At 33.0% G+C, this 72089-nt stretch overlaps 3 protein-coding genes and 1 long non-coding RNA gene across 4 annotated transcripts in view; 2 read left to right on the forward strand and 2 right to left on the reverse strand.

The window, feature by feature from the left end:
- Positions 1-2901, forward strand: part of LOC129233919 (zinc finger C4H2 domain-containing protein-like) — a 13746-nt gene extending 10845 nt beyond the window's left edge. Inside the window, exons 5-6 of the mRNA XM_054867843.1 lie at positions 527-641; positions 2191-2901. Coding sequence (XP_054723818.1) covers positions 527-640 — 114 coding nt within the window. The 3' untranslated portion in view covers position 641; positions 2191-2901. The remainder of the gene's footprint in view (positions 1-526; positions 642-2190) is intronic.
- Positions 2902-5273: 2372 nt separating this feature from the next.
- On the forward strand, positions 5274-6510 carry LOC129233918 (queuine tRNA-ribosyltransferase accessory subunit 2-like). Its single transcript, XM_054867842.1, has one exon. The coding sequence runs from the start codon at positions 5275-5277 to the stop codon at positions 6430-6432; it is 1158 nt and encodes a 385-aa protein (XP_054723817.1). The 5' UTR covers position 5274; the 3' UTR covers positions 6433-6510.
- Positions 6511-11239: 4729 nt separating this feature from the next.
- Positions 11240-54672, reverse strand: LOC129233920 (acetyl-CoA acetyltransferase, mitochondrial-like). Its single transcript, XM_054867844.1, has 13 exons — positions 54613-54672; positions 54432-54494; positions 52048-52165; positions 48966-49061; positions 47932-48032; positions 47734-47826; positions 39748-39798; positions 38057-38158; positions 28304-28451; positions 26987-27100; positions 16757-16821; positions 15301-15458; positions 11240-11888 (listed from the first exon to the last, which is right to left on the reverse strand). Exons 1-13 carry the CDS (start codon positions 54631-54633, stop codon positions 11768-11770), a joined length of 1251 nt encoding a protein of 416 aa, XP_054723819.1. The 5' UTR covers positions 54634-54672; the 3' UTR covers positions 11240-11767.
- A 5677-nt stretch (positions 54673-60349) lies between these two features.
- Positions 60350-62271, reverse strand: LOC129233921 (uncharacterized). The gene is made up of 3 exons (XR_008581500.1): positions 62164-62271; positions 61303-61501; positions 60350-60439 (listed from the first exon to the last, which is right to left on the reverse strand). It is a non-coding gene; the product is annotated as an uncharacterized LOC129233921 (long non-coding RNA).
- Between the last annotated feature and the right edge of the window lie 9818 nt (positions 62272-72089).

Here is a 72089-nt window from a genome sequence, read left to right on the forward strand (position 1 = left end):
TCTGCCTGTTTAAAAAAAAAAAAATCATACATTTAAGCATCATCATATTTGCTTCACTGCATTTTTACTTTACTTATATTTATATGATAAAGACAAATAAGAATAGTTTAGTGTTTTAAGTGTGCACTTATGTTTTTTCCACAACGAGTATGCTTCAATGAGGCTGTGGGACGTTTTGCTAATGCTCATTTCCAAATATTACCAAGTTTGAGATTAAATAGTGCTATTCTCTTCGTGTAACGAGGTCATGAAAATTTTCATTGAAGTCATGAAAAAGTCTTGGAAAAGTCATGGAATTTTTTCATCCAAATAGAGTATGAACCCTGACAAGTGTGAAGAGTGAGAACTTTAAATTTTGTGCTACTTTTTATTCTCCTTTTATTGTAAAATTTTCTTCTTATACATATTAATGTGCATAAATTTAGAAAACGTAAAAACCTTGCATAATGTATCTCACATCTTATTTTTTATTTAATTTAGTAGTTTTTTAAATATTTTGTATATTAACTGTATTTTTATTTTTTAGTCTTGTTTATCCTGTCATCAACAAATTCACAGAAATGCTCCTATTTGCCCATTGTGTAAAGCTAAAAGCAGATCAAGAAATCCTAAGAAGCCGAAAAGAAAGTTGGATGATTGAAGTATGACTAACTTTTTTTTTTTAATTAATAGGATCAAAGGTTTTAGAGAGTAAATAGCTAATTGTCCATTATGATTACATAGTGAGATTAAATCATTTTATTCCTTATTCATTTTTGATGTGTCTGTTTTATTCTGCCTTTTTAATAATGAAAACCTTTTTTCATAGAAACATTTTGCCCCCTCAGTAATAGAACTTGAATGCAGTATTTTGGAAATGATAAACTTGAAATAAAAATGATTATTTCAAATAATATTTATTCACTTTAAAAAGTTTTCTCAAAATGAACAATTCTTTACTTTCAACAATGCATCGAAACAAAGTTTTAAAGTGCAAGTTTTAATAAGATGAGTGATATATATTTGTGTTATCATAGATATAGTTGATTTCTCAAGTGAAGTTTTGCATGCATCTAGTCTGTTTCAGTGTTTATTTTGTGCTGACACTAAAATTGATAACCCCATTTCGCCTACATATACGTCTGTAGTTGATACTGCTGAAAGTTCCCTTATGGCTTTTCATGAGCTTTAGAATATTCCTCTCTTAATCTGCACCGGAATTCCAACTGCAGCATTAAAGTGATGATACAAGAATAAATCAGATGCTGTTTCAATAAAATTTTGTATTCTGGTACTGTCAGTGTCAATGATTACTTTGCCAATTAATGAATTTTTAATGAAGAATTCATTTTCATATTTTCTCTGCAGATCCTTCAATAAATACTGGTTAGAAGCATTGCTTAAAACCTTATTTTAATTGATTTTTTTTCCCCCAATAAATGCTTTGGTTTTAGGAAGAAGTAATGCAATATTGTGGAAGAACCTTAACAGCAAGTTCTCAGACCGCAGTGACGTTGTGCATAACCAAAAATTAGTTTAATGAAGTTGTGACCAAACTTTTTTAACCCAAGGTGTCAAAAGCAATAATCTCACTTGCCAAAATAAATAGAATTTAAATATATTTAATTTTTTTAGATAACTTGAAAAAACACCCATAAGGAACAAATATTATGAATCCATAATTGTTATCGTTACTGCATGCTTATTTTATTAATACAAAATTTTCATCTGTTTTTTAGAAACCAATTCTACCAAATAAAGATGATAGGTTGGGTTAGAAGGTTCCTCATTTGACTATAGTGCCATGCTAAGCACAAAAGTGGTCAAAATTGAGTTATTGTCACCAGGTGGTTCCTTGTCACATATTTTACCCATATACAAAACTTTGAGATTATTTGTCAATGGGAAAAAAAGTTCCAAAAGAGATTCATCTGAATCAAATGCATAGTGGCACAGAACTTTAATTTAACCAGGAATTTCTCATTTTGAACTCAGCTGCAGATACAACTTTTGCGCCTAGCACGACAGTATAGGTTAGGCACCACTGGTGTAATTGCCTTAGGAGGAAAAAACAATTTCCCTGTTTTTCGCGCTCTGTATTCAATTCCTTTAAAATCTATCCTGTTGGAAAAGTTTAATAATTAACTGGTGATGTGTGTAGTTCATTTTGAGTAGAATTTTAATAACTTTCTAAATTTTCTTTTTGCTTAGGTTTCTCATGGCTCTATTCTTCATCTGCTGCATCTTGTTGTCATTCGTCATTGCTGCATGTTTTATCCCATGTTCCAGTACTTTTACAAGTGCCAAACTATATTGATGTTTTGTTTTTTCAATTAAATTAATGTTGAATCAGTCATTTTGTAGCCTTGAAGTGTTTTTAATATTTAGTATTAGGAGAATTAATAGTTGACTGACGACATGTTTTTTAAATTTCAAGAATTTACTTCTGAAAGTATAATTTACTTAGGCTTGGCATTTATTATAGTATAAACCACAAAGAAGTTAAGTCCCTCATGAAATCATGTTCATTGAGTTAAATATTTTAATCAGTACCTTGTTTCATAAAAAGAGTAAGAAAATGTTCGGATGAGTTTAATATTTTTTGCTGTGTGTAAAACTTTTTTCTTTTTTTTTAAATCAGATACATATTTTCATGTGTTCTAAATTTGTTCATTGAGTGCAAAGAAAAAAAGTTATGTACATGCTTATTATTTAGTTCTTATTAACTGCACAGTATTGATTTTGATTCCAGTTGATTTTTACACATAGAAAATGTGTAAATGTAATTTAAACTTAAAATTTTTGTTACCGAAATAATTTTGCAATAATCATTGTTACAAATTTAAATTCACCTTGTATATATATCGAATCAAAGCCATCTTTGTATTGTACCATCAAAATACTGATCTGTAATTTGTAAGTTCTTTTATCTCTTTTGTTATTTTTTTTAAAATTATGTAATAATTTATTAATAAAAGTATTGCATGTAATAAATGAGTCGTCCTTGATTTGTCTACTGTATTATTTCTAGTATACATTTAATTTACATTTAAAGAACGTGGACCGTATGTGTGCCTTTAGTTCAAAATTTATTCATATATGTGAAACTTCTCTGCAGCAGCCACTGCTCTGTTCCTGGAAAAAGTGTTTGTTAATGGAAGTTTGTTGCTTTTAGAGATCATGTTTGAAAACACAAAAAATAATAATAATAATTGCACTAACGGAAATCATTCCTGCTTACAGTTTATGAAGAACATCATGAAAAGGATACATTTGAATCAAAGCTTTTTTTTTCTTTAAAATGAACTTTTTACACTATTTTTCCATTTAGGAACTGATTCCCTTCAAACGGAGAAGAGATTTGTCTACTTCAGATTCCTCATGTGTTCTGGACCAACCTTTGTTTCTAGTAAAGCATTCAGCAGCAAAAACTAAAAATTTAAGTCCATATCAGGGGTACAGCATGAGCCTATCTCTTTCACCTGTTTAAATGAGCAAAAATTGGATTCTGACCACTAAACTCGCCTAGGAATGTAAAATGCCTCTGTTCTATTCATAAGTAATAACTGAATTCCGAGAACAGTCTTGAATAACTACTACTTGTCCTTCCCAACCTCCCACAGTGACAGAAAATGCACCTAGCCTGCCACGTGATAATGTTAGTGTCACCTTAACTTCTCAAGGGTACAAAAAACTTCACCCTTGTTGTTACAATCTTGAGGATGAAACAGAGGGTCACAAAAGGAATATTTGAAACAATTAGAAAAATAGATTCTACTCTCTTGTTTTGATTTATTTCCATTTTCGTGAATAAAAGAAGACGTGTGTCCAGTCGAAATTGTTTCATTATCTCTCTTTCGGTTTTCTGTCACCGAAAATTCCTTCATTTTTTGGTGCTGAGTAACTTATAGAATTTTTACGAAATGGGAAAATTGAGCGCTGAGTATTGTGAGTGAGATTTGGGGCCACTGTGATCGGCGGGAGGGGGATCTTCCTAGACGGGGATTTTTAACAGTGTAGATAGAGAGGCTAAGCAGTGCCTTAGAAAATTAGTCGGTAATAGAGGGGTAGTCGCTCATAGAAGTTTTGCTGTATCGGGTGATTTGGTGCCAGAATGCTATTTTGGTACTTTTCAGGAGATATAATTTGATCTTTCATATAAAGTAAGTCACAACTCGGGGTTCAATCGGGTAACGTAAGAGTGTGGAAGGGTTACAAAGTTGCTTAAAAAATGTCTTGGTATTCTCGAAAGCAGTTCATTTTATTTATTTTTTTAGAAGAAAAGAATCATACGAAAAAAAAAATCTTCCGATTTCTACAAGCCGCAGTAATAAAAATTGTCAATCTAATTAAGAGCCTGCACATGAGGGTAAATGATTAAGCTTGACTACGGAGAGATGGTGTATGAATCGGAAGCGGAAACGAGTAGTATTTAATTATGTAGAAGGCTGGGCCCGATTAAGATATCAAGGGCCTAAAGCTTTTTTTTTTTTTTTTTTTTTTTTTTTTTTTTTGAGAGTCCTTGTGTTCAAACTTTACAATTCTGACAAGGTTTTATAGGGTCTGTTAAAGCTATTTTGGGTTTAATCGAATGACCCTTTTAGACATACCTCTCCGTATTCATTCGAATCTTACCGTAGAGTTAACTTACGAAGTTTTCTAATTCGTATATGGATTTTTAACATCTGTCATCATTTCGGAAAATAAACTTTCAATGAAGTTTTTTTCTTTCTTTTATTTAAATTTTCCGGATCTTCAGACAAAGTATGCTGAATAAGGAAATTTTTGGAAGGTCACAATGACCTCCTATTCTGTCACTGTTGTACCCTTCTGTTGTAAATACTTGTTTTGTAGGGACTCGTTTCGATGCCGGAGGCCGTGGGTTGTCTGAATATTGTGACATTAATTACGTTCGACGACTTCGACCGGTAGCTAGCGATCGGTTGATTACATGACAACTAATGACGTCAGTGGTTACTACCGGTTGCTAACCAACCAATGCTCGGTGATCGCAAACTAAGTAACTGTGACCGTAAGTCATTTATTTTTCTTACCGAGTTGGCAACGTTATGTTTGTTTACCTTCATTTTTTAAAAACACACGGAAGAAAGCAAGTGTTCTCACAATTGCACAACTCTTTTAAAAGAGATCGCATGAAAGAGATAAGCGAGCCATTTTATGTTCCTCATCATTCCTGAGTCTCTACTAAAGATAGAAAAAAGATAAGTGTGCATTCTGCTTGGCACCGCATTTTTTTTTCATACAACACACTAATTTTATAATAACTTAATAAAGATGAAATTTATTGAAAGTTTTTCAAATATTGGGCGCACAGCAATTATAACTGATCTTCCAAAACCTTGGAACTCTGAGATATTTCAGACTCCCATGGTTTTAACTTATGCTAAAGGAGGTACAGTGCCACATTTAACTTTTAATTCCTTGCAGAGACTGAAAAATCATAAAATGCTGTTATTAAATACATTACCAACAGTTGTAGAGTTCAAAGAAGCAGTCGAAACTCAAGGAAAGGGGTTGGGAGCATTTGTAGGTCTTCCTGAATTCGCATTTAATTTATCAATACAAGATCCAGCTACTTTGACTCCATCGGGCTATAATGTGAAGAAAGGAGTGTCCGTTTGGACGCATGGAGGCAAGAAATTACTTAACACTGACCAGTTCATGAGTGCAGTTAAAGCAATGAAACCCATTTGGTACCAGGCTCTATGTGATAGTGATACACCAAGAGATTCATCTAAAAAGCGTTTAAATAAGGCAGTCGACCATTCTTTAAGATTTTTAGATGAATGTTTAGAGGAGCATAAAAAATGCAGCGAACTGGAAAATACTTCAATTTTTGGTACTATTCAAGGTGGTTATGATTTATTTTTAAGAAAAAAATCTGCTCAAGAAACTGCTCTAAGACCTGTTGATGGATTTGTAATTGATGGTTTTCATATGAATGGTCCCCAAGCAGAAAATTTAGAGTTTGAAGAAATCAAACCAATTTTATTAGACACAATAAATTTACTTCCAGCAGACAAGCCAAGGATATTATATGGTCCACTTAGACCAGAATTTATGATAGAAGCTATTAAATGTGGCATTGATATATTTGATTCATCATATGCATTTCAATTGACTGAAGCTGGAGAAGCATTAATTTATCCACTAGAATCATTAAATAACCATTTTAAATCTTGTTCTGACAATATAAAAAAATCACGAAAAATATCTAAATTATGTTTGCTTGACGAAGCATTCAAGATGGACTTGTCATCTATTTTAAGCACCTGCGAGTGTTACACATGTAAACATTATACTCGTGCTTATATTCACCATTTATTAACTACCTCTGAATTACTGGCATATATATTGTTGATGATTCACAATCTTCATCATTTGTTGGAATTTTTCAATGCAATCAGAATTGCGATGCAAAAGGCTGAATAATATTTATGAAATTAATTCCACGAACAACTTAGAATAAAAAGAAATATTAAGAATGTGAATTAAAGTTTTATTTTATTATCTTTAGTTATTGTTTCTGTTTTGGATCATTATTTTTAAACATTGTATTAAGCAGCCTACTGAATGTTAACAATGTGAAAAATAAAAACCAGATGACGTAGGGTAAGTGAATCCTTAGAGGTAATATACATTTAAAGCTTAAATTACTGTAACATGACTCATTCTCGGGCATATTTACCAATCAAAAGATTAGGGAGCTGCATCAGTTTTCATTTAAAACTAAATACAGTATGAGACCCCAAATACAGAATGCTTGGGACTGCAACATATTGTATAGTTACTGCAACCTTTCCAGATTTTAGAGTACGACTCAAAAAATAGCAAAGATAATCAATCCTTGTAATATTTGGCATGTTTTCCGATACAATAAATAGATCATATTTATACTAAGAACCAGGGTTGGCAAAAACCAGGGTTTTTTTAAATAAAACCCAAAAAAACCCAACTAAAGCTGGGTTTTTTAAAAAGAAATGTGGGTTTTTTTGTCTTTTTTTAGGGGAAAGGTGGGGTACTCGTAGTATATTGTAGCATAAGTATATGGACAAAGCACAAAAATTGTCTTGATAAAAAAAGCTGGAAAATTCGGTGTTTTCTGAAGAAAAGTATAAAAGACGACAAAATTCAAGAATGGTGAAGTTTCAGATTTTTTTAGTTTCCATGATTACCAACAGTTAAGGCAAAGTTACTTCTTGAGTGATAAAATCTATTGTTTATTTGTTCGTTTTTAATTTCTACATTTTTTTTTTTTTTTTGTATTTTACTTTATTGCATTTCATTTTGTTATGCAAAACTACTGTAGAACCACAAGTAGTTTAAATCCCTTTTTACTGAATTCCAGCTTAATCAAGACATTTCTTTGAATTTTATGTTACCTGTTTTTCTATTTCTGTGTACAGAGTAAGAAATATTAAACTTGTTCGTAAGATAATGAAAATACTGTACATCCTATTCTGTTTTCTGTCCAACCATTTGTAAAACCTTAATTTCTAAAAAATATACCTTGTTTATTCGAGTTTTGTGACGTGTCGGTTTGCAGAAAATAATTCACATGAGAGCCTTTTAGCTAAAGTAGTATCCTTTGTACAATCTGCAAATATTGAGAAAATCTGACGTGACAGGACTTAATCAAGATAATTAGAGTTCATTTTTGACCAGTTGAAGGAAAAAAGTTAAATATATTTATTTAAAATCTTTGAAGTATTTTTTAATGCCCTTAAGAGTTAAGAAATACTATTAAAGTTCAAAATTCATTTTTTATATTCATTGTCTATGGTGAAGAAGAAAAAAAAAGGAGTTTAAATTGTAAAAGTATTTAAATTAATTATTTTTTTTAAAAACTTTTCAGAAAATTTAAAAAAACCCAAAAGTGGGCTAAATAATGGGTTTTTTTAAATGGGTTTTTTCAAAAAAACCCATTGGGTCCAACCCAATTGGGTCCAATCCGGCCAACCCTGCTAAGAACTGACTTTGTATTTTTAATAATTATTCTTTGTATTTTATACTGATGAGAAAATAAAGTCATAAACCGAAGGAGGATGCTAAAATATTTTGTGTAATTACACATAGCATTAAAGAAGCATAAAAATAAGCTACAATTACTGTGTTTTCAACAATCAATAGCACAATATTAACTAATTTAAAACTTTCTTTTTAAAAAAATATTTTTTTTTTTTTTTTTTTGCAATTTTTATTAAACTTTAGGAAAAAGTTTCAAATCTTCAGCATTCTGAAATTGGGGTCCTATTCTATATATACCTCTCCCTCTATTTAAACTGAAGATATGTAATGACTGTAAATCAAAATTTTGGATTTTTCTGTATAAAACTAAAAAATCTACTAAAAGGTGCATAATTAATATCGTTTGTTTACTTAAAACAAAATTAAAGCATCTTAAAAACAAAAAAAGTATACTTCATTCATAAAAGAACAAATAAAACATACGAGTATATGTAGGTAATAAAAGCAGTGGGGCAGGCAGAAAAAAATTCTGGGAGGGGTTTTCAAAATCAAAAATTGTTACTTTTGTTTGCATTCATCAATAGTGTAAAAATATTCAATGTATTTTATCAAAGACTTTTTATAGATTAATAAATATTCATTTATAACACTCGATTTAAAATTAAAAATTCGCATGGATATCACTATGACTTTAAAAACTAATTAAGTGAGGAAAAGCAGAGTATATTTATCAAAGTTTACTTAAATCTTTTATTCATTTCTTTTCCCCCGAGATCATTTAAAATCTCCTCTTCAAACACATTAGTGTCTTCATGAATACCAAATACCTAGTTGCAGTTTTGATCTTTTGATGTTTCGACCTTTGCTAAGGCTGGTTTTTAGAGCATAGTATGCGTGGTAATTAATGCAAATTTAACAGCTCAACTCACGTTTTTCTTAAGATTTTGATGAGTTATGTGAAAACCCTAAAGAAAAAATTAGATATGAATTAGACTTACATTATTTATCCCAAAGTATTTTGAGGTGTCACAAACACTTGGCAATAATTTCATTAAGCAAGTATGGCTTGTTTTAGTTAAACAATTGATTTATTCATATCTATACAATGATTACATGAACTAAAAGTTATTGCTTGTGCTAAATAATGTTTCGTAAACAGAAATACAAAGTAATACAAATAATTATGATCTAAAAGTCTTGACACTTCTTTTTTTATAATTTCTAGTTTTGATTTCTAAATTGGAAAATAAAATAAATAAATGAACCATAAAAAGTGGCTTTTTTATGTAGCTTGAATTTGACTTTCATTTTGTAAAATAAACAACCCTACATGAAAGGAAGAAGCTGTCATTAATGTCTTAGCTCACTTGCCTTTACTCGCTGTCTTGAAATAATTAGCGTACTGCAATCATGATTTCAAGAAGAAATATTTGTTTTTTAAATTAACGCTGATAAAAGCTTGAAAGTTATTTCTTCATGTTTTTAATTTAATTCCTAGAATTGAATGAAAATCAAAATCAACTTTGTTTTTTGCCATCGTCTTATTCGCCGTCGCCTCACATTACATGAAGGGTTTTTTTAAGACTCAAAAAAAAAAAAAAAAAAAAAAACTTATACGAATATATATTTTGAAATTAGTTTTTTTTTTCATTTTAATGGTGTTACAATTTATTTTTATTTATTCATTTATTTATTTTTGACAAATAATGAAATTATTTGAAATTGAGTTACCTTGTGTACATAAGAAAATATTTTTATTACTTTTCAACAGTTAAAATGCTGCATTCATTCCTTAAAACCAGAGAATAGTTCAATATGACTGGTTGTTAGAAGATTTTAATTTGTTTTACATAAATATATGTCTGTTATTTACGTAAATAAAACTACATTACTTCTTTTCTTTTACTATCACTTGTTATTCTTGCAACAATAATTATACTGCTTGAAAATTTAGTTCAAAATTATTTCCATATAATTTTTTAGTTTTATTATGATTAGACATGTCTTTAAGATGGTTTTAATAATTTCTTAGAATTCTTATGCTAATTAGTTACTGGAAGTAAGGTATTTGTTTTAGACTTCCTATAATATATATTCCTGTAGATAATTTAATATACTATTTTCACACCCAAAAAAAGAGCATCTTTTCAAAATATATTTTTAATCAACAGCTTAAAATGCTTTAAACACAGCATTTTATTTAATATGCAATGGCTTTCAAGTAGGGCAAAGATAGAAAACCATTATTATTTGTAACGTTAATTAGGGAAAAGTTGGGAAATTTTTTTTTCATAGTTCCTGTCCCCACCCTGAAATGGTATGAATATTACTTACTTTTATTGTAAAAAATCACAATATGTTTCTCTCTGTTTTTCTCCTGTCAGACATTACCTTTTGTCATATAATATCATTTCGAAAGAAAGAAATTTCTCTTCAATCAACAAATTTGAAGCATTTACCACAGTTCCGTTCTGTAAAATACCAGCTTGAAGACTAATTCAGCATAGAAAGCTGTCGCTCTTTCAGTTAAAGATCTCTTTTATTTTTTTCTAAACAATTGTTACTCTTCTTCGACTTTTTCCTTTTTTTTTGCAAAGAAGTTTAATTGCAAATTTCAAAAGGATTTAATTTTAGAAAATTGAAATTTTGCAGTAGAAACAAAAAACTGGTTTTCTGTTGTACAATTTGAAGAAATCACATGGCCATATGCAAAATTTTAGGGGGGGGGGGGTTCAAATATTTTCACCATGGTTATGCAAGATTTTCCACATGGAAACCGATTTCAGTACAGATTCAAGTTATTAAAATTTGACATTTTTAATAACTTATTCATTAATTGCTGGAGAAGAAATGTTTTTACATTTTGCAAAGAAAAAAGTACTAAAAGCAAGGAAGTTCTAATTTCTGTGTGTGGGGGGGGGGGGGCTTAAGCCCCCACTTTCCCCTTTTCCTCATATGGGAGCCTATGAAAATCTTTACTTTTTTTAAATGTTATCAAAAACTGCAGTATAACAAAGAATAGAAATTTCAGGGAAAAAACAATTGTTAAAAGTTTTCCGAGATGAGACCATCTTGGAATTCATTACAAGTTTTGGGTGAGTTTAGTAGTAAAGCAGAATTATTTTACAATGCATGTATTAAAGACAAAAACATAAGGTTTTTTTTTTTTATATTTCACTACATTATTATGTAATGTGGTTACATTTACAAGGGGAAAAAAATCCCCCTACAGCCTTTAAATTTTTTTTTTTAATGAGCTGACCGGTAATACTTTTTAAAGGAAATTGGGGAAAAAAAGACCCAAGACATCAAGTTTCAGATCATTGGTTGTTTTGGCAACTCATCTTGTAATGAAAAACTTGAACACTACAGAGTAGTCATATCATCTGTTATCAAGATGGAGAGCAGGGGCATGAGGGGGGACACTATTTTTGTTTTGATGCAATTTCTTTGGAACATTTTGCTCACCCACACAGGCTATTCAACAGTTAAGATTAGTAGACTGGGTGAAAGCCACAGCAACAACTAATTGTTCAATACCTACTTGTCAATTTTGGGACTATCAACAAAGGAAAAAAAAAGAGTCTTCTAAATTTCAAGCAGAGAATGAAAACTCAACAAAACATCAATCTCAATAGATCAGAACCAAATAACTGCTAAAAGAAAACTGATTTAAATAAAAATTACTTAAGACAATAATATATATAAAAACTATTCATTTTTAATGGCACAAAAATATTCCATACAAAAAATATATAAGATTATTTTTTTAATAACAGAGTTCAGCACTATAAATTATTTACAATTTTTGTATGAGAATAGCTGATGCACCACCACCACCATTACAAATAGAAGCCAATCCATACTGGTTAGGAGATAACACATGAACTAAATGATTCACTATTCTTGTACCAGACATTCTGTTAGGAGAAAAAAAAAACGATTTAAACAAAATATACAAACCATTGTTTTTTAATATTCTAAACTGGTCAAACCCATTTTAAAATTATATTTTTGTTTTTTGCAATTGTTTATAAAATAATGTGTATAAGATATTATGAGTCAGTTTTTATAAAGTCAGGCAGGTCAGATACATGCCATTTTTGATTTTGCTAAAACTTTTACAGTGAATTCTTCAAATGATTTTAGAACACGCATATTTTTTCTTTTCTTCCAAAAAAAAGTTTGTGATCCACAAAAATTTCGAAAGTTGGTGCCGACTTAGGGTTTTTCTCAAATCGACATTTTTTAATATTCAATTATCTCTGCGCATTGAGCATCAGCAAAAGTAATCTTTGCAATTACAACATGATATTTAGTGCCTCAAATGAAATATATCGTAAATTTTATGGCTGACCTTCAGGGGACCCTGGCAGGGGTGGCTAAACAGAGACGAAGAAAGTGAAAATGTGACATGTTTGAGGCCTCCTGGTTCCATGCACTGAGGCTCTACCATGGTTTTTGTACATAATTTATGTAATAATACATTTGAATTATTCAATACACTCATTAGTTGTATGGCTCGCCCACTGTGCTGCCAAAAAATGGCAGTTTTTGGTATTGAAAAATGCTAAAAAGTGCAGTTTTCATAACCTTTTATCTCAGTGCACTGAGGGTCAGTGTAAAACTGGATGCCTGCATTTCAAATTAGAGTATGTATTTTCACAAACAAGTGACAGAACTATGGGCAATGGTTCTGCAGGCTCATAAAAATGCACTTCAAAATGAGGAAATAGCATACGAGTTAACGACGCATCCAGTTAGTTGTACTCAAACTATATGATTTATCTTGCTTTTTTTTTATTGTCCCACTAAAATACACATTTATTGACACTTGTCAGTTAGGCAATTGTACCCTTGTTTTATAATGTCATAATATTGCTTTTATCATGAGTAATAAAATATGACACTGAAATTGTTTGCTATCATGGTAGTTTAGTGCTGAGAAAATAATTTTTATCCCTATAATGTACAGACTAAAATGGTAGAAAATAAGTTATTATCAAAGAAAAAAGCTATCTTAATTAAAATATTTTAAAATATGCCTAAAACACCTTGAAAAGAGTGTTACAAATAACTTACGTTATAACCCCAATATCAGTTTTTTTTTTTTCACTTTGCTTCCAGTTCCTAATATTATAAAGTATTCGAGTGAGCGTAACCAGTCTACTTGCAAACCTATAACTCTTTTATAGTAAGTTTTTTGATCATACTAGTTTTTTAAGTAGTATCTGGAAGTCCCTAGGGAAAGTTTAAACCTGGATATGTTGATTGAACTGGAAACTGAATAGTTCATTGTACTGTTTTGAAATACGTATTGTATTCTTGAAAAGAATTTTTCCATAGTTCTGTTACTTGTTTGTGAAAATATACATACTCTAGTTTGAAAAGCAGGTATCCAGTTCTACACTGACCCTCAGTGCACTGAGATAAAGGCTTGTGAAAAATGCACTTTTTAGCATTTTTTTTAAATAGAAAACCGCCAATTTTCGGCAGCACAGAGGGTGAGCCAAGCAACTAATGAGGGTATTGAATAATTTATATATATTATTACACAAATTATATACAAAAACTATAGTGGAGCCTCACTGCATGGAACCAAGAGGCCTCTAACATTGCACATTTTCACTTTCTTCAGCCCAGTTAAGCCACCCCTGCCAGAGTCCATTGAAGGTCAGCCACAAAATTTATGACATATTTCAATTCAGATACTAAATGTCATATTTGTCACAACAAGAATTTTTTTGGCGGATGCTCAATGCACAGAAATAAACAAATTTTAAAAAACTCTGATTTGGAAAAACCTCTACGTCGGGTTCCACTTTACGAATTTTTACAGGTTTCCAAAGATTTTTTTGAAGGAAAAAAATACGTGTTTTCTAAAATCTTTAAAAGAATACACCATAAATATTCGAGCAAAATCAAAAATGGTGTATATCCGAGCACCCAATTTCTGCCCGGTTCGTATAAAAACTGGCTCTTAATAATCAGTTAGAAACATCATTAAATCATTTCTCTACATTCTATAAATTAAAAGCAGCATCATTTTAGTTAAAGCAGCTGACAGTAACCAACAATATTGCAAGTAACTCAATAAAACACAAATATTATAGTACCAAAATTATTTTTCAAGTAATGAAAACAAATCAAGCAAATTGAAAATGTTTTAGTTGAACACAATGTCAGATGAAAATATTTCGTCCTTAGAACTTATCACTGTTGGATTGAAAAAAAAAAAAAAATGAATACATAAAGCAGTTCACAATCAGAGCCAGAAGTTTCCCCCTCATATACTAAGACTTCTTAACTAGAGTAATTCAATTAACATAATGTTGAACTATTGCCAAAGACAAGGATAAAGTCAAAAAAAGGATTTTCTTATTTCTTGAATAACAGTCAAAACAATCTGACTGTCTTCAAAGTTGACTTTTAAGTGAAAAAATACAGAGAAAAAAAGATGTTCTACGGTCTCATATTATCAGCAGAAAGAAACTAATTGATGAACTTCTCACTTTTGACAATAATCCGACTCTAGATTTTCAAATCAAATTCCCACTTATTGAACATTGAAGAATGCTGTTTAAACTTTTAGCTTGGGAATTCCTTGTCAACTTAAAATGGTTTAATATCATCCCTTTCATTTATGTTGGAAACTAGCCATGACCTTTCAACTACAGCTGAGTAGTTTTGGTCTTTCATTTTTTTCTACTAATTTTGTAGTCCAGTTTTAAAAAGCATCTACTTTACATTCTATAGCCATACATTTCATAAGCTAAAACCTGTCACGTTCATACCCCTCCTAAATACTATACCTTTGCTCCTTAGCATACACTGGCCTCAAAGTTAAGGTACCACCGTTTTCTTGCATCTAATTTGCAAATGAATGAATGTAGAAACAAAAAATTTGGAGGATATGAGCATTAAACGGTTTTTTATTGGATGGGTCATAGAAATTTGTATAAGTGTATTGCAAAAACAATAAAAGCAATCTTTGCAGAAAAGTCCATTCTTGAAAAAAACAGAACATTACAATAAAATGTCATAGAAACATTTGATACATTATAGTGGTAGATTTAATTTACCGGATTCCACTGTATTTGCTTCAAGTTTGCCTTAAATGTATTTCAGTTTTTAATAAAAATGAATTGGAAGTTACCATCGTAAACAGCTAGGAAAATGAGCAGTAAGTATATTAAAGGAATATTTCTTAATTTGCTGGTATTAAGATACAAAAAGAGGATAATTAAATAATTCATTTTTAAATTATGTGACATACAATATGTATTATTTTAAATTCGTGGTGTTAAAAAAAAGCATATAGCAAGAACTTGCCCAATAGGATGACCCAAACTGACAGCTCCGCCATTCACATTAACTTTTTCAGGATCTAAATTTAACATTTTGATATTTGCTAGAACAACAACACTAAAAGCTTCATTTATTTCCCACAAAGCTATATCTTCAATTTTCAATCCAGTTTTCCCCAGGACCTGTAAGAAAATTTAAAATATTAAAACATTTTAACAATGTGAAACTTGATTAACTTCCTCTCATAAATATATTCCACTATCAATTATAAATGTTACCTTAAAAGTGAGGTTATTGCTAATCACAGATATATTATATATGTAGGATATACAGTGGCAGTTTGAGGTCTCACACTTCACAAGGTTCCATTAAAAGATTAATATAAAAATAATGTAAATCAATTAAACATTTTCAAAAAAATCTGGGATGATAAGAAATGCTTACTGAAACTTATTGAAGAAAATCAACCATGATGTACTCGCATAAGATTTGTAGCAGTTGGATTTGTTTGAATCTTGTTTCTTATTTCAAAAACTTTATTTAAAAGTAGTCTCCAGAAATGACCACACTACTAGTTTTTGTATTGCACTACTGACTACTCTAATTTTTTTTTCAAAAAATAGTGCGCATAGCTGCCAACATGTCAACTTAAAAAATTTTACAATGTATTTGGTGGCTAAATTTCTATGCTTTTTTGACCATTATAAAGCAAAGTATTAAAATTTAAAGTATTATAATATTTTCAAATCCTTATGTGAACTTGATCTGTGCTTTTATTAGCAAAATAAATAAATAAATTTAAAAATAAGTAAATAAATAAACTTTTACTTCTTTGAACTTAAACTTCGAAAAGTTTTTGATTTCGCAGCTTTCAAAAATTGTCTATCAAAAACTTGTTCAAAACAAGTTTTTCTTTACGTTCTAACAGATTAAAATGTTCTCCATGCTGTTATTTGATAAAGAAGTGCACAGCTCTATCTAGTCCTACTTAAATGAATAGCAAACTTTAGAACACCACATATAATTCTCATAACAAGCAAATCACTGCGTGTGATAATAGCCAGACAATGCTTCATGCACGATGCATTGCCTGGCTCATGCACAATGTGAACGCGTCAGACAGTCCAAAAAACTAAAAATCGTACAAAACCGAAAATCTTACAATGTACGGCTAAACCATACAAGTTGGCAGCTATGAGTGCTCTACACTACAAACTACTAAATAATGTGGCTACTACAGTAGCGCTGCTACTTGTAGCATTCCCAAATTTTATTCTGTGTACATATTTTTGCTTCTTACTGAACAAGGGGTTCGCCAGTTTCTTTCAGATTTTAGAAGGGGTTTGCAAGGAGAAAAAGTTTGGGAATTGCTGGTTTAGAAGAATCTTCAACATTCAACTTTTGAAAATGATTCAGGAATATAAAAATATGATATAAAGTCTTTTTTAAACAAGAGGTATGAAAACTTAAGTAAAATTACCTTTGGAATAGCAAATGCAGGAGAAATGGGAAAATCTATGGGATCCACAGCAGCATCAGCAAAACCTGAAATTTTAAAAAATAAATTTGTACTTTTCATTTTGCGAAAAGCACACATTGAAAAATAATTGCAAAATTAACTGATTACATTTTTCTTTAATAACCAAAAACAGGTTTTTTTTCCCCTTTTAAAGTTATGGGAACTACATAATAGTCTCTTTCATGCTTCTTTGCATTTATGCAAGACGTTTAGGTCAAAAAACAGCGAAAAAAAAAGTATGAGCAGAAAAAAATCCTTGCAATTTCTTTAAACTCACTTAGTATTGAAGAGTAAATCGTGAAAGAAATTAGGAAAATCGAAAATGCTAAGCAGTGTGGCCTAGGTGGACATACTGGATTAACCCAATGATAAAAGGATAGTTGGTACATACGTTGTACATTTTATCCATATTTTAAACAAATTTAGGGTGGTTCCATGGTCAAAGAATTTGCATAGCCTATGAAGGTTACTGCATCAGGGCTGCCGTTGGTAGTTTTGCATAATGATAATTGAAATCATAAAATCCTTGATATTGAGGAAGAAACATATAAATAAGAAAAAATTCTTATTTGCTTTTTTGTGATCGCTACTATAGTTGTTGGTTAATTATTAACCTTAAAAATGATAAAGTGAAAAATTATAACAAATACTAAAATAGATCTCTTTATAATTATTTCTTCAGAACAATTTCTTAAAAACCAGCGTAAAAATTATCTACTGCAAAAAAAAAGTTTCATTAATGTCTTGACTTGAAACAGTTATGTAGAAAGTACAAGATAGGCAGAAAAGTTATACAACATAAAGAGAAAAATAACAGCCACGGCTAGAGTAGAGAAGGTTTTTGCTTTTGTGCCTACAAAACCTTTTAAATTTTAAGCATGTGCAAGGTTACCAACCTTAGGAAAACAAGTTGAAAAGCATTTGTGGAGCAGCTCAATATTGTGTTCAGTGTGTGTGTGTTCAGTCATCATAAAAATAAATAAGTTAAAAAAAAAAAAACCCTAAAACCATTCATCTAAGTCTGTGTTTGAGTTCTGATTGTCATCTGAAACAGTAGCATAAATCAATTATATTTTGATTAATAAAACATTTATGAAAACTAGATCATACTTAGAGCATGAAAAATTTTAATTTCCCAAGACATGTCTGCCATTATAGCAATAAAATAACAAAATATAATAAAGTAGAAAATAACTTGAATGATATTAAAAATAACAACGCAACAAGAGGCAAAAATGCCCATTGTAAAAAAAAAAAAAAATCCAATTAAATTTAAGGAAAGGAAGAACAGTTGGATTTATTTTTTTTTTCAAACAAGCCAGATGGCACACATTTCCAAAAACTTCCCTGACACTTGATGGCAGACATTTCCTGCAACTTCAGATAAACATTTGTGCAATGCTTGTTTGATAAATTTTATGCAGAAATGAGGAGCAAAATGATTTTTTGTAGAGCAACTATGCCAAATAAGGAGCAGTTGGCAACCCTGCATGTTCATTCCAGATTGTTTAGATAAAAAAAACTAGATTTTAGTAAGAATATGTTTGATGGGGGAAAAAATTTAATAAACGAGTTGGGTGGTTCTATGCCTCACTTGGGCTCCTCTATCATCCACTTGGCAGATTAGGTCAAATTCCCGCTTTATATGAGAGGGAAATGTTTAATATTGATGGGGGAAAAACTAAATTCATATGTTTCATGACAGGATATATATTTAAATTTACATTATTAAAATATAGTTCTTTATTTGGTTATATTTAGATGACTGAGACTTTGGATATTGATGACAAATAAAAATACCACAATGGTATAAGCTGTAAGTATAATATTTATATTAAGTGTACTGTAAAGGGGTAAATTGGCCCTAATAACTATACTGTTATTAACGCATCCTAATTACCATTTCTGTTTTATGAGCATAACCTTAGGTTAGGTAATATGAGGGTTATATCAGTAAAACCCTCATATTACATAACCTAAAAAATCACCAGTCAAGATATGACATGCAAATTTCTTCTCCATTCATGTAAAGATGCATATATATTTGCTATATCCCAGTTAAAATGACTTGCTAGTTACCATGCATTATGGAATCAATTTTTAACAGTTAAAGTAGATTTTAGACAAAACGCTTAGCAGAGTACAACATGCATCTTGCTTGAGCTAAAAACGGACCACTTTTCAATGCCTGGCCAGCAAAAGTTTTCTTATTGGATCTAGTTCAGCCTTGCTAAATCAAAGCACTTCTTCGCTGGTCAAATGTTGCAAAAAATCATCAATTAAAAATAAAATTACTAAATTTTAAGTGCTTCTACAATGAAATGCTGCTGCCTAACGTGCTATGGCGTGAGTTTCATTATTAGTGGCGTCAGAGTGCCACCAACAATCTTTTCCATGAATAAACCTAAAAACTAAAAATTTTGAACAAAATCCCAAGAAACCTAGGTCTTTATCGAAAACCCTTTCCCTCACAACCCAGAACTGGAGGCCTCAATTAATAATAAGAGGCATGTGTTAATGGGAGACACAAGTATAATTTCTATATTGTATCTTCATTGAAATATATATTTAAAAAAAAAAAAAATACCAGTAGAAAAATAACCCTTTTATATTTTCATTTACAATGATTAGTTTCTATTGTTTACAAATAAAACTGTAGCCATCACAAAATCCTGAAAATTAAACAGTCTTTTTTTTTTGCTTGTTGAAATGAAAAGAGGGACGCTTGAAACCAAAAGAGCACTGAGATCACAGGTCTGTTGTACTATATTTTTTGCTTGTTTAAAAGGTATGTAATGATCTCCTAGAACAGCGGTTCCCAGCCTTTTCCCCCTTGTGAACCCCTTCCAAACTCCGAAAGAAGTTGGCAAACCCCTTAGGTACTAGATAAAAAGTAACAAGCAAAAAAAAAAAAAAAAAAACACGTGCGCACACAACTACACATAGACATTAAAATTTCTGAGATTTCTTTTAGTTTGATACTGCTGCATAGTTTATAACAAGAATGAAAACATAATTACAAAATACAGAATTACAAATATTAATACAAACTAAAATGATCACTTAAAAATGAATGCAAAACAAATTCACCAAAAAATGAACACAGTGATTATTCTGTGTTGAGCTTCAATCAACTTTGAAAAAAATATGAAAATGGGATATTTGTGGAACAAAGAGGCTCAAAAGTTTTTCTGAAACTTTTCTGACCCTAAGGTACATTTATTTCTATCTATATATATAAAAATGGATGTATGTTTGTGGGTATGTGTGTATGTTCCTTATACAAATCCAGTTTTAGTCGGATTTCTTCCAAATTTGGCACAGAGGTAAATTATTGCTCAAGAATTCATATAGGCTGGTTTTTGGAATTTAAAAAAGATCCAAAGAGGTTTAAAGTTTATATCTTTAATCATAAAAGGGCTGTTTTCGACATAACGAATTTTCGTATTGTTATGAGTTTGGTCTGAATGAAAAGCCTGTAAAAAATGCCCTAAATGAAGTCTCTTCAAAGATAAACTGTAATCGTTAAATTTGTGAACCTTGGTTCGAAGCAAATGAAAATGATTAGCCACTTATAACCACCAGGGGATATTTTAAATACAATCAACACTAAAGGTAATTCTCAACGTTGGCCATTAATGCCGAGTTGCTACAAGCGTCAAGCATGTTTGGCAAGAAAACCGAACGATAGCGAAATGCTGCTGTTCAGCGTTTTTTGATTTGCATTCTGCAAAGTAGGAATGCATTGCGGTCTCCGACGGTTCTGCTTGCTTTGGTATTTCTGTAGCAGAATGGCAAAACGAAATTATCGGTTTTTTCCACATGAACAGCCCAGAAAATACTAAAATTAGTTGGGTATCAATAATTCATTCTTTATCCGTGTACAAGCTTTAACAATTTAATGTTGTATGGTCCTTAAAACCAACATGCATATGTTCTTCATACTGTTCCATGATTTACGTCGGATCTTTACCGAATTCGGTTCAACTAAGTTAAACCACTCCAGGCTATCATCATCAAAGAACAGGGGTAAAAAATACTAATATAGCAAATAAATTGCAAAATATTCATTTTTGTGCATAGTAACGTAGCTGGAATTTGTCTTTCAAGGGGGAGGGGGGTCATGATGTTTCTTTAATGCACATAAACTACCATACTAGGATTCCCATTGAGTGCTAAAATTAAAGGTTGTGCACCTTTTTTATCCGCAAAACTGCATGGAAATATAATTTGGCGGAATTCATACAGTTTGGGAGGGTTGGAGCTTAAAGTTTGGAAAAAATGCAAATAAATATTAATTTAAACTGTTTTACACTGCAAAAAATTGCTATGTTTTTTATATAAACAAATTTTTCCATTTGAAATTTTAATATTACCTTAACGCTCGAGTAATAATGCACCTGATGAAGCATCTTCGCCGACTAGCAATAATTTTAAATCTGTTAGAGGATATGTAACTTTTGACACAGAAATTATTATTCAAAACGGTATGCTGAAATATTGCGCCCCAATATGAAGTTTTTTATTCATCGTGAAATAAGTTGAACAAAACTACATTTCCAATTACAAAGCTCAGTGCGATAACTGCTATTGTAAACAATCGAAAATTATTGGAAGTTTATAGCTACCACTAAGCATTTCAACCGTCATTGAAGAAGTGCTGTGAGATATATATGGAAATTATCACTGTAAATGGCTTAAACTCTCTTTAACAGTATAAGGGATAAGGTGAAACACTTTGTATCTCACATGTAACCACAATAGACCTTTCTTAAACTTCAAGAGATTGCAATCTTCAGTGAGATTTCTGTTTTTTATCACGAGCAACAAGTCATAAGAGCAGTCAATTAAGTGCTGTAAATGCATTTGAGATGTAACTATTTTCGATATAGATAGCTTTATATTACTTGCTCAGTTGGTTTCACTCAAAAATGTAATTCTTCTTGCTGCTGGGAGGGGGACTGAGAACAATATTCAGGAGAAAGTTTTGGGTTAAATTTATGGATCAGAAAAATTTGAATCATTTAAGTTTAAAATTTTTAAACTACGTTTCAAAACGTGAAATACATTTCGTTTGCTTTTAAGCTGTGGATAAGGGGAACAAAATATGCAACAAGATTCTGTAAAATATAAACAAAAGATTTGTCTATTATACCATTGTAGGTAGAAATAAGACGTTTATTTTTAATTTCATGGCCTGCAAATAATTTTTAAAAAAAATCTTACGCGGATAGTGACCAAAATGCGCACGCTTACTTCGTTCTCTATAACGCAGTTTAATTGACGGTTTTTAAATAGTTTGTTCAATAAGTTCACGTCCACCTACTTCCATTTTTATTGTTTTACATAACTTAAAATAACAACTGTAATGTAGTCAGTGGACCCCCCCATTCCCACCACTCACGACGACTGTGTCTCAATAAATTAAAATTTTGGTGTTCTCTAAGGAATAATTTGTCTATAACAGCAAACTTAAATACATGCTCTCTCTACCTGCATCAGTGTGGGATATCATGTATAACATTTACGGCAAGCATTAGGTTTTAAAAATTTGAACTAGAACTTAAATCTTGACAAATTTCAAAACGTTACAAGACATTAATTTTACTCTCTAACTATCATTTTTACCCACGAAAATAGAAATTTGACGTCAATCGTCAATATAAGAAAATAAAATGTTGCTGACGTGTGTCATTTTAGAAAAGTTACACTTATCCAATTTTACTCTATGGTTTGGCATTAATCTCCATGTTAAGAGCAAGCAGACACATTTTGTAAAGTTTTTTATAGTAAGCAAACTTTTTCTGCGAAATGTGCTTGGCTGAAAACATACAAAATAACGTATCACTTGATACCTTCATTCGAAAAACACCGCCGGAAAATCCGTAAAACGAAGTGTTTTCGTCTATTAACAATACTGAATGAATTCTTTATTTTCCGTATGGTGAACTATCTGTTTAGCTTTTGGACATTGTGGATGATTTTAAATTAATCTGAAAATATTGTAACTGTGTCCAAGAAGACTATTTTGTATATATTTTTGCCTGATAATAGGGATTGCCTTTTTTTTTTTTTGTAAGCTCACGACTCTTTTTAAGGAAACATTCAATGATTTATTTCCGAATAAAATGTACGTGAAAAGTACTGTTGCATTTTTTTTAAGTCTTAGGGAAAGCAAAACTTACAAAGGCGGCACAATGCTTTTCTTTCGAAGCATCACGTAAAAGGTTGTCCCACAAGATGTGCAAAAGACAATCATTTGTCTTTGCGTTAAGACAATTTATGTACCCCCCTTCTGATTCAACTTCAGACAACGTACCAGTGGACACTGCAGATCCTAGACAACGTGACTCATACTTTTTCGCTGTTTATGCTACTTTTTCGCCAAATGCTTGATTTTCTGTACTATGGAAAGTCTTTTGAAGATTTGGGCCTAGAGAGTGGTGCGAATGCAATTTTTTACGCTCATTTAGAAAAGATATGTTGCATTGAAAAGCACCCGGGCAGCATATAAGCTACCTTTACTCCTGTTCGGTCATAGGAAAATTTCAGGCCCTCTCATTGGCTTATTGGAGTGTCAATCAAAGCTTCAAAGACACCATTGTAATGTTGCTAGTCGTCTTTCGCACCGTGTTTCTTGTTTGTAATCTGCTAAATACGAATAAGCATTTGCAAATGATATCTTTAATTGAATCTTGCTGGAAAAAACAGCATTATTATTTCCAATCAATTTCATTCTTTGCAAAACAAATGATAGCTGCCTTCGAGCAACTATGCTTTGAAATAAAAATAGGTGGCGCCATCTTTGGGCAAAAAATGCATGTTTTACGACATTGTCTTGATTTAAATTGAAGTTATTTTAAAAATATTTCTCATGGTAAATTATTTTGTAGATGGAAAAGAGCGAATTCTGCAATTTTTCATATTCTTAATGATATTTAATGCAATTTAAACAGCTCTTCTTAAAGAAATGATTACCATTTAACTTAATAATAAGTACTTCTAGTGAATAATTTAATACATAATAATTTCTAATATAATTTTCTCTTGAGCCAATTTTTTTCTAGCTAATTTCTATTGAATATGAGTTAGCATTCAAGAATAAGATTTCCAATTGAATTTTGAGTGAGTCTGGCAAACATATCCTTCTTGTCTCCTTCTAATTTCATAACTCATAAAATAAAATAATGCTCTGTTTTTTTTTAAATCTGTAAAATATATAATTAAACGAAAAAATATCATTATCTTTAAGCAAAAAATGGCGCTTTTGAAGAAGGAGCTATTGGAGTTTAATTAAGTCATTTTTCAACTAATTCTCAATGCAAGTTTTTTTTAATTAAACAGCAAATTCTTTATCTTTTAATATTCTTCATAATATTTAAAGTTATGTAAAAAGGAATAGGTAATTTAAACTCTTGAATGAAATAATTGAAAATAACATTAAAAAGCAATGTTTCGTAATGTAAAATTATATATATGTTATTTCAAGTCAAACTTTCAGAAATCGCACCGTTTGTTACCTTAAATTCATTTATTATTAATTAAAAAAATTATGACACACAGTTGCTGAGGCAATTCAAGAGAACTTCATGCAGTTTCATTTACTATTTAACTTAAATACATTTGGGGGAAAAAAGTTTCACAAAATTCTAAAACTTGAAAACTCAACCATTTTTGAGACAATTTTGAAATCCATATATGACTTTTAATGTATTGTAATAAAAAATACAGCGAAATTTTTTAGACTGGCCCATGAAGAGAACTGCAACTGTAAAATATTTTCAGAAAAATTAGCAAAAAAGTTTTCCTTATTTTGTTGCTGTACTGCTGATAAGACCTTCGTGGTTTCATGGATAGTTCTGAAACAATTTGAATGTAATCATTCAATACATTAAATATCATACATTCATTAAAAAAAATTTAAAGTATTTAAAAAAAATTGAATTTAATGAAGGTCGAAGCCCTTCTTTTTTAAATACAGACATCTCAATTGTTTTAGCATTTTATAAAGAGTATGCATCGACTATTTATAATTTAATTCAGGATTATGAATTTAACCAGTGAAGACACACATAAAGCAATCCAACCAATGAACGATAAGATAAACAAAATAAAGACAAAAAAAAAAAAAAAATGGATTAACATAAAAAAAATGGACAACCTGTTAGAGAGCTTTAAAATGCTTTTGAACAATAACGATATGATATTTGGTTCAGCTGATTTTATCTAATAGTAGTACGTGAACATCTGATTCTTTTAAACATAATTTTTGAAGTAAAGGATTAGGTTTTTTTTTTTTTTTTTTTTTTTTTAAAGAAGGAAATTTTTCCAAAACAAAAAGGAACTTTTTCTAAATGCACTCACTACTCAATTAAAGGTCTTATTCTTGAATGCTAACTAATATTCAATAGAAATTAGCTAGAAAAAAATTGGCACAACAGAAAATTACATTAGAAATTATTATGTATTAAATTATTCACTAGATGTATTTATTATTAAGTTAAATGGTAATCATTTCTTTAAGAAGAGCTGTTTAAATTGCATTAAATATCATTAAGAATATGAAAAATTGCAGAATTTGCTCTTTTCCATCTACAAAATAATTTACCATGAGAATTATTTTTAAAATAACTTCAATTTAAATCAAGACAATGTCGTAAAACATGCATTTTTTGCCCAAAGATGGCGCCACCTATTTTTATTTCAAAGCATAGTTGCTCGAAGGCAGCTATCATTTGTTTTGCAAAGAATGAAATTGATTGGAAATAATAATGCTGTTTTTGCCAGCAACATTCAATTAAAGATATCATTTGCAAATGCTTATTCGTATTTAGCAGATTACAAACAAGAAACACAGTGCGAAAGACGACTAGCAACATTACAATGGCGTCTTTGAAGCTTTGATTGACACTCGAATAAGCCAATGAGAGGACTTGAAATTTTCCTATGACCGAACAGGAGTAAAGGTAGCTTATATGCACCCGGCAACGCCGGGTAATAAGCTAGTTATCACTAAATCAGAAGTGAATTAACTTAATGAACTTTTGAGTACAATAAAATGAGAAAGATCGAGGTTTAAGTATTCTTGAAAAGGATTACAAGCCTAGCTGTTTGATAAAGATTTACTGCTTAGATTAATCGTTTGATTGCTGAAGAATTTTCTTGTAATTATGCTATAAGTGCGGAGTAAATTGCGCATATTGAAAAACAATAGAAGCGTCTATTTTCTATCCACGCATTTACTCTAATTTTTACACAAAAGGTAATTTTTAACAAAACAAATACTGTTACGCTCACTCACTACAAGAGAAATTTTCTACACAAATTTCATAAATTCCTTATTTATATAAAGGGCAAATTAAGTTGCATGGTTAAATTCCGTTGATTTTTTTTTTTTACTGCGTAAACCTCACACTACCAAATTTTCTATAGTAATTAATTTTTCATACTTCCTGTGGTATTTTTGGGGTTGCTGGTCATTCTTTCCTTTTTTCGACAAAAAAGCTCGAAGGGAATTGTAGTCTATGTAATGTGAAAATTATAGCAACAAACAACTTTATCACACTGCTATGCATATTTGACTCAACACGAGAGAAGAGCGATAGCTCTTTGTCGGACTCAAATGGAAAGAAACTAAACATCAAAATATTTTAGACACTCATGTATGCTCCATGTAAAGTTTCCATCAAGTTTAATCCATCTTTCCAATCAAAAGCTTTTGAGGAAGCAAACGCTTTCAAATTCCTTCATCTGAGGAAATTGTACTCACAAGTAGAGCTTTTTCAGCATGGCTTCAGGGCGATCACCCATCAGTGTCAATGGAAGCGCTAAAACCGGCACTTTGCAAAGACAGACCAAATTATTCAAATGTAAAGTATGTCAGGAAGTATGCAAATATTTTCAAGCTAAGAGAATCGAATGTGCGAGAGACAAATGAATAAAAAATGAGCAAAATTAGCTTGAAACCGCTTGAGCATGAAACTTATCAGAAACAGGCATGTTAATAAAACTCTGCCATTACAATATTTTTTTGGAACCCCCCCTGAAAACCTCTCGCGAACCACCGGTTGGGATCTGCTATTCTAGAATAAGAATATTCATGCCCAAAAGAACATTTTTCATCAACATCAAAGATATGCCAAAAAAAAAAAAAAAAAATCCCAAGAATTAAAAAAAGAAAAGAATTTATACCAATAATTTTGGCCAAAGGTTTAACTTTCATTCTTTTAGCTGCTTCCGTGGTCATTAACACACATGCTGCTGCTCCATCATTAATTGTACTGGCATTTGCAGCTGTTATAGTTCCTAAAAATAAACACATCTGTATCAAAGTAATAAAAATCAAATTCAAATAAATTATGTTCTAGAAAATGCATAAAAAACATGATTTAGCCCCTTAGTAGCTCATAAAAAGAGTGACATTCTACTTCTGAACAGTAGTGATAAACAGAATTTTAATTCTTAACTTAATTCTTACTTAACTTTGAATAAACTAAAAAATTTATTCATTAAATTACCGCCCATTAGCCAGGGCTAAAGCAGAAATACGTGAAATACACCGCCAGCTCAGTCATTTCCAGCCGAGGACTGCAGTTTCGTGCTTATTAGCACTCATCAGCCCGGCATAGGAAAGTGACTGAACTGGAGATGGAAAACCTCTTAAGGAAGCCAAGAGTGTGAAACAAACTGGTAGCTAATATAGAATTAGCAGACCAGACGAGTGACCGAAGCAATGGTTCGGTTCAACTCGAAGATTGAAAGCACGAAGCTGCAGTCCTCGGCTGGAAATGACTGAGCTGGCGGTGTATTTCACGTATTTCTGCTTTAGCCCTGGCTAATGGGCGGTAATTTACTGAATATACCTTGCCTCGCGTTCAATCTTCGAGTTGAATCGAACCATTGCTTCGGTCAGTCGTCTGGTCTGCTAATTCTATAGTAGCTACCAGTTTGTTTCGCACTCTTAACTTCCTTAAGAGGTTTTCCATCTCCAGCTCAGTCACTTTCCTATGCCGGGCTGATGAGTGCTAATAAGCACGAAACTGCAGTCCTCGGCTGGAAATGACTGAGCTGGCGGTATATTTCATGTAAAAAATTTAGATTCCAGAATGCTTTGTTGCTATGAGAATACTATTGAACTCATACCTGCTAAAGTACTATGGCGCATGGGAGCTAAGCTCCTGTATTTCATTACAATTTTATGCATATTTTGACATTTTAGGCAAAATTAAGAATATTTACACATAAAGCTTCTGCTCCTTCGGTAGAAATGAACCCCTGATAATGATACGGCACTTGGCAAACAAGAGTAGCAAGCTGGGATCATTAAGCGACCCAAACAGAACTTCTTATAGTTTTCAGGGTTTGGTGAGTGACAGCAAGCAGGGGGCGGCAGTCCACCAGTATAATAAAATCACAATATATTGGTAATACTTAATGGATTTTACTAAATATATGTTTAGACTAAAATTGAATTTTAATTTGAATGGAGAAACATTTTAAAATTTTTACCATTTTCCTTTTGAAATACAGTAGGTAGCTTTGGAACTTTATCAAAATTTACTCTTTTATATTCTTCATCTTCATTCACAACAACATCAGGCTTCCCCCTTTTTCCTGGAACAGTCACTGGTATAATTTGATTTTTGAATAAACCACTCTAAATACAAAGTATATAATCATTGTTAAAAAACAAATGAAAATATTCTGGTAAAAATTATATTTTTAACAAATATGCAGTTTTCAGTATGTGTTTCCTGATTGATAATTTTATTTAAAAAAATATTCTGTTTGATGTTCTCTTATAATAAACAAAAATTTGGTCTTAAAGCATAGTCTTTTAGAAGGAGTTGACTGTAGGTATTTTAATAAAAGGAGGAATGCTTTAGATATGTATGAGCATTTGTACTTTAATGACCCAACAATAAATGATAGAAAATAGGAAATTGATTTCAGTGAAAACAAGATGGTACTGCACTAAACTAATATTTTAGCACCACGCTGAAATTGGCCTATATTCTTAATTTTATAAAAAATAAAATTTTTGGATGAAGCGACAACTGAAAATGAAACTTGAGCTATATAACTGAATTAAAAGGGTGTTCTCACTTTCTGCTTACTGGAATTTTGAATTTTCAAATCTACTTTTACATGTAGAATTCCTAAAAAATCGTCATATTTTTCAAATGAGGCAGTGAAAAGCAAAGGGATGCAAGTGGCAAAATTAAAAATTTAGAGAAACCCAGTACAGATGGTAGGTGAACTAATACTCTGTCTTGGGGCAAGTGATGGTACTAGTAGCCCTGGTAGGTGCAGCTATACAGCATTATTTTGAAAACAAAAACAATGAAAGCCTACCTAAGAAGTTATCTTTATACACGTTGTACTCAAAACCTGAAAATGTTCACTTGCATCCCTTTACTTCTCACTGCCTCAGATGTCTCTAAAACCTGTTTAACAAAAAAGTGGAAGCTCTCCTTTTCAGGGAATGTAGTGTTAAGTGGTAATAATTAACAGGGGGGAAAAATTAAAAATTTTAAAATTGCTATCTTTGAGAAAAATTTTAAAAAATGATTTTTTTTTTTTTCAAGATTGTGGAAAAAAAATTTAAACACATTCAAAATGTTGCGTATCTTTTTAAACAGAAAAAAAATTCCTTTGAAATGAAAAAAACCACAACAAAATGTATTGCACTGTTTTTGAGATACAGAATTTTAAAGATTTTGTCAAGAATCAGAAGCGAGAAATGATGCCCTGGCCACCATCTTTGCCAGCCCTTATCTTGGCCTGGCTATAAAAATCATTATGAAAGAATAAAAATAGCAATAATGCATTTTTAGGAAAGTTGATGAAACAGAAAAGAAAAGAAAGGAAATGAAAGAAAGAATAACAAAAAATTTACGGTCATAAGTATAGCAACTTATTTTGATCTGATAATGTTAAAAAGGTATTTTTCAAAGATTTCCACAAAAATGAATTACAGTCGAACTTTGTTAAACCACCAACCCATGGGCGTCGTGGCCAGGGGGGTCCAAGGGGTCCAGACCCCCCCCCCCCCCCAATATTTGAGGACCGGACCCCCTCAATATTTGAAAATCGGACCCCCTCGATAATTGTCAAGATGAAATTCATTATTTTGTTGAAATTATTTTTGCTTTGAAGACTTTAAACAGTTGCATAATACATAATTTACCATGTTTAATTCATATCAAACAAAAAGAAATGAACATCGAAAAAAAATTGAACTAAAAAAAAACAAAATAGGTGATGTGTATAGTGAACGGAAAGTCGAAAAGTGAACTCCAATGACAAACCATTGCTTTACTCTATGCGCACACTAGCTTCAGTGGAGGATGCTAGAAAGGGGACACCTTCTCCCTAGTGCAATGTCAACCTTCCATAGTAGTATCTCCCCAGCTTGAAAGTCATTCCAGCGTATTTGTTGCTATTTAGTTGGAAACAACGGGACAACTTTGATATACTGAAACTAGATGGACAACTCCCCCCCCCCCCCCCCACCATTTTTTACAACTCTCGTGCTAATAAGTCAACAGAAGTCAGACGGGGATCTAAATTTCTGCCCCTTTCTTTCTTATCTCTTTTCTCGGCGCTTCCAGGTTTCTGTTTCGAGTTTTGCAGTGTTTGTTTCTCCGATTCGATTCAATTTATAGCCACCCCAATGTTACCCAAACAAAATGAGACATCAGACCTCTTTGGCGGTTTTTTGCAGCTGGCAACAACATCCTGGCCAAAGGATGCACAAAAATTTAGAAGATTACTTAGCTGGTCAAAGGTTAAGTTTGGGGTAGAAAGGGAAAGGACGTGTCATTGTGTTTTGACATTATTCAACATGTGGCTTCAAAGTACCTTACCGAAGCGCGGTTTCTCAAATGTGTTTGCGACATCTCAAATTTGACCAAAAAAGTGTTACGTTACAGAAGAAAAAGAGGAGGAGTCTAAAAATTAACGTGCAATTTCAAAAGCAAATCGTAAGCCAGCATAATGATGGATACTGTGATGTCCCTTCCGATAGACCAACGAAAAAAGAAGAGCAAGATGACCAGAAAAAAAAGAAATAAAAGGAGCTTCCCTATTGGGAAACGTTCCGACAAAAATAAAGATAATTCCATGTGGTCTTTTGGTCTCCTTGAGAGTAGGTGACCCGAAGAGCACTCCTATTTTGGTAAAAATACTTTTTTTTTACATATTCGATTACTGCTATGGAGAGGTGGCTTGAAACGGGAAAATGTAGCAAACCTTCTACATCAAATGAACTTGAGTAATTTTTAACTACTGAATTATCATCAACATCCACGGAACCGTCTTCAAAAAGTCAAAAGACCGTGATAGGTAAGTACCATTCTGTTTAGTGTAATACATGCAGGGGCTCCCCGATTTTATACAATTCAGATGGGGTTACTTCTCAATTTTCCGAATGAAATTCCTAATTACCCACATCACTACATCTAATGAGAATATCTTTTTAATGCAATATTTCACAAAAACTACTCAATTTGAAGACTCGTCAGACAAAATTTTTTGGGAAAGGAAAGTTTATGAAAGTTCACAGTGACCTCCTATCGAGTAGTCCCCGAATGTCTGCTAATCAGGTATGCTTTACAGTCAATATTTTGACATTATGAGTCCAATCAGAGCTAATGCGTTCAACTTTCTCTTTTTTTTCGAAATGTTTCATCTTTTATAAATTTTAATGGAATAAATAATACTCCTTTTAGTTATTAAAGCTTAACAGAAAATTATCCATTAATAATCCTGCTTTACTGAACAAATTTTATTGAAATAACCATTTTAAAACTTATTGTCACATGTCAGAAAAAAGCAGTTCATTTCTCTATCTCTTTCCCATCGTCCGCTGATCAGAATTCAATTATACACCAAATGCTGTTTGTTCTCTGTGTAGGCCAGTACTTTTCAATCTGTGGGGTGTGCCTCTCAAGGCAGGCCTGTCACTTAAAGAGGATCAGGAGGGGCACTTTCCCTACTGACTTTGAGAAATCAGAAATTAATGTATTTACATGGACATGGTTTTTGCTGTTTTTTGGTTTTTATATGCATTGAGTGTATGGAGGATTCAACAAAAACGCAAAATTTTCGTGCATTTGCTACAAAAAACCTGAAAAAAATTAAGAAAATACTTGAAAAGGTTGCATTATTAAAATATGATATCATGAGAGCTTAATTATTTGTGTCTTAGTTTATTTTTGTAGTTGTGTTTTTTGTAGGTTCGTGAATGTCATAATAGTGAATTATATACTTTAATTTTTTAATTAAAAAACATCAAATTAAACTCCTTCGAATCCAACTTGTGCCAAGAACTTAGAGCTGCAGGGTTTATCACTATGTAATATAAAAATTTAATTATACAGTTGTCGCGGCTTATATATGAGTCACATTTTGTTCTAAACAGCTTTGATACCATAAAGCGGTTGATTCGATAAAGCTGGATTTCGTATTTGTTGATTTCATTCATTCAGAACTGTCAATTCAACTGTCCACTGTTTCAAAATGTTGAAAATTTGGTGCGGCTACTCTTGGTGTGCTGCCCTTCGTCGTGTAAAGCTGAAAGCAGCTTCAGTGCGCTGAGAAAGCTGAAATTGTATTTAAGGCAGGGCCGGATTAAACCAGCGCGGGGCCCGTAGCAAATATTTCCAAGGGTTTTCCAAATCCGTTTTTGCATGATATAGTAAACAATAGAGCTCTTCTTCATGGAGATGGGCGGTGCACTTATAACACGCATGAATACACAAATGTGGATGTAATTTTAGAGCTTTACGATGGTTAGGACCCTCTTATAATGCCCCTGCTCTTCCCATTACTACATGTTTTCCACTTTCAATTCCAAAAACGCAACTTTTGGACGATATAAAGGGAGGAGGGCCCGGGGGCTTACCCCCAGAAATTTTTCGATATTTCAATACTAAAAACTCACTTCTAACGATTCCTGGTGATATTAGGAAGAGAAGATTCAGAGGTCATCATTTAGAGAAACTGAAGTCAAAGAACGCCATTGCATCCTATCTTAGGTAAGATCAAAGGAAAAATTTGGGTTCACAACGACTCTCCAGGCAGTATTTTAAAATTGAAGCCTTAAATAAAACCGTAGATTATCTTTCATGATGTTGCAGAGAGAGGAAAGAGTGGTGTTCAAGGAGGTCCCATTGGTAAATTTTCGAGTTTATTACCTATTATTAATCTAAAAACACAATTTTAAGCAAAAATTCTCGAAATTATATACTCTGAAAGGGTAGTTTTTTTTTTACCTTCTTTGGTGATTTTGGGGCGGAATACACGAAAGTCATCCTCTGGAAATTTCTCGAAAGTGAAGTTGTGAAAACATGATAGATTGAAGGCCATCGCGGGTTACGTTTCAATATGGGACAGGGTTCAGGCACTCTCCAAGGCAACCCGGAAAATTTTCGAAGTTGAAATCTAAAAAGAACAGTTTGGACCATCGTTAACAATGTTGGAGGAGGAGAGGTTCGCATAGAAATTTTTCGAAATTATAGTCCAAAATACGCACTTGTAGGCCACCTTATTTGACAATGTTATAGGCGGGATCGAGCTCCGGATTACAACCGTGGAAATTTTTCGAAACTGAAGTTCCAGAAAGCAGTTTTAGCAGGTTTTCAATTAATTTTCTTCCTGAATTTTTCTGAATTTCAAATTCAAATAAAAAAAGTTTTTGGCTACCTTTGGTGATGCAAAAGAAATGGGTTAGGTTCGGGGCATGGGCAGCAGCTTTTTAGTTCCCTCCCACTCGGAGAAAAAAAATTAAAAACGATATTTAAAGTTTTTCTTCTACCCATAATTATTTTAGTTCATCAAAAAATAATATCCTCTTATCAATTTATTTATTTCGCTCAGCATAAGTGTGAAGTCTCAGAATCTTTTTCTTTCCTTCTATCATTATCTCTTAATTTTGCTCATTGTTGTTTACAGCGACGGATCTACGGGATTGTGTCGCGGGTAGGGGGGGTGGGGATTTTGCGAGTGAAAAGTTGACATGAAGTTAAGTAACCAAAGAGGATTTAAAGGATGACTAATAATTACCTTTTCAGGACTCCAATTTCGAAAGCTTTAAGAAGAAAGCCACTTTCAAACAATTTCTGGATGGTAACCCTTTCCCATCTCTTGTCTAACATTGCCAAAGAGAGCTTTGAAATGTGGTTTTAGGATTTGTGCTTTAAGAGTTTCAGCATCCTCCTTCTCCGGCTATCAACAAAAATTGCTTAAATTTTTAGACCCCAAATTCCGGAGAAAGCCCTTGAACCATCTCGATTTCAAAATTTCAAAAAAAAGTTCCAAAGGAGAATACCCACCTACTTGCCTAGCTTCTCAACATTCGGGGAGAAAGGCTCTAAACCACCACTCTTTACACAAAGCTAAAACTAAAGATAGCCTGCGTCTTGAAATATTTCATTTTCTAACATTTTACGAAGCAAACCCGTAACGCCCCCCCCCCAGATAACGTCACCAGTGATAATCTAAAACCGCGTCAGAATTGTTTCTGGGGGAATTCCCTTTCTCTAATCTTCCCACATAGCTTGAAATTTTGTTTTCAACTATACCATGGGACGATCCCTCAAACCCTTTCCTCCCAAAGATAGCCTGAAACTGACATCAGTTTTGAACACAATTTCAGGAAAGAACCCCTTTCCTTAGGGCTTTCCAAATTACGGCCCGCGAACTCGTTGGAAATATAATTGACCCAATATTTTTAATTACAAATAGTTACTTAAAATCTTTTTACCGTTAATTTAAATTGCTTTTTAATCATTTTTTACTGTTAACTACGTTTGCACCACCCATCTCTTTTTGTTCTTTACAATAACAAATATCTTTTCTCCGCGCTGCATTCTTCCGCCTGTCCCCTGACATTGAGTTTTCCCTGACCCCAGGGAAAACATGTGCTCCATTTTACAGTTCTCTACCACCAGAAAAAGACTTTCTAAAAAATTCATGCTAAAGCTATGTTTTCTCTTTTTGCATCCACTTGCAAGTGTGAACAGACATTTTAAAAATTATGTTGATTCTAAATATAGATTTTCTTCATCAGACAAACATTTAAAATTTCTCTAAATTATCGGAAGTACGAATTTTGTCTCTGAATGAACTGACATTTTTAGTGGTAAACAAATGCAATCTTCTCATTAATTTTTTATTTATTTTCTTTAAAGCTTTACACGTGTTGTGTTCTTATTAATTTCCAAATATTTAATCGTCATTAATTGAGTAAAAAAAAGTTGAAGTACATTGCAATCATTTGTCTTGTATCACTCACTCATTGGCCTTTTTTTTAAACTTCACTTTATTAAATTGTGACAAAGAATACTTTTTGTGTCAGTTTCCTGAACTATTCTAAATTTTACAAGACCCACTATCGATATATTATTAGAGATTTATTGGCATATAAAATGTAATTTAATTTAGCTAATAGTAAATATGTATAAGGAAATAAAGCAACTTAGAAGCAAGCCCAGAAATTTTCAAAAACCATCAATGAGTGCTTAATTGAAAAAAAAAAAAAAATATATATATATATATATATATATATTCCCTATGTATGGGTGGAGGTGGGGGGGGCGGTGAATAGTGCTTAATAGATCATTTGAGCTAAAATATTGTTGGACTGGCCCGCCTCGCCTCCAAAAATTTAGAATGTGACCTGCGAGTTAAAAAGGTTGGAGACCCCTTATCAAACAATCTAAATTTTCTTTTTTTATTTAAGCTTGAATAGCTAAAATTTTTAGGACCCTAACTTTCATAAATTTCTTAAGTTACCTTAAAATTGACTTCATTTTGCAAAAAAAAAAAAAAAAAAAGAAAAAAAAAAATATCTAGAGAAAACCCAATTCTCCGTTCCCCAAACATTGCCTAAAATTGTAATTTTTAGGTCAGTTCTGAAACTTTTTGACCCAATGAAGCTTTTTCTCCTTCCACTGAGAAAGATTAACTGAACTGCGTTTTTAAGACTTCAATTGAGAGAAATTTCTGGAAAGCAATCAAACGAAAAAACAAGATTTTTACTTTATTTGAGTATTTAGAAAAGCTAGATCTAAATAAAAAGAGAAAGATAGTGATAAATTTAAATGGATTGAAGTGCGGAAAGTAGTTTTTTTTTGGGGGAGGGGGAATTTTTTCTCTTGGTGCGGGGTCCCCAGAAGCGCGGGGCCCGTAGCATTTGCTACTTCTGCTCTATGGCTAATCCGGCCCTGATTTAAGGTCGACTGAAACAAAAGTGGTTGAATCATGTTGCTTTATGTTACGTTCACAAAAACATCTTGGACCAAATTGATCACAAAAAAAATAGCACGGATATTCGTATCCCATGTGCAGTCTGGAAAAAATGTATTTGATGGTATTTAATTTTTTTTCTTATTGTGTAATATGTAAATCAAGATGTACCCGTTTAAAAATATTGTATTAAATGTAAACCCATTTCTATTTAATGTCAAGTTTTTGTCTCATATATATATATATATATATATATATATACACACACACGAATTTTTCTTAATGCAACTTGAAAATGACAGAGTCAGCCCCCCCCCCCCCCCCCCCCAATAAATTTCAGCTGACGACGCCAATGCACCAACCTTAGTGACGGGCCGAATGTTGGTGAAAGTCAAGGGTATCAGTTTAACGAGTTTTCCCCAAACTTACATAAATGCATATTTTCAAGACAAATCATTTGAACGCATGTATTTTCCTTTCCAAATGAAGTTTAAAAAATAACAGTCATTGGCTTTCCAGCAGTGTGTCACGGACGGTTCTTTGGCTACCTTTTTTTTTTTCTTTTTCCAGAACTTGAAAAGATGAATTGATGGCTTGTGAATCGGTATTTATTCATATACTTGTAAATTAAAATGTTTCGGTGCATGATAAATATTGTTTTCGGCATCTCAGCAGAAGGAAGCAAAAGAGCACGATGCTATAGAATGTTGATGCAAACTTGTTTGCTGAAGTCTACACAGTGTCCAAGAACAGGTTAAGCCTCAGCACTCTCCCTCGCTGACCAGAACAGAAAAAGGTGGTGAAGAATGAATGCTTTTGTAGCTGAGTAGTCAAATGTCAAAATGAAAATGTTGAAAAAAGTGGGGGAGCAGGTAAGATCCAGTTAAAATTCCTGGAGATGTTGGGAACAATTCTCCTTGGTGACTGAGTGCGGCTAGGGGCAAATTAAACAGAAAAAGACATAAGAAATCTGGACAATTTCATAGTAGCTAATGTAGGTGCATTTGTATGGGACATTAGTAGCAGGTATGTGTGACATTCATGATTTCCCTCTGTGGCTCCTCATGGACATTCACTCTCCTAAATGGCTTACCACCAAGTTTGAATTGCTTGACACGGTCTTTCAAGATGGCGGTTTAAACAGCAATACAGTAGAAGACCGTTATAACGCACACCTTGGGACCAGAGCTTTTGCGTTATACAGGATTTTGCGTTATATAAATCATTTCACAAATTTTGAAGCTAATATTCAGAATATATCTATATATTAGCACTTCAGAATGAGTTCTAACTGCAATGAGTATTAAAACACTAATTATAAAACTAATCATTCACAAATAAATATGCTTTGCAATTAAAAGAAAGTGACTTATCCTGCACTTCTGCCAGCTTCATAGTTTGCATAACAGCTGATATTTTATCTTCACTGTGAATATTAATTTTCATTTAACAGCTTTGAATTAAGCTGGAAAGGTGAAAAACTGTTTAAAAAATTAATTTTCCTAACAATTTTTATGATAGTAAGGCAAAACAAAGGGATTTTGTAAACTTAAAAACCTATTGTTTACTTCTGAAAAGTTGTGCGGTTTATAGAGAATTGCATTACATAGGTCGGCGTTATAACAGCCTTCTACTGTATTATCATACTGAGTATGCAGTTTCCCTCAAAATTTAGTGGTGGTTGGCGGGATGGCGGTTTAAGGAGGGAATTTGTATTGCAATCCTATACTGAACGTTTTTTTCACCACATTTTTTGGCGAACTAAGAGGAGGCAGTTTAACAAGGTTTGACTGTACATTGCTTTCATGGACTACCATAATAATTTTCTGTACATTAAGAATTGTGAAATTTATGCATTTAATCAAAGTTTAAATGTAAAGCTATGAGTGGGAACCTATGTTGCACATCACTTGAGAGGGTTCTGCTCACATTCAGTTTTTAACCATAATTCAATTATCACAAAAAATTAAAGTTGAAAAGTAATGGGCTCCTAATTTTCATTTAACTTACCTCAACTGCTTTGGCAGTTTTTTTATAACTATTAACTGCAAATTCATCCTGCTGATGTCTTGTTATATCCATTTTTTTAGCTGTATTTTCACCACAAACTCCCTATAAAAATATAGTAGAACATAAGAAAATATATTTTAAAGGAAAGAAAACAAAAGCACTGATGGTTAAAGAAGTTATTTTTCAAACAAACAAAAAACCAATGTATGAAAAAAAAAACTTAATAGACACCACTTTTTCAGCTTTGAGTATGTTTATGAAATTGGGATATTCTGGCAGATATATTCAGTTTCATGGACAAACTTTTTTCACATAAATTTTTAGTGTGCAGGGTCTATGCACCTCTGTCACATTCGCAAATATAAAATTTGGCCTATAATCTAAAACCTCACTTAGTGACTTCAAAGCCTGAATTTCTAAATTGAACCCAGACATAATTTTATTCCACATTTTGTCCCTGTAAGGAGTAAAGGAAGTATTCTACTCATGAAAAAAAAACTCAATTTTCAGCTCTAATTTCCATTTACGCAACCCTGAATGAATTTGTCAGTACGTGCATCTGTGCGTAACTATGTACTGGTAACCAAAATATCGATCTTGACCATTCCCGAGTTGATTGCAGTAAAATGCCATTGAAGTGGAGTGTGAGGTCTCAACGGTTCTTTTCGGCCTCCCACGACGATTACGTCATGTTATGCGGTCATTCTTGGAGACCACACGAAACCACCGAGTTGTCCCACGGTTTTACACAAGATCCCCTTCAAGATTACGCAAAAGTTGCGGTCACTACGGCGCCGCTCTCCCCTTGTCTCAGAGTACAGACCACCCTGTGGTGAGAATCGAAGTTTTTTTTGGGGGTTGGAAAAGCATCTGGGGCAGAGATGGTTACGCCACGAGTTGGGACTGAGGTCCGAAATTCTCTCGGTAACGCAATGTTCCAAAGTTTGGTTTGTAAAGCCAATAGCTTGAACTTCCAACGAAGTTAGTCCTCTGTGGATAATGTTCCTGCATTTACAATCTTTGTAAATTAATTGTACATAGCTGTATGCAATTACTCCAGACAAATAAAAGTTTATTTTTATTATTTATGGTCTGGTACGCTACAGGAGACTGACATAATAAAATATAGATTATAATAAAACAAATGTCCGGTGTCATGTTCAGTATTGTTTAGTTTGTCAAACAAATGTTCAGAGCCATTTCAGATACCACTGAAAAAATTTGAACTTGAAGGCTTTCGATACACCTAGAATAAACTTCGGGTCATTTTCTTTCTAGATTGTAAATCAAAAAAATATAGTCACACACTTAAATTTGTCAACTAAACCATTTCAAATTGCTAGTAATAATCAATACTTTTCAGAATTTACATTGAATAGTTAATTTGGGAAATTTTTTGTAACATTATAGGAAAGGCAGAATGGTGTGCTCTCCTGATTTAATTTCCCTAGAAAAAATTTTGAAATTAAATTCTTGAAGACAATTTTTGGCAATCTTTTGCAGTAACTTTAAGGAAAAAGTGGAGTTCAGGAACAAAACATAAATAGTAATAGAGTCATTATTCTCTTACTATTTAAAGAACCAAAAAATAGCACACAAAACAGATAAAACGTCTTATTCAAAAGGCTTAGCTGAAAGATTTCAAAATAATTAAAACACACACAGCAAAAAATGTATTACTTTCTACCTACCATGTGAATTTTTTTGTAAGCATCAATCAAACCATCTTGTACGAGACCATCCTAGATAACAATAAGAGAATAAACAAGTAAATAAAGCTAAAAGGTAAATTCTTGGAATGTATGATACATTAGAAATATTTCATAACTTTTTTTTATCCTTACTTACACTTAGCCGAGCAGTAAAACATACGATAGTTTTGTGTTGTATGTTTATAAACATTAAGCTAATAATAACTGCTTGTATCAGAGTTATTTGAGGTAGATTGTAATATCTATACACACTAAGCACACAGCAAACATAGTGTTTCGATACAGCAACTCCATGTATATTAAAAGAAGTTATTAGTGTTAGTAAAGGCAAAGCATGATCTAATTCAATGAAAATATTCAATTCACTATTGCACTTAAACAATAAAACAAAGAAAACTTAATACAAAATGTTGAAGATGGAATATTTGATGTTTCCCACCCATTTCATTTATTTAATTTGAAAGTGCCTTCATCGTTAACCATAAATGTATGGGGTGCTGGATCAGGAGTAGCTTGGCTGCTAGTCTGGATCTAAAACAGAGATGTCTTTAGGGCCTCTGAAATCACATGTAGTGGTATGTGAGGAGGGACCCTGGAGTGAGTGTAATGTGCTAGTTAAAATACAAGATTATATTTTTAGAATTTTGAGTAACTAAAGCTTGAAGCTATATTACTTTTTGTAGTCATGAAGTTACAAATTACATTGATCAGTCAATGCAACTTTATGTGTGTGGCACATTTTCCTGCCAGGAGTATGCTTCTCACTTTTTGTTCCGCCATCTAGTTGATTTTGATTATAGAAATGTAAAAAGGTCTATGCATATATACAACACAGTTTGTAAGAAAAACTCTCATGCATACTATGAGGTATAGCAAATATTGGCTCAATGCATTGTTGAGATTTCCCTGCAAACGTTTACATAAATAGTAATGGATAATATTAATAACAGAATGCACTTGCTCATACATTGGCAAATTACTTAATTTTTGGGTGCTTGCAATACTTAAAGTCACAAAGTCTTACATTAATAAAAAGTAATGTTGATATAGCATAAAAATTGCAAATTATTGTATAAAGGTGTTTTAGGGTTACAAGTAACACCTTTTTCAATGCAGATGCCTTGAGCGTATGTATGAAATAACATGTATACTTTAAAAAGCATGAGCTTTGTGCAAGAAATAGATAAAAGTCGGAAACAACGTTTTAAAAGCACAAATAAAAGATATAAGAGTTTAAAATGCAAACATGTTTCAGAGACAATAGCCTCCTTCGTCTGTGCAAAGCAAGCAAATGGGATAGAACACAGCCCATGAGAGAGTTTAAATACAAAAACCATTAGATTTTCTGGAAGCCCTTTATGTTCACAAAAATTTAAATAATCTTTGCAATGAGTATTTTGTGGTTCCGCATATCTCTGCAATCTTAATCAATGGGTTCAAATTTACATATCCTGATACGTGAAATCATGCCTCAGCACTCGCTGAGATCTGATTGGGCAAGTTTTGTATTTAAACTCTCCCATGACTGTGTTCCATCCCATTTGCTTGCTTTCTACTGAGGAAGGAGGCTACTGCCTCTAAAATATGTTTGCATTTTAAACTTTTAAATCTTTTATTTGTGCTTTTAAAACATTGTTTTCGACTCTTATCTATGTATACTTTGTTTAAATTTTTTTTGTACCTCACCATTTCAAGCTTTTGATTATTTCATTTTTTACTATAATTTTAATTCCATTTGGTTTCAAATTGTATGCTCAAAAAGGTTTTACTTCTTGCTTTTAAAATTGTATTTAGTTAGCGAACTTGCTTTTCCTTGATCTGTTAAACTGTGGCTTTTTTTCTTCTTTTTTGATTGTCTTAGTTATTCATACTAGTAACAGTACTTCCAATAGGAGCTCATTTTAGATTCACTTCATCAAAACTTTTTTTATTACAGTATTAAAAAAAAATTCTGTTGCAGAAAGCTTTCTATTCTACATTATGTTTCAATTCCATTGATGAACTTCTGAGGCAGGTTGCAGCGACTGACTTCACTGCAATTTGCACTTCTCATGATTTTTTACACCCACACTTACACCGCATAGATGTTGTTTCTTCTTGCAACTGCTTCCTCAGTCTCTTCAAAAGCGACTTTATGAATTTTAACAATCTTTCAGTGTACATGAAATACACCGCCAGCTCAGTCAATTCCAGCTGAGGACTGCAGTTTCATGCTTATGCCCGGCATAGGAGTGACTGAGCTGGAGGCGGAAAACCTCTTAAACCAAGAGTGCCAAACCATCTGGTAGCTAATACAGAATTAGCACTGACCACAGGGATGCCCATCCCCCCCAAGCTCAATGGCGCAAAATCCCCCCCCCCCCCCCCAAATGTTCCTAACTCTCTTATTTTGAAATTAGGTTAAACATAACACTTTTTAGAGTCGCAAATTTCCAGCTAAATTCACATAATTTTCTGAATTAATCAAAATAATGTCTGAAAGAAATTCAAGAATTAGAGTTGCTTGAGGAAAATAAAGTTCAGTAAAACATGTAAAGTTGACCACCCTTGTAAGTTGATCATTTATCTAAGTAGACCGCTCTTTTCAGGCACAGAATTAGATCTACATCATATAATTCAACCTCTATAAGTTGACCACTAAAGTAGTGCACCGCAAGTGGTCAACTTATACAGGTTTCACTGTACAACAAATGCGTAAACGAACTGCTTACTTTACGACAGCAAATACAAGTACAAGCAATCAATAAATTTAGGATCTCGCGAAGTTTTGCCATTTGCTTGGAACTTTTTTGAGTGTTGCGGCTACCAGATTCGTTTTACAGGGAGCGTCAGCCATTTGAGGACACACATTATAGGAGCCACATTTTTATGTGTTTTACAGAAAACAAGATTTTTTTGTTGGAGAGAGAAATGGCAGACCCTATTCTTACTCAGGAAATGAAGAGGCATGCCGTTATTGTCTCCTTGGCTTCAAGGCAGACCAACTCAGAAATTGGTGAATTCTTGACGGTCGCCCCATCATTTGTTTATGAAGTTCGTAGAGAATTTCGAGCTTCAAAGGGGGATGTGATAGCAGTTTCGCAAAGAAAATGATATTGCTGACGTCTGATAGTGTCAGGACATCAGTATTCGTGAGCTGGTCCAAGCTGCTATTGATGAGGGCTCTAGGAAATGGATGAGTGCACTCGCTAATGAGCAGCAGGTTGATGAGCCTAATATCCGACATGTGGTTCATGAGGACCTCCGTTGCAAATCATAAGTGATGCCGAGAGGACAAATCATGTCATACAGGACCAAGGTTAACCACTTGATTAGAGATAAGAGCCTTCTGAACAATCTCAAAGATCCCGATGAGCCAAGACTGCTCTGTTTCTTCTCGGATGAAAAGAACTTTATTCAGGACCAAAGGTGAACTGCAAAAAAAGGTCGTTGACTGCGTAAAAGCCCTGATGAGGTACCAACGGTTATGCATACCAAATTTCTAGCATCAGGGATGGTTCTTGGTGTGGTGAAAGATATTTGATGCCTTCTCTTTTATTTTTTTGTTTTTTTGTCAAGGTTCCAGAGCTTATGCCGTTGCTTCCACTGAGGTATTAGACAAATTTGTCATGCCCTGGATAACTACTGTTGCACGTGGGAGACCGTATGTTTTTCAACAAGACTCGGCCCATTCCATACCGCCAGAATAACTCAAGATCGGTTATGCAAAAATGTTCACGATTTTGTCACGCTTATCATTTGACCCCCAGCTCCCCAGATCTCAATCCAATCGACTACAATGTGTGGGGTGTAGTTGAGAGGGACTCTAATAGTCGCTCCCACAACACTGTTGCAGCTCTCAGAGCTGATATTTTGGAAACAATAACAAAAATTCCGAAGACTCATCTCATTATTGCCTGCAGTCAGTATGGACAGCATATAGAAGCTGTCATTTCCGCAGATGGTGGGGTTTTTTTTTAATGATGTCGTCCTTTATGTATTTGTCCACATGAACGAAAACTCTTATTTGTAATAAATGCTTTTTACCTCAATTTGTTCTCTTTTTTCTATGGACATCAATTTGTTATCAAATACCTGCCGCACTCTGTATTTGCTGCCTGTCTCAGCGAAATTTTTAAGTTACGTAAAAATCTCAGTTAAGATAATGATAATATTGAATTTCTCAGAGCCATCGTGAGAGCAAAAAACTAAGAGGGAAGGCATGTGTTTTAGCAAGTGCTCATCCCACCTTTTTCCCCTAATATATTTTGAAATAGAGAGACAGTGGATTCAAAGCTTTTGCGTTGAGAGTGAGTCTTTACTAGATCTAAGCGATAAGAACCCTGTTGATAAGTTTTATATAAACTCAGAAACAAAAGTATCTTGGGGTTTTCGCCCCCAGAAAATTTTCGAAATTGTATTTTCAAACGATCTTCAATAATGTTAGTGTGAGGAGAGACTTGGCGGCTCTCCCGCGGACATTTTTCAAAATTGAAGCTCTAGAAATGCAGTTGCAGATTGCTTCGATTATGTCAGGAAAAGAGAGTTCAGTGGCTGTGGCCTTGAATTTTTTCAAAATTGTAGTTCTAAAAATGCAGTTTTAGGCCATCTTTAGTAATCTTAGAGAGAGGAAAGTTTTCGTATCCTTCTTGCGGCAACTTTTGAAATTGAAACACCAAAAACGCAGTTATAGACAATGTTTAGAAATGTTAGCGAGGGGGGGGGGGGGGCGAAACTTTTTTGAAAGTATAGTTCTAAATACGCTGTTTTATACGATATTTGGTAATGTTAGGGGACTTGGACAGAGGAGCGTGTGGACCCTCCTACGGCAATTTTGCGAAATTGAGGGCTCTAAATAACGCAACTAAGGATTGTCTTCGGTTATGTTTGAAATTTTTTTTTAATTAAAGAATTAAAAACATAATTGTAGGCAATCTTTGGCAACGTTAGATGGCAGGCAATGTTTTAAAACTGAAGCTCCTAAAACGCAAGTTTCAGCGACCTTTGATGATGTTTGGAGGGAGGGTTTTCGGAAGCTCTCCCACGGGAACTTGGTTCTAACACGTAGTTTTTGACGGTTATCAGTAATGTTCGGTCTCGATGGCCCTTTGCTGCAATTTTTCGAAATCAAAACTCCAACAGCACTGTTTTTAACAATCTTAAGTAAGAATAGGGAGAAGGGAGTTCATGGGTCCTTCCTTGGAACTACTTTGAAATTGTAGTTCTATAAACGCAGTTTTAGACGATTTCTGGTAATGTTAAGCAGAGTTGAAGTTTCATGGCTCTTCCGCGGCAGGGAAGTTTTCGATTTTTAAATTTTATTGTTATATGATAGAGTAACATGTATGAACATCATAGGTGAAAAAATTTTTGCGATACGATAAGTAGTTTTTTTAAAATTAATTTTTAAAGATCAACGCTCCTGACGTCAAATGGCATAGGAAGTGACGTCATGCGCTCTTCCGATAGGGGAGAAACCGAAGGACGTGCATTCGACTTCGAAGACAAAACGTAAAAGGCTTATCTCCTCGCATTTAACTCCTCGTGTTTCTGGAACATTAAACCTCTCATCCTCTCGGAAATATTCGAATATCATCATTGCTGTTACTTGACGAAGATTATTTTGATTGTGCTTTAACGAATCCGGCCTCCATAGTGTGTTCAAAAGGATTATTGAACTTCTAAAAAATAAAAATATCAGCGCACTCAAAATGTCCCTAGCGAAAACAAGGGATCTTCGGCGGAAGGCTGCCCATTAGTGCCCTGTGACGTAAGCTCGTGACGTTTCAGAAGACTTTTGCGGGTGGATTTTTAAAAATTCATTAAAAATCAATCACGGTGTTTTAAAATTCGGCGATGGTGAATTTTTTAGTTTTGAGGGTCAATTAACACTATTCAATAGCCAAAATATGAACATTTAATAGGTTGCAACTTCCTTATTGTAGATTGTCTTCAATGTTCACTCATGTTATGGAGGGGTGAGCTTTTATGTGGAAAAAACACAATTGAATGCCATCTTTTGGCAGTTTATCGAAATTGATGATATAAAAATGCAATTTTAGCTGACCTTCGATGATGTTGTGAAAGGTGGGGAGGGGGGGGGGGGGGTTCTCGGAAGCTTTTTAGAATTTAAGCCTTAGAAACGAATTTTAAGACTATTTTTTAAGATGTTTGCGAGAACTGCGGAGAGCAGGAGGGGAAGTTGGGGACCTTCATCAGAAAGTTTCTGAACTTGTATCTTTAAAAAGGCAGTTTTAGGCGATCTTTGGGAATATTAATGAAATGAGAGGTTCAGGGGCCATCCAAAGGCAGTTTTTTGAAATTGCACTTCCAGAAACTCTATTGTAGATGATTTTCGAAATGGGATTGAACAAAAAAATTCACAGCCCTGCAGCTGCAGCAGAAGTTGCTTTGAAATCGAGCCTTAAAAACAAAATTTATGACGATCTTTAATGATGACAAAGGAGTGTTCTTCTGAAAGCTTTTCGAAATCGCTTGATATTTCTGGAAATGGTCAAAATGATTCATCTATTAAGCTCACAAATTTGAGAATTGTCGTGAATACTACACTTCTACGTGTTAGATAAAGAAGAAAGTAAAAATGCTTTGTGGAAAATAGTTGAGATATTATAAGATCAAACTGCTTTACTTCCATCAGTGGAGTCAAACATTATTGAAAGTTTGGTAAAAATCATCTAATAGTAATTGAAGGGAAAAAAACTGTCACTTTTTTAAAATGATACAAAGCATGGAAGTAAATTGATATGAAAAATTCTACACAAGCTGAAACTTGTTTGTAAAGAAGATACATTAAGATTGGCCAGGCAGTGGTTAAAAAATATATTATTTTAAAACTTTAAGATGAGTTTTTATTGATTTTTTCAGGTTAACGAAGAAGTTAAAGGCTGGAACATAATGGTCAAGATTCTTTTTTAAAAAAGAGTTTACTTTATCCATTTTTGACCCCCTCTTTTTCATCACCGTCACACGTGTTCATCGTACAGATCTGTACTAGTTTCAGAAAAATTCATGATAAATTAAAATGAAATTAAACCTTCTGACCATTTTTTGAAACAGATTATTTGACGCCATCCTGTCTTTATTGAAAAATCTCCTTTTCAATGCTACTAAATTTTGGAAGGAGTGGGGGTCAAAAAGTATTATTCTTGCATCTTACTATTTCTTATTGAATGAATTTAAATATTTTTGTTTCCTCCAAAAATTTCGTTTACAAAAAAAAAAAAAAAAAATTACCCCCCCCCCCCCCAAATTTTGATGCCGCAACTTGCGCCATAATCCCCCCTTGTGGGCACCCCTGACTGACCAGACGAGTGACCGAAGCAATGGTTCGGTTTGAAGGCAAGGCGAGCATATTCAGCAAGTTACCGCCCATTAGCCAGCGCTAAGACAAGCTGCCACTGTATTTCATGTATTTCTGCCAAAGCCCTGTATAATGGGCGGTAACTTGCTGAATATACCTGCCTTGCCTTCAATATTTGAGTTGAACCGAACCATTGCTTGGGTCACTCGTCTGGTCAGTGCTAATTCTGTATTAGCTACCAGTTTGTTTGACACTCTTGGCTAACTTAAGAGGCTTTCCGCCTCCAGCCCAGTCACTCCTATGTCGGGCTGATGAGTGCTAATAAGCACGAAAATGCAGTCCTCGGCTGGAATTGACTGAGCTGGTGGTGTATTTTATGTATTTCTGCCTTAGCCCTGGCTAATGGGCGGTAACTTGCTGAATAATCTTTCAGTGTGCCCTCATCTTCAAGAGAAACAGTTTTTAGCAATTAACTTTTTTAACATTGCTGAACTTTACTGGGCCACTCTTGGGGATTTATGGCCTTTGGACTCTTCCTCAGTGTAGAAAAATAACGTTTTATACAAAATACAACAAAATAAAAAATATAATTCACATCAGTAGTCTATTATAGTTAAAAAAAACTTTATAAAAAGAATAAAAATGGTAAAAAGAATGCAACAAACCAGAAGATGCACACCACCATAGGGTGTCTCCCCACGTGCTAAATAATATGGTGAATTAGACATACTCTCCATCCCTCCAGCTACCATTATTTCCTGAAAAATAAATAAATCATTAGTCGAAAGAAATTAATTCAATGTTTAATGAAAAGTTAAGATTTAAATCTAAAAATCACTTTTGAAATAATAGCAATTGCAAACCTGATGTCCCAGCATAAGATTTTGAGCAGCAAGCATAATAGCTTTCATGCCAGATGCACAAACTTTATTTACAGTTGTACAAGGAGTTGAAATTTGAAGACCTACAATAAATTTATTTTATTCAGTAATGTTATTGCATTATTTGGAACTCTATTTCATTTTTAAAAATAATAAAAATGGAAAAAGAATAAAAATCAAAGCTGACTGTACAATGATTAACTGATGAACTACAAATCAATAAAGCAACAATATTTTAAATTTTAAATAATTCGATTGAATGATTAAGGAATTTTATTTGAAAACATTTTTCTCGATTGATTTTTTTTTCTTCAAATCAATGTTACAGCAGAACTTAAAATAAAGTTTTTAAGTATATATATTTTTTTTTTCAAAAATCAAGCTCTCCTATTTTTTGATTAACATATTTTATCAAAACATTGAAATTTAAATAAAGTTTTGGAAATTTGTCAGATATAATGAAGTCACGTGTGAACTTGGGGTACGGACTGAATTAAGTTGTACTCTTTATAGTGAGAAATGGATAAGAATAAAAGTAGGTAGAACTAGACTTGCCTACTACACTTAGTAATAATGGCAGCCATGTTAGTTTTTCTTTAATCAAACGATCATCATGAGGTTTGGTCTGCATGATTTATTGCTTCTTGATTACTCTTTGATAAATTGTTAACCAAAAGATGGTATAAGTACTCATTTACAATAAAATTATAATTAGTACAGTATAAACTTGATATGTTGAACTTTTTTTTTTAAATCTTTGATATTTCAAAAAAATAAATAAATCCGGCATTTTCCATGAAAATTCTTAAGTATTTTCTATTGTTATCTCAAAATGTTTTTGAAATGGTCAATATGTTGAAGTTTTTTCCACAGAAGCAAAGTTCAACTGACTTGTTATATGTTGAAAAATGTACTTGCAACTTTAAGTTTGTATGTTAGTTCAGTAAAAATTAAAAAACATCAAGCAAAATAATAATTTTTCTCATAAAAGACAGAAAATCTACAAAATGTCTTACCAGCACCCAGAGCAGCTTGACGTGCAGGTGCCTGACCTGCACCAGCCTGAAGTACTTGCCCCATATACACTTCCTGAACATCTTCTTTCGATATACCTTTGAAAAAGAAAATACTTATCGTTTTTAATTTTAATCTTATGTAATTAAAAACTGAGCATATGTACCTATGTATGTATGTCCAAGTTACTTCTTCCGAACAACAGTGAACTGTCCATTGAACCAGATATCGATGGATTCCTAATCTCTCCGTCTTTATGTTTGGCTATTTAACATAATGCTCCGATAATAATTAGTGCAGGTATCAACTAAAAAGTATTAATTGTGACACTTAGATTTCAACACAAAATCCCTATTTTTCAAAGGTTTTCTTCCATTCAAATTATTATTCGGTGCTTCATTTCATCAAAAAAAATCATTGAGAAAAAAAATCTGTTGCCTTTTTTTTTCTCGAATATGAACAAATGAAATTGTAGCTTTTGTTTTAAAGGTTTTTCTTGTTATCGGGGTATTTAAAATGTTTCCTTTTGGATTATTTTTCTACAATCTGCCGCAAAATTTTACTGTTTTTTTTTTGTTCAAGCCTGATTATTAAACACGCGTCACTTGACATAAGTTTTATTTTTGAGGTGGACCGTGCAAAGCCAGGCGATGCAGCTAGTAAGTACATAAAATCTGAATGACAATCAGAGTAGTGATTCTTCAATAAGCAAAAAAGATCAAATTTCAAATTTTTATTACAATCAGGTATTATAAACAACCGACAAGCACTAAAAGCTATTGAAAATTGTTAGAATATAATGGTGTTTCTACAAATGTTATGTTTGGAGTATATGTCAAATATGAGTAACATTAAGGGAAGTCAACATTTCTAGTAACAGCTTAGTTGCTCAATTGGCAAATTTCTGAGTTACCGTTTTGTTTTTGTCTTCATCAATCCTTTAATAGGTCAAAAAGATTTCTTTTAATTAAAATGGTTATATAGTGCTATTGAGAAATATTAAGCTTAGTTCACAACATGCTCGATGATTATCTCTTGCTTGTATATCATGTTCAGAAAATACTATTGTAACATCCTTTAAGTCAGTGACTTTTGATAAATTATCCTTATTGTTGATTCCTATAATGTATGGCCTATAAATTTGCAGTAGGCTTGGGATCTTTTAAAAAGAGGTATGTCTGATGCAGAAGAAAAACCTACTTTTTACTATACATCACAACAATAATTCTATAAAGTGACATCAACATGGAAAATATAGCAACTTTTTTGCTCTTGTAAAACACAGGTACCATTGCTTTTCACGTATTGACACCATTTGTGTCAAAGCACATAGCAGAAATCAGCTGTGCCACACTCCTGCAAATCTTCATAAACTGCAACAGCTTAGACTGTTGGACCATTTTCTCCAGATAATATGGACAAGAAGTCTATCGACTCTTTTATTGCCCATTAAGTTTTCCGACAGTTTGCCATCTCAGTTAACTGTTAATTTCGCATTATGTTTTTAAAACTGTTTAGTCTTAAAAATGCTATTACAGCTCTGTTACCAATATTAGAGCAGTGTTTCATCCTCTCTCGGCGAATAGAACTTCTACTTAAAGTAACATCATTTTTTATCACATCTCTTAGCTAATTCAGCAACAACAAATAGAGCATTGCCGCCAGAAACTTTTGTTCTGTAAAAGCTGCTGCCAAATGCTGTCATAACTTTCTTTCGCTTTTTGCTTCCATTTTGAACATCACGTTCTTTTGCTATAAATGGTACACTTGCTCTTAAAACTGATTCATCAAAAGAAATCAGTTTCATAGTGACTTCCATTTCTTCACAATTTTGTTTTATTTGTTACGATTTTTGGACCCCTGCCTTTTTCCAAAGATCAACCTTTTTTTTAGTTTTCTCAAGAATATCCTGTATTTATACATACTAAAGTATTTTTATACCTTATATTATATAGCTACTGTTAAGTCTCTTCATAAATTAGCAATTTTATAATGCAATTGTTTCCTTTTCAATAAAAATAGCCATTGTATTATGGCTTAGTTCGGTCGCATGTTGTACACGCTGTATTCAGCAATGATGAAAACTTTATCTGCGTTGAGCTACCTCTTAATATTATTGAAATGTTTCCAAATTTTGTCTGCTATTTTTTTTAATGCATTGGAACCAAATGGGAGGATAAGATTTAAAAATTTTTCACCCTTGAAATTTCGGATCACCCTACTGTTAAACGTGCCTTAAAGTTAACAATTATTAAAATAATAAATTTAATGAATTGGTCCTTTGAACATTTGCTGTACACAGCACTAGAAAATAAAAGAAGAAAAATTTAATTAAAATATATAAATAGTCAAGCTTTGTTTTGTTCACACACATGAAATACTCTTTTTTGTTGTTGTTGTTGACTTAGGGCATCTCAGGCAGGGAGGGACACGTCCCCCTGTCCCCCGGACCTGTTTGAAGGGAGCAAATTGTTGTCCCTGAGATGCACAGAAGACCCGCATCTAAGGTACTTTGAATAACTTTTTACAGAAAAAGATGATTACTATTCCTCCCCCTTCGTTAATAAGAAAATAATAATAAGAATAAATTTAATAAGTTCTCAATAAGATCAATCTTGTGAATACAACAAAGTCGGACTTTACAGTTTCAATTGCAGAGGTGACATGGTGATACAACCAGCTAATTTTTTAAACCAAATGCATTACTTATCCACAAATATTGTCTTTTTGCCCCAATAGTAACTTCAATCATAAAGCCTCGCCTTTGAAAGTGTTACATTATTTAATGAACAGTTTGTAAATATCATTTTGGCAGGTTGAAAACCTTTCAATGCACTATCAAAATCGAGAATAGAACAGCCCTGGATCTATAAATTTTGGGCCATCCTGCAACGAAATCCCCAGAGGCCAGTAGTTGTATATTTGCAATGTTAATAAGTCTTAGTGCTGGTTAAAAAAAAAAATTCAATTTCTGGCTGCTGGGCCTCTTAAGGACGTAGACCGCTATACTGCAGGTAGGAGATTTGGGCCTCGAATAGAACCAAATTTAATCTAATAGAAGGGAAATAAAGTTTTAACTAATACCTGCTTTTTCTACAGCACCTTCTACAGCAATTGCTCCAAGCCTTGAAGCTGTCAGTGAAGCCAATGAACTGCGAAAGGAACCAATAGGGGTCCGCACAGCTGACACAATGACAACATCCTAGCACAAACAAAAAGCAATTACTATACTTGAAAGTCTATTCATTTAAAAATATATATTTCAAAAGACCTAGAATAAAGAAACTTAGGATTTAAGGGAAAACCAACAGGTAGTATCAGCCAGAAAAAGAAATTTGATGCCTTAAAGTAATTAAATTAAGAAGTCTTCCCCATTGAACTATAAGTAACCTGGAAATACTGCTCCCAATTCCCCCTGTGTTAAAGAATTGTGCCCATTTTCAAACCAGTTCTAAGTAGCTGACAGGAGAGAATACGGCAAAAGACAGCGTTCTTAGCATTGGAGACACAGGAAGACGAATTTCGTCAAAATTACTTTTAGTTATAACAAGTCGTTGTATGACACATCTTCGATGATCTAGCAGTACAATAGAGTTTTTTCGGATAATTGATATGTTATTTGATTTATACTCAATAGCAGAAATCCGTTTGGGACAGGATTTAAAAGTCCTTTGTCTTTAAGAAATAGGGCTTGGTGGGAGAGAAAATTTGATGATGCTGTAAAGTATATTCTTAGTTTGAAAATTAATGGCATACTAATTTGCAAACCCCCCGCAAAATGTTTGCTTTAGGCTTTTTGATTTGTATTAAAACTGTACGGAAGATGAGTATTGAATTATTTGAAAAGCCTGAAAATCCGTTGAATTATTTGCTCACCTACAATTGTTCCCAATATCATTTGGAATTATTTTTTAGCAATATTCGAGCATGTGGGGGTTTTAACAACAATCCCAGTACCCTCCAATTTAAGTGGTCTCTGAGAAAATTACTACTTTCTAGATGCATCCATTCCAATAATGGAAATTGTGCAAATCTGCAGGACACAAACTTATGCACAATTTTCGAATATCGTAGTAAAAAGCGTGCTGTCATTGATAAGGCTAACTTTTCTGATGATGACAACATGCTTTTGTCTATGTATTCGAAATGTTTAGAGAGTACTGCCCTTACTAATTATCAAAATAATATATTATATTACATAGGGGGCTTTGTGATCTCTAAAATTATACAAAATTGTACTTGTATTATGTGTATTGACATGTTACTCAACAAAGAGCTGTACAATAACAATTTAAGTTCCAAAAATCCCAAAGCATTCACGTCTCATGTCTCGAAGGGTAATTTGTTTATGTGCTCAGATATAGTATTTAAAATTATTTGTGCTTCCGAAAAAGCTTTTCAAATATTAAAATCAAAACAGAATTTCTTTAAAAATAATACAAACATAGCAGTTAGAATAATAGCAAATGAATATATTCTAAACAAAGGTTTAAAATTTGCTCACCCCATAACAGAAGAAATCTGATGTGAGCATCTTCATGAATCTCAAATGGTTACAAAAATAATTGAAACATACTACATTAATTTAAGACTGTATTCTCATGCAAAAAATTTAACACTTCATAGTTGCCATAGAAACACCACAACAGTGCGGCAAAAACTAAATAAATTGATTTTGTTAAAAAATTGTTAGCAGTGATCACATAATAACGATTGTATAATGTTTCATGTGATAAAATAAAAAATAATTCATTTTTCTATGTGTTATGTGCTTTGTTGTGTGCATATATTTCATTTTGTCATTGCCATTATAAATAATTTTTATTGTAATAATATAATCAGTTTTACATAACTCTTTTGGCAATATTTTCTGTGGATATCAAGGATTAAGATTTTCCAAGTCCGTTTCTTGATAGACGCATACTGTGAAGATTCAAAAGTAAAATATTCTTAAAACTTAAAAAAGAAACTCTTAATATTCCTTCACTTTGATTGTTTATTTAATACGTTTAAATAATGATAAAAAGTAAAGAGCGGAGTTCATCCGTTTATTATAAAAATAGGTTGTTATTGAGTCATGATGCATTTTTGTGTGAATTTAAGAACGATCTTGTTTCAAATAATGTGATTTACTCTTGTATTCTGAGTGAGCAAAGCAGAATTCCCGAACCAAAGCGTTTGATAGATTCCGTGGCCTACGAGGATAACGCTAAATTTGCGTAGGCTACTTTTCGGTCTTCGCTCCTGTCAAGTGTAGGGGAGAAATCAGTACACTTTTCGCCCGTAGCACACATTCCTGTTTTAGTATAGTTCAAAGGTCTTCCCGTCGACATTAGAAATAACATAAAGGCACGTCAAAACCTTAAAATTGGCAACTAAATAATTGTTGCTACAGTTAAATTACATTTGAGTTTCTTCATTTTAAAGCAAAAATAATATGAAAATATATATATATAAAGGGAACGTACGTTATGCGTCCAGCGAAGACCTGAAAGTTGTTTACATATCTTATGCAGTGGTAAAAGAGATGTCTGAAAAGAAAATGCATTACACATGAATAGTGTTTACTACATTTTAAGAAAAAGTATGCAATTATGAAATGATATTTCAAGAAACAGTAAGCTGAAAAATACATTAAATAATTAATACTTTTAAATTTAGTAATCCCATGATGACAGACGACAAAAATTGTCAAATGATATCGTTGCCAAATTATTAAACTGTATTACTCACTCATGAAAGATTTCAACCTCAAAATGGACGTTGCTACTACTCCTCGAAAATAAGCAGCTATGATTGGCTAACATAGTCTACTCCAGTAGGGCTTACTTATTGGCAAAATAATCGCTCATTTTGGCGAAAAACTTCTAATTCTACAGGAAATAAATTACATGACGAATAATACAGTTGAGTAATATTGTCGGTTGCCATTTTTTTCTTGCGTGCAGAGAAATACGCTCGGAATCAATGTTACAAAAGCTTTGAGGCTTTGTCGTAAGCGAAAGCAATTTAAATGTTTCCTTTTTGATTATTCCTTATTAAGAAATGCTGATGTGTATGAGAATTTTGTGGGATCCTTATTGCGATGAGGACTTCCCTTGAATTTCTTGAATTTGCTTTTTTCCTTTTTTTTGTTGTGGGGGGGGAGGGGAGAATGCACTAGTACTAGAGTTCTCATGGGTTTTCGAACTAGTATTATAGAGTCCCTACGGAGATTTTTAGAGGGCGGAAATGGTTAAGAGGAATGTATTGGAAAGGAGATCTCTTAATACTCTAATGGAGACTTTTGGGGAATGTTTTTCTTTTCATAATATAGCTCGATTTCTTGAGTATTAAATGTCCTCCTTCACAGGGGTACCGACCTAGGTCAAGGATCATGGCGTTTTTAGGGGGATTCTTTTAGGGGTATTTTTTTCATTCGGGGGGACTCTTGCTCGGGTGTTTTTTGCGATATTGAGAGGAGATGCGCCCTTGCCCATCGGGGATGAGCACCCCTGTCATTCAAATGAAGCTTTTCAGGGACTACTGTCCTTAATTTGATGCGTCGCTTGAACAGGACTGTTGACGTTATTTATTAGGAAGAAATATACGCGGAGAGAGAGAGAGTTCATGGTGCACAGGCTGCTTTAACTAGTTTTTTAAGGGGGTAGTTTTAAGTGATGTGTTTATCCTCATTTTAGAGGGACTCTCTTTATGGGGGGGGGGGGGGTACTCCGGTCACAGACGCTCATATGGGTGGCAAGTGAGGGCTCAAGCCCTCCCCTCCTCCCCCTTAGAAATCACAGAGGCGTCACCCTAAGGGCAAGGGCGCACTCGTCTCAATATTGAGCTCCTTCCCCCAAATGAGAAAAATACCCCTCCCTATAAATATTTTAATGGCGCAGTATGCGCCATGACCCCCCCCCCCCCCTATCCCAGGTGGGCACCCTCGGAAATCAGAACTTCTTTGATTTTAGTATTTTTTCTTTGCAAAAATGTATTAACATTTCTCTAGCTACTAATGAATAAGTTATTAAAAATGTCAAATTTTAATAACTCTAATCTGTACAGAAATCGGTTTCCACGGGGAAAATATATCCTGCTACACCATGAGGAAAATATCTGGTCCCCCTCTTCTCAAAATGTTGCATATGGGCTCCCATTTTCCGGGATCAATATGATATATCAAGGGGTTAAATGGAGTTAGGACATCGCTCATGAGAAAGATTTAGGCACTCTTTTGATACTATTAAATTGTTTCTTTATTCCAAGATAGTCACTTTTGGAGATCGGGAGGGGTCGATGCCCCCCCCCCCCCCCGTTCTAAAAAAATTTTTGGACTAATGTCAACTATACTTTATCTTAATGAACATTTTGGCAAGGTCGATGCTATTCCGAAACTGTTGACTTTTTTGGTTCAGCATCATTTTTAGTATTTCTTCAGGAGAGAAATCCGACACTGCCTCTGTTTCGGTTTCTGACTTTGTATGCATATCGCGCGTCAGCATTACGTTAACGTCATATGTTCCTAAGCATGAATCTTGCTTTGTAACCGTGTTTCTGATCTACGCACAGTCAGCACAGCTTATTTTTGGACGATATAGTTATGAATCCCCTACTGTATATATGTACAATGGGAGAGGGGAGCATGAGTGTCCTCGGTTCCAGGGCTGGATGATCTGCGTACCTGCAGACCCCGCGTTGCGGGGGGGCCCAATGTCCCAAGAAATTGGGGAAAAAATTTAAAAAAATAAATAAATAAAAAACTACACAAAGACTTAATTACGTCACAAACATACTACTAGGGGAATGGCCCTACAGATTTTGGGGCACAAAATTTATAGATCCGGTCCTGCTCAGTTTAAAGTAAAATAAAAAACAGAGCCCCTTCAAGAAAAAAATTGGGCTACCAATACAGGGCCGCCAGAGCTTAAGTTTTCCTTCAAGATTCTATAGTTTTTTCAATCGGAGACTACCTTTTTTTAAGACCAAACTGTCCAAATAACGAGCCTGAACCTCCCTCCCCACGACCATATGGCCTATTGTGGCAATTGTCCCTGATAAAAAAAAAAGTACTTTGTGCTGATTAACTAATACGAATACGACGACCAGCCAGCAGGGGCGGATACAAAAAAATCATTTGGAGGGGGCACGGAAAATTGAATAGCCCTCCCCCCCCGCGTCACCTTTGATGTTTCATAACAAAGCTTTAATGACTTTATTTTTAAAAGTGAATGTTTTTTATTTCTCCTTTAGATCGAGGAATCTACTTCGAAGTACATGAATATTATGCACTAATATACTTTTAATGTAGACCGAAAACATGTGAAATACATGAACCGAAAACATCTTTTATGTTTCAAGCCATTTAAATACTAAACCCAATATAATTTCACCGAGATGCTAGACAATGAGCAGTTTTACTCAGGAACATTGCCGTTAAGGTTATAACAAAAGGGCAAAGTTAGTAAATAAACCCATACCTCACTTGAAGTTTTTTAAATTAATTTATAAAGAAAATCATAACATATAAGTTTTACTGAAGAATTCAGAAACTATTTTTGTGTGAATTTCAAAACAATTGCTGATTTGTTCTTGAAACCATGATACAGTTGAGATAACATATTGATACTACATGCCGTTTCCATTAAAAATCATGGTTTTTCCAAGAAACTACCATATGATTTCTTTCATTTTGCATTTTTTATAAGCTGAAAAAGAATCGCAAATAGGTTCCTGGATCAAAATGACTCTTTTAGGTGCGCCTACAAATTAAAAAAATAAATAAATAAAATTAAAAAAAAATCAAAATAATTATTGATTCCACCAAAGAAGAATTAGTGGACGAATCGCGATAATACGCTCCCTTGAATTCGAAACTAGTGAGTTAAATGTATTCTGCAACTCTGAGCCTCTGACTCCAGTAATACTTCCTTAGCAAGCAAATATGCTGTGTGTGTTTTGTGTTCTTTTTAATTAACTACGTAAAAAATGCAAAAGAAAAGTCAATTAAAAAGTAATAACTAAAATAGTGAAATTAATTCATCCTTTGGGGGGGGGGGGGCGCAACTCCCAGCCAGTCTAGCATAGATTAGGGTTGGTGACAAAACCTCTCCTGAAACGTTGGTCCAAAAAAAAAATAAATAAATAACTCAAAACCATTTATTCCTAGAAAGAAAAAAAAGTGCGATTTTTCCGTTCATGTCATAGTTAGGAACAACTGCCTTAGCGCATTACAGAAGTGGGAAAAGCAGATTCTGTAGGTCGAATTTGGAGTTTAGGTTGGGTAGGGGGGGGGGGAGGGGAAGCGCCAAGAATAATCTCTTTAAAGATTAATCGGTAAAATAAATTTAAGTGATCGATATGCTAATTAATGGACGTATCTCAACTCCACATCAAGGAAAATTGATATTCCGTTGAGATTCTTGAGTCATTAAATACAAAATTAATCAAAAAAATTATTTTCCTTTTTTCTTCCCATAATAGGAGGAAACAAACATTAAATATGTATACTCAAACCCCAAATAATGAGGGAATTAACAAAATATTTATAAACGAATAAAAATTTTATGTTTTAAATATTTATTTGGCGAGACTTATTTTCGTCGTCATGGTTACAAATCGTCTGCATTCAAGGCTTATCTCAAATAGTTTTTGCATAAAGGGTTTTTTTTTGTGTAAAATCAAATATTTTCAGGAAAAACATCTAAAAATACTTAATTCTGGTAATTATAAAAGTATAACATTATACGTTGTAAGTTTAATCTTTATGAAAAGTGCACGAGTGCAATTTGGTCATATCTTTATTACCTCATCCTAATTACTAGTTTTTTTTAAGAATATGCCTCCTTTTACCTAACCTAGAAAATCACTGGTCATGATATGAGTGTGAATTTGTCCTCTACTTCCATTCTATACATAGAAACAAGAAACTCAACGAGTAGGGTCCTATCGCAATTTATGATTTCGAAAAACATAATTTGAAATCAAGACGTCAAAATTCAAATGAATGCTAGGGCCTTTTTTTTTTCAAGTTACAACAATTTATACGTTTTGAAGTAAAATTGTGAAATCAAAGTTTGTGTGGGGTCTCTTGACTAGAATGTGCTACGCTGCAAATGCTTGGAAAAAAAAAAAAAAAAAAAAATGACAATCTTGAAAAGGAGAGGAAAGAAACAAAATTTTGAAATCTAAGAAATCATGGCTAAAACTAAAACAAGTGAAAATGTGTGAGGGCTATCAGCTAAAAACAGATAAATAATTATAAATCATGTATTAATTTGAAAAAGAAAGGCATATCCTCTCCAATATGCACACTTGAAGGATCCGTGAGCAGTGCACGTCCGAGACAATTTCTTTTACTCATCATTTGTCCTAACATAACTGAACCAACACTTATTTGCAATATTAGCAACCAAACTTCAAACGATTAAAATGTTTTTTTTTTTTCCACCACACTTCTAAGATTTAAATGAAATGGCTAGATGTAGCTGTTAAAAAATATCGTAGCTAATTTGAGAGGTTGCAGAAAATTTATAACAATCTGGTAGAAAACATTAAATATACAGACACAGAGATTTGATACAAGAACTTTATTTATAGCTTCCAAAAATATACACATAGTAGGTACCAATTCAAATGATCAAATCTTTATTTCTTCATGAATGAAACAGAAATATATCTGTTTAACAAATTGGATTTGATCAAGGGAAATGGAGCAAGCCTCCAAACAATATGGTAAAAACCTTTTAAAAATTAACCAATTCCTCTTAAATGAATTATGAGGCATGTTATGTCTTCAGATACTTCCACCCTTTTTTTGATGACAAGCAGACAAATTACACAGAATAATTTCAATATTTTGCCCCAATGTTACGTTAGTTCTACCATTATCCTGCTTCACACTGTTCCTTCAATGTTCTACGTAGGATGTCTTAACAAGCTTCTAGGCAAATATCTAGAAAAAGGAGGATCCAAGATTTAAATCTTCAAAAATATGCTCCAACTTAGTCTTCCATTGAGCTTAAAAATTTACGTTCTGAATTTTCATTTAAACTATTTTACAAAAATTATGTTTGCTATTAACAAAGATGGGGTAAGAGATATTAAGACATGAAAGAAACAGGTGATCTAAAGAAGCTCCAAACATCTCTATATGGAGTAAAATTGCGTAACAGTTTTTCATCAGGGGTGTGTAAAGAGGTGTCAGAAGGTATAAAAATTACTTAACAACTACACAGTAAAAATTAATTTAGGTTAGCTATGCCAATCACTGTAAATTCAAGAGATCAATGAGCCTGAGCTGTTATCTTTTGCTAACAGCTCAGTTAGCAAAAGCTAACACAGTTAGCTTTTGCTCCTCAGATGTGTAGACAAAATACTACATAGTACAGTTAACTCTCAATCACTGTACTCAAAGTCCTGAAAAAACCGGCTATAACCTTTGAGTTACGGGAAGAAACCACAGCCTTCTCAAGAGTTAGGGACCCAATGAAATCTATGAGATAAAAAAATATTAGAATTAGAGTCAACTGCATAACACAAATCAATGAATAATAAAAAGTTAGAACATAAGAAAAAAATTCATGTACACTTGTTATTTGATGATTTTAAAGTTGAATAATTTCCTCCTTGATTACTTATTACAGATTAAAGCTCATGAAATATCACACACATTCATACTTCTGTTGAATCAGTTATTACTCTTCAGGCTCTGACTAAATTGAAAAGCATAAGCAGAGGAAATGACAGCAAATGAAGCCAAATCTCTCTACTATGTGCCATTTAGTCAGGAATTTTCAGTTTTTGCATCTGCACATGCGAAATACTTCTTGGACTGAGGGGGAAAAAACAACTTAATTTAAAACTTAAATGCACAAATATTGCCATGCATCATAATCATACTGGAATAATACACAATGCATTGTTTTTTCTCCTTTTTCAAATATCAAATTGCAGTTGGTTCTGTTTAACGACATTCTATTGAATGACTTTTCATAGTCCCAGATACTCCACTGCAGTTTTAGAAGCATTCTATTTAAGTACGATTCTTTTGTGGTCCCCTGAAAGTCGTTAGATAGAGTCAACTGTATTATATTTCTCATCTATTTCTAATTAAATCATTTATTTAATAGTTTTAATAGGTTGACAAGCTGTTTTTAATAGCTTACTCTGCTTAACTTTTTTTGAACACAAATCAATAAACAATCACAAGTTAGAATACATGGGAAAAAGTTCATGTAGGCTTGTGTCATTTATCAACTTTTAAAAATATTACTAAGATAATAAGTAAAAATACTACTTTATCTACTTTAAAAATACTACATACAACTAAAGTTGTATGATTTTCTACTTGATTACCTCTTACAGATGAAAACCCTTGAAACATCATACAGATCCATACTTCTGTTGATTCAGTTGTTACTCTTCAGGTTCAGGCTAAACTGAAAAGTACAAGCAGAGGAAATGACTGACAGTAAATGAAGCCAAATCTCTCTACCATGTACCATTCAGTAAGGAATTCAGTTTCTGAAGCTGCACGCCCAAAATACTTCTTTAACTATGGGGGGAAAAACAACTTAATTTAAATCTTAAATGCAATAATGTTACAATGCATCACAATCTAATAGTACGCAATGCATGAGTTTTCACTGTTTTCATAAACAAATTATTATATTTCTGTTGTGTATTACACCACGTTTCTACTTACTCAGATGAACAATATAGAATAGCATCCAAAAGGAGAACAATTATAATAAATTAATATGAATTTCTGCCTTCTGTGCATAGAAAAAAAATCAAGAATACCAAATGTCAAGCAGGGAAATGCTTTGCACACAATGCATTTTAACCAGGAGTGCTCACAGACATATAAGATAAACACACCAGTTGTGATCAGTGCTTCAGCAGTAGCCTCTTCAAGGTTAATACTTGAGAAAATAGGATTCCAGGTCTCCCAATGGATTCAAAAGTGCATCAAACATCATTTACACCTCAATAGCGAAATATTAAATACATTGTAACATTTTACCCGCATCAAATCATATTATCGACATGCAAGGTCGAGCGAAACAATTTTGTAATAGATTAACTAGGTGCATCAATTTTTAAATAAATATTTTGATTCTTTAAGAATTGAAGTTTTCAATACTGTTTTTTTGGGCACTTATCTAGTTCTTTTGTGAAACATAAAATAAACTTAATTATTAAAATTTGCCTTACCAAATTATCCTTGGGTACTTTTCGTTCGTTCATGACGTCAAACCATTGCAGTTGCCTAACGTCATAGTTGCCATAAACTCCAGGTCAAAATCACTAACGATTTAGCTGTTATTTACATCTACTCGACAAGATGCTGTCCATATTTAGATAAAAGTAGCCTCACGAAAACTGGCCCAGTAATGCATTGCCATGAAAAGAAAAAAGAAGCCAGGAATATAATACAAACATTACAGTGCAACAAGAATAACACACAGTAAAAGAGCTGTAAAACACTATTGAAAAGATATTACATGAAGCAATTTGGCATTAAGTATAAAATAATTACCTATTGCTATTTTAATTGCCTGTTGAGCTGTAGGAGTTCTTAGTACAAAAAATGTCAGTCAATGCAATAAATGTATTATCAAACAGAAAGCTACATTAATGTTGATTAAAAATACACCAAATCGAGGTCTCAAAAACAATAGATATCTTCTTTGGTGACTAAATACGTTCATAAAACCAATCATCGGCAAACTTAAGAGTCATTAATGAATTTTGACACATTTTGAGCAGTGTTTTTATTTATAACCTTATAAAACAGCTAATACATGCAACGTAGTATTATTTTTTAAAGAGGAAGCAACTTGTAAGAAAATTAGATTATAATTCTTATATGTAAGTTCGGTGTACTGGTCAACACACAAAACTTATACTCACTTATAGATTTCCTTTCATTTTTGTTTTCTTTCCCTTTTTTTGGCACTCTCGTCCGCCAAAAACATTGGTGTATTTTAATTTGTAATACACCAATTCGACATTTCCATGTTTTTAACGTGTCGAATATGAACATCACTCGTCAATTTAGCAGAATCTTGCACATCAAAATGCACAAAATTCTCTTCTTCCGTAATTTGTCTTGTAAGCTTTCAAATGAGGAAAACTTCGCCCCTACTTCAATAGTCATTCCTCTATAATTACAATTATTAGATCATTAAAATACTATCCATATAGGAAAGTATGCCGAAAAAGCACGAGGCGCAGTTGTTTTTCGCTGGAATAAACATCGCGAACGTGATCGCCAAATATCGAGGACGTCTGAAACCACGCCAAGTTACTACAAAGGTTGCTAGAAAAATCGAGGAGTAGCAGACACTTCCTTTTTGGAAACACTTCCTGAAGGAGTATGTTCTTTCGGATTTTCTATTTTCTATTTTCTATTCAAGAGTCACAACGGACTACAACTGTATTATGTCGAGGGATCTGCATACTATGTGCCTTGCCTCCATTATTTTGTATACCGATAGATGGCAGCACCATCACCGGATCGAACAATTAATGAGAATTTAGAACTAGTCCAAGAGCTAATAGCTACCTGGTACTAGCACCCCCAGAGGTATCGTTTCACTTGGAGGACATTGAGACCACGAGCATATTTAACGTCGCCCAGTCCCCTTTAATGACGACGGTGGGTCTTCGACCAGCGGGGATCGAACCCGAGCCCCTCCGGCCCCGAGTCCAATGCCCTACCGATCAGGCTACCACGGCCCCCTTTCGGATTTTAAGTGTACTTTTTTTCATGTATTGGTATTTTGAAGAATGGTAAACATCATTAAATGCAAATTAGTTAAAGAAAATAAACTGGTTCGTTCTGTATTCTAAAGTTATATATTTTGAATTATAATAAAACAAACTAAATGACGTTACAGTTTTTTCGCATTTTTTTTTATAAAATTCCATTTGCACCAAAAAAAATCTTTCCTAAATCAGAGATGCTCCTCTTCCCCCTCAAGAACAATGACGTCCCCTCCCCTCAAATGCATCCCCAAAATGAGATCCCCTAAAAACGACAAAAACAACTTTTAGCAAGCCCTCCTCTCCTTAAAAATTTCAATCATGCTGTATGCTCTGAAGTCCCACTCGTTGCACTTTATTTATCTATTTATTTAGAAGCTAGACAGCTTCACATAGATAGAGGACTGCGTGCCAAGCGCCTTGGCTCCGGACAAACACAGGAAAGATTTACAACACTAGAAAAGGAAATAACACTCAAAGCACAGGCGGGATTTGAACCCACGATATTCGGCTTGGAAGACGAAGTTTCTACCACAGAGCTACGGAGGCCCCCTCGTTGTACTAACTACCTTAATTTTGATAACATATTAATTGAATCCGGGCATGGATCGTGGCACGAACCGCACCATAGAAATTTTAAGGGGTATCCTGGGTGCTGCTCACGATTGTGGGGAAGGGACAACTACGAAACACATAGATGCAGAGGGGTACCCACCTTGGGGAGGTCATAGCGCGCTGCACCATCGAAATTGTTATGGGGGGGGGGAGTATTTCGTGTTGGTATTTTCCCTGTTATGGGGTCTTATTTTGGAGGGGGTGCATCCTTGCTCTTAAGCGGAGGGGGGAACCCCCCCCCCCGCCCGTTTAAAAATTCCCTACTCTTGATTTTCGCCTGCAATAGAAACTGAGTATTTTCCGCATCGTTCCCTTGGTTTTTTTCGAAATGACGAGCCTGTCAGGTGCTTGTACACTCAAAATAGCCTTCATTATAAAAAAAAAAAAAAAAAAAAAACTACCGTATATACTCGCGTATAGGTCGATCTCGCGTATAAGTCGACCCCCCTTTTTCAGAGATAAAATCCAGAAAAATCTAAAACCCGTGTATAAGTCGACCCCCATACTTTCCAAAAACATCGCGAATTATTTTCAAAGAAATTTCAAAATAATGAACACATTTATTTACAAATAAAATAGGAATTAAATAGGAAAACATTTCTAAAAGCCTTCGAACTCGGATTCCGAGTCGGACGCAAAAAAAAAAAAGTTCATTAAAGTCCGCTTCCGTCATCACCGCGTCATCGTATACATCGGCGGCTGCAGAATCGTCAATGATATCAGAGGTTGCGTTCGACGAACCTCACCGGTAAACCGGTTAGTAACCAGTTACTAACCGCGGCGTTCTATGATCAACCGGTTACCGCAGCGGTTACCATTCTAAGCAGTTGATTGGTTGATTTGAGCACGTGATCATTAGCTGTCACGTGATTCACTAACCGGTCGTGCTCGTCGAACGCACTCTCAGTCTGAATGGCGTGACTGTTGACGAAAAATATTTTCATACGTTTCACGATATTTGTTAATTGCTGATTTGATCCTTAATAAAGAAGAATAAAATTATCTTTATTTATGTGTATTATTTAGGTTTTTTTAGTTATTATTTTTGAATAAGTTTACTTTTTCACACGATCAACTTATCAGCAACTACCTGTAACCGCACATCGGCATTTCTCGTAGCTTCCCAGCTCTCGTTGATCGGAAAAAAATTTTCGGAAAATTTGACCCGCGTATAAGTCGACCCCCCTTCCTTTGATCTCATTTTCTGGACAAAATTTCTCGACTTATACGCGAGTATATACGGTATGACTTTTTAGTAATTACAAAAAAAAAAGTTTAATACAGAAAAATGTTCATATAGCAAACGGATTAAGGAGAGAAAAAAAACGATAACACTTGTTTAAAATAGAAAAGAATTTTTCAAGTAATGTGTTTCATATGATACATGATAGAATTCTGAATAGATTAAAATTTGACAAACTCTTAATAAAACTCTATGTGAAACATAAAGTTAAATAACAATTCTTAATAAAACTATTTAATATATAAAGCTGAATAATTTTTTTCTTGTAAATATACAGGCGTCTCTCGTATTCGTTCCGTGTAGTATCGAAATCATGTAATACGAGACATTTTTAAACTTATTAACATATTTTTTTACACTAATTAATCATGTACATAGTAAAAATCATGTCAATATGTATCGTGTTGTATCGAAACCGTGTTATACGAGACTTAGAAATAATGTAAATCAAAGCATGTCTATCGTGTTATATCGAAATCAAGTTTCATGAAAAACAAAGTAAAAGCTCATTAGTTAGCAAACATTAACAGAATGTATTAAACAAAAAAGAAATGTCTTCTTTATTAAAGATAACTTTCGTGTTATATCAAAACCATGGAGTATTAAATTGAAGTTTCGTACTGTGTAATATGGAAACCGTGTTGTGCAAGTACCATGTTATACCAGGGACGAATGTACTACAGTAAATTTGTTAAAATTGAACGTCAATTACATTGATTGTATTATAAAATAAAACCTGCTAAGTGTGAAGCATATGCAAAATATAATGCTGTGGTTTTATTTTAATTTAGAAGCAAAATTACCCTCTTATAATTGTAATGTGTGTTGTTTAAATGCTAACACTGAAAAACACAATTACAGCATATAACCAAATCCAGAATAAAACATTCTTAAAAATTGGATGGTATGATAAATTGAGGAATGTCTCCACATGCTTCTCAGCACTTATTCAACATGGTGCGAATATTTTTAATGCTCTTGCTCAAATGTTCTTGACATTGAAACATGAATATAGCTTAAAATTACTCCTCTGTTAATTTGAAAGGATGATCTTTTTAAAATCCCCACGGAAAATACATGACTAATGACTATCATGCTAAACTTGTTACCAAACTACTACATTATTTTTACCATTAACTACTAATATAGAAAAAACTAGAGTAGAGCTAACTACGGGAATAACTTAGAGAAGCATATTCATTCTTGGTATGATAACAGCAAGAATTTGTTTTAAAATAGAATAATACACAGATTTTTTTTTAAGCCAGCTGTGTTACAATTCTAAGCAAAATAATTGTACCAGAAATAAAATATATCTGTGACCAAGTAAAAATATTCAAACCAAACATTTTATCTCGAGGAAAATTAGCCTAAAAAATGCTAGCATTTATAAAGAGGGTTTTAGTCATAAATTAAGTGACAACATCCCTTTATATTAATTCTGTAAATGCTTTTTATTACATCAGACACAAGAATCATATATTTAGACTACACTATATGACTGATGCTGAATGCACTTGAATTTTAACAAGTCGGTTTTAAAGCATTATTGCCAGCAAAATTAGTACTTCACAGCAGACTTTAATAAAGTAACTGTTGTGCAAGTTCTAAATTCAACTAGTGTGCTTTAAGTTTCTATAACCACATCCATCTTCTCATTATTCAGGATCAAACAATTGACATCTTGGTAAACTATGGAACCCTTCTGAAAAATAGATACATTAATAAACAAAAATGTATTCATAATTCACAATACAAATTGAACATTCAACTTTGGGCCAATTTTGAAATAATTATTTTTATACTTATATTCACAGGAAGTTTGTGCATCAGATGAACTTAAAACTGATTTCTGACTGCAAAGCATAGACCCACCATTTCAAAGATTCTAATGGTTGTTCTTGTTCATTGAAAGGTCCAGTTAAAGCATTATTACCAGCAAAATTAAGACTTTGCAGCAAACTTTAATAAAGTAACTGTCATGCAAAGTCTAAATTCAACTAGTGTCATGCTTTAAGTTTCCAAGAAATCATCCATCTTCTCGCTATTCAGGATCAAACAATTGCCATCTTAATAAACTAACATGGAGGAACCCTTCTGAAAAATATACAATAAGCAAAAAATGTATTCATAGTTCACAATACAAATTGAACATTCAACTTTGGGCACATTGAAATAATTATTTTTGTACTTATCCCACAGGAAGTTTGTGCATCAGATGAACTTAATACTGATTTCTGACTGCAAAGCATAGACCCAGCATTTCAAAGATTCCAATGGTTGTTCTTGTTCATTGAAAGGTCCAGTTAAAGCATTATTACCAGCAAAATTAAGATTTTGCAGCAGACTTTAATAAAGTAACTGTCATACAAAGTCTAAATTCAACTAGTGTTGTGCTTTAAGTTTCCATGAAATCATCCATCTTCTCGCTATTCAGGATCAAACAATTGACATCTTGGTAAACTAACATGGAGGAACCCTTCTGAAAAATAAACAATAAGCGAAAAATGTATTCATAATACAAATAGAACATTAAACTTTGGGCACACTGAAATAAAGCATTTTTATACACATGTCCGCAGGAAATTTGTGCATCAGATGAACTTGGAACTGATGACTGACCAGTGAAAAACCCACAATCTCAAAGATTTCAATCATTGCTGTAACAATGACTGCTCACTGAAAGGTGAACTTATACTTCAGGTTCTATTGACAAATGTACCAGGTGCCCTACTAATTTAATAGAATAGTGTTTCATGCTTAAATAATTACTACTACAAAAATCTGCAAACTACAAAAATCTTTCATTTGTTGCTAGACAAAGTTAAAGTTCAGTAGAGATTAAAAATCTGGCATATAATTTTAAGTAATGAATTAAACAGCTGAATAGTTTCAATTATGTAAGGATTAGGAAATAAGTATTTTACTCATGATAAACACCTATTTGTTACACATCTATAATGCTGGATAAGAATAATACCTAAAATTCATTAATTTTGACAGTAAATTAAACAGCATACTGATTTGTGACACCAAGAATATGAAAATTAATAAATGTTCATTTTTGGCACACCCAGGAAGGCTAATAGGGAGAATATTCAACAAAAAGAAAAGATATGATAGTTGAAGGGAAGGGGACTCAACAGGAAGAACCTTTACAGAGTTAATTTTTGAAGAAAATATTTTGACGGGAAATTCAGCAGTTAAAGGGCTATTCCACGGAAAACGGTAATTTTTTCCTGCATGTGACGCTTCGTATATTTCATAAAAAACAATAATTTAAAAGGATAATGAACAAAATTTTGTTGCTTAAGACATCACAAATGCATGTGTGACTTCTTTAGCTAAAACTTTCTTCTAAAATTATTTCTTTTTTATGAAATACAGAAACCGTCACGTGCGGGACAAAATGACCATTTTCAATGGAATAGGCATAGACATATTTTTTTTTCAATGGTTTAAATAATTATTTCTAAACTTATGAGATATGTTTCCTTTACATTGGAACCATAGCTTTCAAAATCTGCAATTTGTTTCGTCATTGCTGTATTAATAGAGCAAAAATATTAGCTTATCCACAAGCAAGTTACCAGAGGTTGACTTTAGATGTTCCGCACATGACGCATGTAAATAAATTTTAATTTAAATAACAAAATTGTTTCAGAAGCATCTTTGTATCAAATTTAAAGATTAAAATAATTGCTTACCCCAGTTTCATTAAAATATTAAGAGATATGATGAAATGTTAATGAAATTTAAGCATATTTTTGTCCCACATGTGACGGAGGAATGGCCCTAAATAGTTTCAACTATGCAACAGGAAAAGAAAATTAAATGTCAGAATGAAGTCATTTGATGCTCAACTACACAGGAGACAGAAAGAATCCTTACTTAAGACTTGATATCTGAAAGAAAGTTAATTTTGGCAGAAAATTAAATTTGCTGCTAAATATTTCTAATTGTTCAAGGAACAAAAATGCTTTACAGTACAATTTTCAATAGCGTTCATTTGAAACACATCTTTGCACGCTAATGGCTAACAGGAGGAATCTGCCCTTAAGAATAGATGACAGGAATAATTTTAATTCTGGCAGTAATTAAATTAATTATACATCAAAATGGTTTTACTAAATGAAGGAAATTAAACAATTTACTCACGATAACAGATTTCCAGTTGACGCAGATCCACGCACGCTAAAGGCTGACAGGAACAATTCTGACAAAAGTCAACACGTCTGAGAAAAATTATTGTTAATTTTGGATAATTAAGCAACTCAGTAGCTTTAATTATGCAAGGAAAAGGAAATATCTAAATGTTTCACAAAGGATAAACGTTTAATGATGTGAATACATGCACGCTTACAGGAAGAATCCTTAAGGACGTCTTAAAGAAATGTATGTTAATTTAGGCGGGAAATTAAAAGAAGCCTAATAGTTTCGATTATTCAGGGGGGGGGGGGCGAAGCAAAAATCTCAAGCACACGAGAAACGTTTATTTAATGCACACCTATGCAAGCTAACGTCTAACAACAATATCCCATAATATATTAGATATCTGAAAGACGTCTAATTATGGCATAAATAAATATAAATTTTGTCCGGATAGAAAGTAGATGCACAGAATGATAATCTAGAAAAAAAACCTAAGGCCTAGCCATAATAAATCTTAATACATGCTTTTAATTTCATGACCGTTGTACTGTCCAACCACAGATTGCATGGAATTTTCAAACGTCCAGATCAACGAATCTATGTGAATAAGGGGGAAAAGTAAAAATTTGATGCGCGTACTCCGCTCATTTGAATGAGACTCTGCTTCTGCAAAAGCTGTGACATCGGTAAAAAATAATAAATTTATCCATTTCCGGCTGTAAAACGGTGTTTGTCATTCCATACAATCCGTGGTCAGACAGTAAGCATAAATAAAGGAACACGCTCTTTTCCAAAATAAAAAAAAACAAAAAGATACAACTTAATATAGTCACATCCAAGAAAATGTTTCACTTACTTTCATGCATATCTAATTGTAAAAATCTCATCATAATAAATACATCGACACATTACTCATTTCATTACTACATTCTTCAAGCCATTTTTTAAACCACGCACGAGGTACAGGAAGAATCCTTGTCGCCCTGAGAATGATATCATTTAGCGCCAAAATATAGGGTTGCCTCCCGTTTATCTGTCAGGATCGTTCCTGCATTGACCGATTTCCTTGAAAGTTTGAGTCTGAAGACTCTTTTTCAACTTCAACTTCAACAAACCTTCTACCCGATGAAAATTTAAACAATTGTAAATTTCCAATTTCATGGACCTCAAAAAGGAAGTTCCAAAAAGTGATTTGGAAGAATCATCTAGCACTAGTGAGGAAAACGATGAGTGAGTATATTATTTTGGTGCTCATTTAAGTATTAAATATCCTGTGTGTTTCTTATTTCTTTTTGTATTTAATATGCATGTTTTTGTATTGTACCTACTTGTTACCTCAAGGAGGATGAGGTAAAAACAACAAACACTTGCGCACCAAAATCGCGTAAAAGTGATTCAGTGATGCTTCAACCACTTTTTAATGATATTATTGTACTGGAATCCTATAAGGTAGATGATTATTTTACTGGAATTTACTTTATTTGAATTGCATAATTTTCGTTTAAATGAGATTTAAACCGTGACACTGACTGAAATTTCCAAGGCATATCTTGCAACCCAAAATTAGCATTTTGAACCCATCTCCTTTGATGCTTTTTTAAGTCAATTTAGTCCAGTTCTTTCAGAAATTGGCACAATGAAAGTGAGTTTTTCGAATATTTTTTCATTTGCATACAGAAGGAACACTCAAAAAAAAAAAAAAAAAAAGGCTAAACATTCCCACATTTTCAAGATAAAAAAAAACTTGTGACTCAAAACAGTTTTGAAGATAATAATTTGATATTATTTGTTTCCTCTTTATTTGTGTCACTGTTAAAACTGTTAAGTCAACCATTATCTCACCCTCCCCTCCCCAGTGGGGTCTTGAGAAAATATTTTGGAGAAGGATTTCTCCAAATTTCTGAGCTTCGGAGGGGGTTTTTTTTACCCCTAAATCCACCCTTTAATGTGCCCCTGCTCAATTTCTTACTCTTGTAGCAACTTTCCTTTTAAAACTAGTATGTTGTGGCCATCACAAAACTTTCTTCTATATTTTTCTTATAACGAACGAAAATTGAAAGTAATTTTAAAAACCTTGCTTGAATTAATTACAAATATTTAATTACTGACTGATGATTATTTAATTGCAAATATTTTATTCTAATACTGAGCTTCGGAGTCGTTTTTTTACCCCCAAATCCACTCTTGAATGCTCCCCTGCTCAATTTCTTACTCTTGTAGCAACTTTCCTTTTAAAACTAGTATGTTGTGGCCATCACAAAACTTTCTTCTATATCTCTCTTATAATGAGCGAAAATTGAAAGTAATTTTAAAAGCCTTGCTTGAATTAATTACAAAAATTTTAAATCATTCAGACAATATT

Source organism: Uloborus diversus, unplaced genomic scaffold (assembly GCF_026930045.1).
Source record: "Uloborus diversus isolate 005 unplaced genomic scaffold, Udiv.v.3.1 scaffold_805, whole genome shotgun sequence".
NCBI classification, from domain to species: domain Eukaryota; kingdom Metazoa; phylum Arthropoda; class Arachnida; order Araneae; family Uloboridae; genus Uloborus; species Uloborus diversus.

Excerpts from the sequence above, each read along its gene's own strand:
- LOC129233918 (XM_054867842.1), top strand. The coding sequence starts at position 5,275 with ATGAAATTTATTGAAAGTTTTTCAAATATTGGGCGCACAGCAATTATA.
- LOC129233920 (XM_054867844.1), bottom strand. The coding sequence starts at position 54,633 with ATGGGATTACTAAATTTAAAA. Across the intron at positions 39,799-47,733 it reads ATGGTGGTGTGCATCTTCTG|GATGGTCTCGTACAAGATGG; the intron begins GTTTGTTGCATT and ends ATTGTTATCTAG. Across the intron at positions 27,101-28,303 it reads TGTATTTCAAAAGGAAAATG|GAACTATAACAGCTGCAAAT; the intron begins GTAAAAATTTTA and ends GTTTATTTTTAG.